We start from the raw sequence: 72,089 nt of genomic DNA, 5'->3' as shown, positions 1-72,089 counted from the left end.
GAAAAAACTGAAATGCGATTGGAGGATATATTATGAGTAGTTTGATCCACTGCAGTCAAGTGAGTCGACACTTGAAAATACGCAGACAAGACAGCCAATGTTAAAGGTGACCTATTATGATTCCCTGAACAGGTTGGAATAGGTCTATGAAATATACAAAACATGTTTGATATAACTAAACATTACATTACATGATGTAAAATAATTTAAGGAGCTCAGTCCTACATATTCTGAGGTTCTTTCAAAATAAGCTGTTTTAGGGCGTCTTGTCACTTTAAATCCGAATAAGATGCTTCTGACCACGCCCCCCAACTCAACGTTTACACTCGCACGTGAAAATGGCTCCAAACAGATGTGCAATTATACAACCGAACATTTTTGAAAAGCAGAAGTGGATCCTCCTGCACAACCAACAAGAATGCAGCAAATGATTTCTGGATGGTAAGTCAACAAAACAAAAACTTGTCTTTTCCAGTAATCATTATACAGGATATAAAACCAGCCGAATTAGGAGTGAATGTGTTTGTCGTCGATTGTTTTTCTCTTGTGTCTCTGTATTGTGATGGTCCTGGATACACCCCAGCTAGATGTTGATTATTATTGTCAACCTCTAAACATTGCAGAAAACACTGACTGGTTTTGCTTTCAGGTGATTCACTCTGAAATGCAAACATTCATTGTTAACATACGAGGGGGGCTGAATAGAGGTAGAGTGGAACAGCCGCTGCTCTGCATTTATAAGCCTCATTGTGGAGTCTTTCAGGTTTGTTTGTAATCTTTGTTTTTTCTTATTATTTTTCTGCGTAGCAGAACACAGCTTGCCTTCTCAGCTCCACTCCAGCATTTCACAGCTTCCCCCTCAGCGTGTATTGAAACTAAATTTGAGAAAGAAAAAAAAAAAGACAAAGGCGATAATCATAAACAGTTTTAGGCTCCATCTTGTGTAGAAAGCATTGTAATGTTTACGTTTGGAGCTGGAGCTGCTGGAGCTGAGCTTGCAATCTGAAAAACAGCACAGCAGTTTGTTCTGACTGTCTTCTAAGAACCTTTAAACCGCGGTCACATTTGCATTGTTGTTAATTACACAGAAACCAATGATTAGCTGCACAGGAACTGAGGTGATGGTGGGGTGGAGGGTAAATCGTTTCTACTCACAAAAATCACCTGACAGAAGAAGTAAAGTGACTCACACAAAAAACATTATGTTGCTTCAAGACAGTAACATTTTATCAAGGGGATTGATTTATTTTTTATTAGGTGGCTAAGAAATACTTTATGGTTCTGGTGATGCAGAAATGACCTCCCATCATTAGTGAAACTTGTGAAAGCGGTCTCCTTAAAGTGATATACAAGTACAGTCCCAAGTTTGCATTTCTACCCATATTATGATTTTGCATTGACTTCCATTAATTTTAGTAACTGCATTCATGTCTCTAATCCTAGCCATTACCAGTATATTCCTAACCCAACCCCAAACAAGGAGCTCCACTCTAATAGGACCAGAATTTGGTCCCCAAAAGGGCCATCAGACATCTAGGAAATAGTCTGGAAAAGGTAATAAATGGGATAGCTAGACATGTACACACACACACACACACCTAAGAACAATTTGTAGAGACCAATCAGCCTCACATTCATGTTTTTAGAGAAAACCTATGCATGCTCAGGTTGGAACATCAAACCCCATGCAGAAAGACCCCAGGCCAGGATTCAAACCCAGGACCAATGCTAGTGCAAAAAAAGGCAAACTGTTACAAAATGCAACTGTGCTACTGTCCAATAACTCTATAAGCAAAGTTAGTAAATACTGATATAACATGTTAAATTTTGTTGCTGTTGTAAGACGATAGAGGTTTGCTTCGGTCTTTGCCCCCATCAGACTAGCTTTTAACTTCAGCCTCGGATACTAAATAATCTGTCTTTTTATTAAACGGAGAGTTATCTATTGTAGCTCAGACATCTACTTCTGATGGCCTTTTACTTTCAGTTCAAAAACCCCTTTAATAATGTCAAAGATTGAGTATAATTGACTTTTCATTAACAGGCAGTGATGGCGTGGTGTCCTTACTGTTACTACAGAAAAAAATAAATTAATTAAAAAAAAGAAAGTTATCCAAATTCAATTACTTGACAAAGAATGAATCATTTGAGATGTTTGCCATTACTTAGGCAGACATGGGTGCTTTTCATTCAGGCTGACAGCTGCCAGGCAGTCCATCTAGGCTGTCCGCCTCCCCTCAGAGAACGTGACAGCCTTTGTCTGGGTTCGGCCCACAAGCCATTCTGGACTTTGACAAAGTGTCCAGATTGTCTGTCCGCCTCCATTCCAGCTGCAGCCTTTACGCCTCGGCGCTGGAATCAGCCTTGGCCAGAGGGGCAATGTTTTCAGGTCGTCTTTTCAGCCCTATGTCCCAGTCGAGTCAATGTGAAATATCAGGAAAAGCCTGGGAGGAATTTCTTCTGGCACTGATGTCCTTTTAGACTCGTGTGTAAATCCATCTGAAGGTGTTGGACAAACATCATAAGGCTGACTTGAAAAAATAACCAACAGGATCTCCATCCCTATACAACTACTGACTCCTGTATCAAAAATTGTAATCTTGAAAACTCTTTAGAAATAATTGCCATAGCTCGCAAATGACAAAGATGCTTTAAAAGAAGATGCTCAATAAATTAATTACTTCATCTTCCTTTACAATAAAGTTGCTTCTCAGCATTGTTGTAAATTCTCAGCAATTTCTTCATCAGTAAAGCAGTTATTACTGAATTATGGTGTCTTTTGTCTTGCCTGTTCAATTAAGTTAATTGGTTGACACACAAGCTGCAACAGCCACAATCTCACTGTTTTGTTTCATAGCTGTTAAATGTCAAAGATAGATTTAGCAAATTCGAGCTGTCCCTAACAACTTCTCTTGTTTATTTTCACTTTAGCTCCTTTTGTAGAACATTTTATGCATTTCTGTGCATTTCCTCCAGTAAAACACTGGAGTTCAGAGATTAATCCAAATGTAGACATACACAGAGGACGAGCAAATTTAGAACAAAAAGACCATAATTAAATTTGGAACAAACAAAAAAGGAGTCAATCGACTGGGCATTTTAAAAATGTCTCAGGAACATCCAACAGGTCCAAACATGAACTCAAACCGAGACAAAGGGCAAAAACCAAGGCCAGTTGCAACTGAAGTGGAATTGAAGAGGAGAGACTTAAAATACAAAAACAGGTCAATTAAAAAAAAAAAACAGTGTAAACAATCCAAATTACACCAAAGAAGTCAAGAATGTACAGTGTTTTCAAAAAGATTTATATTTGATTCCAATTGGGGAAGCTGTTCCTCTGAACTACACCCCAGAAAAGAAACACTATAATTAACCTCTGTCACAAAACATTTTCATCATATAGCCACAAAGATGAGCCACCTCTGAGCTGCCTCTGGCCATTCATACATCACAAGTTCAGACGGCAATAACCCACACATCTGTTAAATTTAGCTAAAGTCGGCAGTATGGGATGTGCAACATGAGCACCATGATCACATGTGTGTAGGACTTATTCCTCTTGTTGGAAATGATTTTTGGCTTTATATTCTGCAGATTGGCTGGTCACGCAATCCATACATCATCACTACATCACCTTCTCAGCCCGCTTGGCCCGATATGAGTCAGACCAGCAACTGAGGCAGACATATGTCTTTCTCATCACACCAGGTCTTTCACAAAACACATGGAGTCACCTAAAAGGTGCCTTAATCCCATCCCGAAGTATTGTCTAAAAAGGGACAATGCTTCTTTAAGTCTCTCAGGAACAATAGAACAAGATCACTTCCCCCACATGGAGGTGTAACTCAGGTAGAGCTAACCTCTGACAAACACGGCTGAGGTAATGACCCTCAAAGCATTTCTTGAGACATTTGGTGAGGCATTTTGCCTTGTCAGTCAACATTAAGGCAAGACAATTTCCCAATGAGTCACGTTGGGAAATTGTTAGGTCCGTAAAGTTATTTGTGGGAAACCACAGAGGAATCAACATTAATGTCCAAATCCTTCACAACCAGAGGAACATAAACAAAGGCTAAGCTACATTGATAAAACAGGATTTACTGTACAACATATATCTATAAACAAAACAAAATCAAGCACAACTAGCTTTACGCATTAGTCGTAACCATTAATCCTACAATCTACTTATGTCAAAGTGGAAGATTTACTACCAGGTACCTTCATACAGACGAGACATGTGGTACAATTGATCACTGTTGGATTCATCTGTTGATGAGCCCCACTGCCTGCCTTGATCAACCTTTTACACTACTCAGATTCTGTTTGGGTTTTGGAAATGGTGTAATGATGGGCAACTGACAATAGTGAGCAATCTCCCCACTGACGATGTTTAACCACTTTTTCCAAATCTTTTCCACCAATTCCCCATGACTTTAAAACGTTCACAATGATAAACCCCAACAATGTTGTCTAAAGAAAATAAGGTTGCATTACTCCAAGTAAAGGGCATTTCACTTGGGACAAATTGCAACCACCGATTGGTCACTTACTGACAAACCCACTGGATGAATTTGATTGGTTGGTGGCATCATGTCAATTCCCAGATGGGGATTTGTAGTAAGGCCCATCATAAACTCCAAGATGAATCATTGGCTCATATGAACACAAAACAGTCACAATCTTCCCTCTTGCAACTCAAAGTGTAAGATATATAAAAATGCTCAACATACAACATAGTCACACTTGAAATAACCTTGATGGTTGTCTGACATTATTATTCAGACAATAATCTCACAGTATGGAGCACCGTAATTATGTGCAAATTGCACACAAATATCTGCAAATGCGGTAGTCATGAGACATGCTCTGTAAAAATTTCTGAATATTATTCAGCACCATCTGTCACAAACAGAAGTTGAAACAGAAGAGAACTACTTGACTGGCTGAGTCATACAAGCCTAGGATCTAATTCCAGCTCTAATGTCTGATCTACTCATGCTAACACTATAATCACAGCAGACAATGTTGGACCAGTGCAGAACTGGATAAATTGCCATTTAACATTTACTTTTTTTGCTCACTGGAATTTCAATCAAAATGCATAATTAAGGAAGTCAGAAGTCAAGTGGATTTAGGGTATTAACAACAGCAAATAGTCGCTGTGACCCCTGCCGCCCTCTCTGACAGGTGCTTCATCCAACATCTGCACAAGTATAGAGACGGAGCTGCACGGCTGTTCTATTCCTCCACGCATGCTGCGGGTTTCCATCAGAATACCAGCGGAAGCACATTACTGGCAATCAAGTTGTGTGTTTTACACATTTTCTTGGGATTGGCTCTCGCAGTCAGCCACTGTAGTAAGTGGGGAAAAAGATTGCAGTAAATAAATTGGCACCCACCCTCTCATCACACACAGAGTCATCGAGTGTCGCCAGCAAGTGTTTTCTGTCAACTTCTAATCATGTGTCATGAATAGAAGACTGCGTTCCATTGATTTTCAAAGACAGGTTAGTATGTTTCTATCCGTCTATAAATCCAAAGGTGTTAAGTAAGATGAAACCTATGCAGTGCGCCACAAAAGTATTCACACCCGTTGGGGTTATCATACAGTGTTGCTTCACAATCACAAAACCGAGCTTGCTTCATTGATATTTTACGTGATAGATCAACACAAAATATTACATGACTGTAAAGTGAAAGAAAATAGTGTGGATTGCATTTGTACACAAACACACTGAGGTAATATATTGTAGAAGCTTTCACTGCAACTATACCTGCAAGTCTTTGATCTTTACCACTTTAGCCAGTTGTTCTTTACAGAATAATTGAAACTCAAAAATTGCACAGAGAGAATCTGTAAACATTGCTTTTCAAGTCTTGCAAAACATTCTGAATTTGAATTAGTAGGAAGATTTGTGTTAGGCTTTCCAACACGAAAATGGGTTCTGATCTGAACCATTACAATGTAGCTCTGGTTGTATGTTGAAGAAGGTGCTAGAAGTCCTTTGAATCTTTTAAAACAGGGGTTTCAAAGGGTTGGAGAGTTAGCCACAACTCAGAGAGCAAATAGACAGCGTTTTTCCTCCATACACCCCCAAAACAGTGTCAAACTTATTTCCATTAACTCTTTGCTGTTGTTATACTTGCATTCATATGTTTCACTGATCTTGTGTGGTTTACCCGTTTCGCTATGTGTAACATCACATGATATAAAGCATCAGCGGCCTTGTCATTTACAGTGCTATCAGAAGAAACACTTTCTGATGTGACGTGGAATACTAGCTTGCTGCTCACTGTTAAGTCTTGGCTTCATCTGACAAATTCTCCCGTCTTGTCAAGTATTGCATTGATCATTCTCTTGAATCAGACTCTCCTATGCCCTCACTCACTGCACACTTTCAAAGACGACCAAAAAGTACCAAAACCATTTACCAAATTAAATAAGAGAGACCTCAATATCAATCAGTTACTTGATGGCCCCTCATTAAGGAATTAAACAGCTTACAGAGTTATCCGGAAGTATTCATTAATCCGCCAAAGTTAGCCTATAGTAAATCACATTAAAGAAAATTTCAGGACCAATGGCCACATTTTGCTCAATTATTTATTTATTTATTTATTTCTCAAAAAAACCCAATTGCATCATTGCTCAGAATGGACAGCTTGCTCAATAATTCATACAATTAGTTTTTCCCCTTAAGCAAGCTCTCTTGTTTCAGTAACCTGCCCCAACCTTCGCACCGGCCCCTGTCTTATTAATCAGCCCCCATCGATTTACTGTTGAAAGTAATTAAAGGCCTGACATGTGCAGTTGATTCTAGACATCTATATGTGTCACGAATGCAAAAGCACACCCTTCATGCCACTCGCCAGCTCCCTTGCCATTGTCACATGCATACTAACTAGTATCAAAAAAGTAACACGGTTAGCGATTTTCAGTAAATTCATTGCCACAATAGAGCCGAGTTTGAATACTAACAAGCGTCTCCATCAGTCTGGTCTCTTTTCTGTCTTTTGCTTTTATTCAGTACTGATGGTTCTAAGCCAAGAGAACGACTTTTTTCTTCTTCTTCTTTTCTGTTGCACTTGAGCTAGCAGTTTTGGTACATTAAACAAGAAAGTAGTGATACTTGAATCCAGCACTACTGTGCTCCACTTTCAAAGTTTGGATGAAACATTTGTGTCAAATGTCTCCTACCTCTCAAAGCAAAAATGTGTTTGACGTAAATATCTCCATAAGGTTAAGCAATGTGCAAACATGAAGGAGATAAAGGGAAAAGTGCTTTCCAACTAGCTGCATGTTCATGATGAGTGGGTACAATCTTCTACAACTTTGGACACACTCTTGGTCTCCAACAGATTTCTCCTGTTTCCAAGTCAGAGATGTTTGTAAAGTCATGGCCTGAAAACTAACCAAGCGCTGTTATCAAGGTAATGGTATTTTTCTAAAGTACAGTTGGTATTGGTTGATTTTGTGAAGTTAATATTGGTAATAGTTTCATTTCCTGTTGTGTAAAAATGGAAAATAACTTTCAGCTTGCCAATGAAATGAGATACCACAGTGCTAACAAGCTGATTGGATGTACGCAGTTTTAATCCCGGGGGAATCAACACTTCTGCCGATCCAAACACATGCTGTAGGTTAACCAATATATTTCCATTTAACGGGACAACACTTGCTGAAATTATGGAACAATATTTTCTACCTCAACAACATTCAGTTTCCACACTGAAAGCATCTAAATGAAAAAAAGAAAAACATACACAGCAACAACAGCGCAACAAGGTACTACCCACACCCGCTCTTATTCCATAGATACCAGATTCACCACGATGTGCAAAATTCACTGAACCAGCAACCAAAGAAGACAATATAAACAAGGCTCATTTCACGAATCAAAATCAGAAATTCACTCCTACCTTTGCTGTTTCATGGTCACAATTCATGTGGAAGTAAATAGTTCCACTTAACTACTGTAAAACATTGTCCTTGCTGACTGCTGTCAGCTTTTTCTGCCTCCTGGAAACCTTGTAGACTGCAGGGACTTTCAATTTATGGCATAATTTCCCTTACTGTGATTGGTCAATGATGTTGCTGCTTTTTGTAAACTCCCTCTTATTCTATTGGCTCTCACAGTTAGATGTTTCAATCATCCAAATTGATGAATGATCAACATCAATGATGTCAGGTCAGATGTGTGGAATTCATTTTGGGAGCGTCATTTTTGAGTAGATCTCCTAAAAAAGATGTCTAAGGATCAACAGGTCAGCAGTTGCAAAATAACAACATGTTAGAAGACGATAATCTACAGTTCCAAGAGGCTGCACCAGTAAGTTAGTCTGGTGCTGTTTAGTTTCATAGAACTACGTCAATGTTTGAATATGAAGTTACATTATTTGAGTCTTGCCTGATTGCTTCAGTCCACTCTGGCCTTAAACAAAAATAAAATCAACTTTTGAATTTTGGGGTCAGTTTTGATTCTTCTCACATTATGTCATGCTGCAGCTTTTTTCCAAATGCTTTTTTTATTTTCCAGTTGGTTTTCCATTTTTAATCAATTTGCAAAGCACGTTTTTTCCATGTTGTCATAACAGGCTATTTGTGAGTTGAATTTTGACAAAAGAGATTAAATTCATGCAATTTGGAATAAAGCTGCAACATAACAAAAAGTGGAATAAGGGAAACGCTGAGAAATCTTTCCAGTTGTACCGTATGTTCATGTGCTATTCAGGTCGCATTTTTATTTTTTTTAATGAAATTATCCCAGTGAATGTCTGACCAGCTGATTCATCAAATAAGCTGATGAGTCAGATAGATACACACTTATTATTCAAACAACTACACAGCGATATGACATTATTCCTCAGGGAACGATGGCCAACAATAATTCATTCTCTGAATTCTGTACATTTTGTGTCTCACAGGTTTATCTCAAAGATTTTCATATAATGCAAACCACATTTTTGAGAAAATCAAGAAATGGAAACATCCATGTGTTTTGGTAATATAACATGCAAATATATTTTAAAAATTATGTTTTGAAAAAATCTTTTGGTCTGTTGAAGCGTAGCGGTCAGCCAAATGAGCAGGTCCCCACTGACCAATGTTTATTTTTCACTGAATATAAAACAAATAAATATAGCCAGTAACTGCAAGTTATTTCTGCTAATATAAACATTTTTAGGTATACTTTAACCTAAATCAAAGAAATATGAGAAAAATACATAAATTATTTATAAAATAGCACTTTTTAATCATGTCCCTCCAGTTTTGTTCAACCCCGTAACAACATACCAATCAATCATTTTTATAAATAATGGTTCAGTCCAATTTCCTTAACACCCTGGAAATGACATCACTTAAGTCTTTTCCCGCTCACACTGTAAAGAGAGTTTAGTGTTGGTATAGTTTCTTACCTATATTTGACTATTTTTATCCAAAGATTGTCATTGTCAAGCTCAACCTTTCAACATTGTTACGCATGTAAACGATATTTATTGTTGTTTGGGAAAAATTAAAGAATTGTCTTTGAAACACATATTAATTTCTTGTTTTTATTATATAATATGTTGCTCCATACCCTTGCTGATGTGGACTTATACCAACTTTTAGTGAAAATCTTCAACCCCATTACAAAAACAATGGATGTTGGACTGTTGTTAAGCCTGTCAGAGTGTTCAACCCTGTTACAGTCTGGTCAACTGTTAGGGATCCAGGCACACTGGATCCAACCGCGTTACTTGATACGTTATCATTTTTTTATATAATAACAGCAAATATTAGACTAATATTTCTTGAACTGTATGCAAAGTTTAAAGAATGAGCCAAAAACATAATAAAAGCCTGATTTAATGTTTATTTTAAAGTGTATTTTCATGATTTATGAAAAGCGCTTTTACATCAAGTTGCCATATTCTTTTTATCAGTAGAATTATAAGTTATCATGACTCAGATTGAAATTAAATCTATTTACAATTAGCTATTTTTATCAAGGCACAGGTGATCTCAGAGGAACTGGAAGAATTAGTTTAATTATGTTATGGAGCTGTACTCACAGAGGAATCAAATTGTCCTGTTACAGGGTTGAATTTAAAGCAACCTAACAAAGAAATTCATAATACTGTTTGGGATTTCATGCATAAAGTGGGGAAACATATTTTCTTGGAGGTTCAAAGAGTCCTTCAATAGATGCAGTGTTCAAAAACACCTTTTTTTGTGGTATATTTTTAAGTAACCCGAGACCCCAAAATGTACGAAATTCAGAAAATTACCTTACTTAAGAAAATAAGGGAACAAAGCTCCGCTCGGTCGCGACAGATGGCCGTTCACACGGAGCCAGGTTCTGCCAGAGGTCTCTTCCTGTCAAACCAGGAGGTTCTCCTCTCAGCTCCCCATCAGCTGTTGCCTCTTGAACCTGCTTAGTTGTCTGCAACTTCTATGCATCCTATCATGCAGAGCAGCGCAGCAATTTCCATTTCGGAAACTGCAAATCGGGCATCTGACGCAACACTGACACATTTCAGCGCCGTGGCCTCAGTTCATTTGCTTCCTGTCCGAGTTTCTTATTGCTTCTCCGGGCCAAGAGAGCTCTAATCAGTGGCTGCTAAATACATCACACATCCACCCTAAAAGAACTGAAAAATGGATATTTTAATGAACGGAAAGTGAATGAAATTACAAAAATTCTCCGATAGTTTAATTAAGAAGACTTAAAAAGTATTTAAATACTGCAGAACTCGCTCACACACACACAGCTAAATACACTCTCATTTGAGGTATGGGAGGAAAATATTTCATATTTCTGTGCCTTTGTCTGATAAAATGTACAATTTGCGGAACAGTTAGCAACAAACACTTCATACAAACATGATGTCCTTAAATGAACATGTGCTACTTTAAATAGCCGTAGTAGGTAAACAATTAGCAGATTCAGCCCATCAGTGATGAAGCTTCCCACCACCTCTATTAAGACGTTGCATCTTCATACAGTTTATCCCTGCTGTTTTATGAATTCACAATTACACCTCATTAACGTGTCATTTGCATAATTACAAGGAATGGGGACACCGTTCACAGTGGGAATACGTGCTACCTTAAAGAAAAGACGGATGCGGCAGCGTTTGGTGCCGAAGCAGTCAGGATGTTTTGCTTTTTTTGAATGTTTTTACACGGGACGGGAAGAGATGAATTTGCAGTTTGGAGAAAAAAAAACAGTAATGAATATTATGTATGTGTGCTGCTGTGAAGAGTCTGGAGCTGTCAGTTTTTTTCCTGACAGCTGGAATTCAAAAACCTGAAGGCATCTTCGTTCGTGTTGTTCTTCCCCCCCCCCCCTATACTTTCAGCTGCATGAATTCCCAGAATTAAATTCGGTCTTATCAAGGAAATGAAATAAAGTGTGAAAAAGCTTTTGTGGGGAAATTCAGCAAAAAGGAGTTTATTGAGGCTGCACAGGTACTTTAACCCACCCTCTCTGGGTTATTTGTAAGATAAATGAAAGCAGAGAAACAGATGACAGGTCTTTAGCTCAACTATAAAATGCAATTAACCAGCAAATGAGGCCAGCAAAGCCACTCTGACCAGTCGGCACGAGCAACAGTTAAGGGGGGTTTAGGGTTGGGATTGTAATTCATGCCCAGGCTACAAATTGCTCCTCTACCTTTCATAGACTGATGAATAACATTTAACAGTTCAACTACTGCTGATTTCAAGATTCAGCGGTACTTAATTTGAATTTTCAAACGCTTTTAGCTTAGCTTTTCCAACAAGAGAGTTAAATGACAAGTTACATTGGCAGCTGTGAAAGTTTTAGGAGGCATTTTGTGACGCTTCAGAGCAAAGAACAAATCCGGGCAGCCAATTTATGAGGTGGCATTTCTAAAGTCACACAGTCAAAACTTGGGTTATTTAGCCTGTCAGAGAAAAACAAAGGAGTTCATTCTATCGTCATATTTTTACCATGTAATTTATTCATGCATAAACGTCACAAATTAAACCTAAATACTAGGTACAAACTAAGTATCTGAAATAAAACCAAATGTTTAGTTAGCAAGTTAAATATTTAGTTCGTAATAAAATATTTAGCTTGCAAACTAAATATTTAGTTTTGCAAGCTAACTAAATATTATAAGCCAAATAATTTATTTTAAACATTTGTATACTAACTATTCAGTATACAAAATAAATATTTAGGGCTAAATGCCTAGTATACTAACTAAAAATATATGCTGGAGCTAATAAATTAGTACACTAACGAAGCACTTAGCTCCAGTCTAGCATACTAAATAGTTAGTTTATAATAAAAACAGCTTGCTATTTAATTAGCAAGCTGTTCGGAGCTATTGTGTGTTTATTTGTGTTTCTTCATCACATACAATCCCAATAAAATCCATAGAAATATTAGGTTGTAACCTGACTAAATGTGAAAATGTTCAAAGGGTTGGAATACTTTTACAAGGAACAATCAAAACCTTTAAAACGTGACCGCAATTAGAGCAATTCTGTTTTACATCGCAGCTGGGGCATCTTTAGCGTAGTCTGAAACCCTCAAAAACCAAAGAAACCCATGAAAGGGCCGGTGGAATCAGTGAAAGGAGAAGGCACTGATGAGCAACATAAAAACCACTTGAAGATCAGAGAAGTCAGCAGCGGTGGATGATTGCAGTCCTGCTGCCTGTATTTTCAGGCCACAGGGAAGCCTGAAAGGGATCAGACTGAGAAAGATTAAACCAGCATTCAGACGTCCTCGTAGCTTGAGCCTCGCTTTTCACTGCAACAGGAACCGGGCCATCACTGGTACTGAGAGAGCTTTGTTAAAGCTGAAAGCTGTGACAAAAATCACAACACATTTAGTTTTTCTGTTGCAGGTTTTGATCTATGTTAAAACTGAATAAAAAGGCAAAATTGCAGAAGAGTGAAAACATTATGTTGGGAACACTAAAGATGGGTATCAAGCACAGCGTAGGCCGTCTTTGGTTTTTCCTCACCACTTCCTGTTAGGACTCCGCCAGTTGTTACTTGGTCTGTTTGCGCTCAGTGCCTAATATATTATCTGGAACAGCTTCTATGATTTTGGCTAATGATGGACAAAATACATTTTAATTGTTTTTGTTTATTTCTGTGCAATCCCATTGCCCCATATCTTCACCTCAATTACTCTACAGTCATTATCTTTTTCCATATTAACTTATTCAAGTCATTTCAACGTTTTTCCCCGACAAATATTACAGAAAAAGAAAATATTGCATCATTAAAATATATATATATATTAAAACTACATGCATAAGCTGTAAATTTTTTTCAGCAACATAAATGACAGGTAGAATAATCTATGGAGAGAGACTGAAACAGCTCCCACGTCTCCCACCGTAGTCTCTGCAGCAAGTGGAAGCAATGCGATGCAGAGACGCGTATGGTTTCTGACGGCACGGGGTCTATTGTGTTTATTAATGGCAACGAAGGAAGCAGCAGGAAGAATTCGAAAGTGCACAGGCTGGTGCTTTCCACTGGGACTCAAACAAAGGCAGCAGAGTTGAGCTGATGGTGTGTCACAGTACAGATAGGCATACCGTGAAAAGCAACCCGAGATATTTCGAAAAAGAACAGGATCATTATGCGACGGCTGAGTTAGTGCCTAAAAAACACAGGAATAATAAATACCACCACAGTAACAAGGGTGCCATCAAAGGACAGCAATTGAGGGCGATTGTCACTCCTACAGTTGTTGCACCGTCCTAAACCGCCTCCAAATAATAGACTGTGACAGATCCAGACCTGAATAAAATCTAATCAGTGCCCATTATTATCCATCCATTGTGTGCAATCTTTATCCCTGTAGGTGCTCTAACACCAGCGGTCATTGGGCAAGAGGTAAGGTATAGTACATCCCTTACAGTCCACACTAATTCATAAAGACAATTTAGAATGTTCTCACACCCAATAATCCGGTAGACTCGGTTCAATTAGGGACCAATATTTGTTACATATTCAGCTGGCATAGTTCACATTTTGTGTCAAACGAACCAAAGCATTTGAGAAATCTGTTCCCAGCTTTGCCTGTGGCGAAGAACCATTGAAGGAAAAAACATAAAAACCTCTGAAAAAGACACTGAGAGCAACTTCCTTATTCGCAAAATATGAACAAGAATGAAGTTCTGTCAAGTTTTAACGATTGTAGGATTTCTCTTTAGCAAAAGACCAGAAGCCATTTCTCCGGCCAGCGCTAGACTTCCATGTTTGTTTTGGTTGTGTTTACCCATAATGCCGTGCGCTGTACTCTGCTTCCTGCTTTTGGAGCGGTCTCTGGCGTGGTTGGCATTCACACAGGCATTTGAACTGCACTAGAGTTCACTTCAACTGGACCAAGACCGAGGTTTTTAGGCGAACCAGAGTTTGCGTTTTTAGTCCACATCAGAGTTCGATTCACATATCCCCAAACGAATCAGGTTTGTGAACCGTAGGAGGACGCAGGAGAACACAGGGAAAACTCACCCATGTAAAATCCATTCAGAAAGACCTAAAGTCAGGACTCAAACCCGAAACCTCCTACCTGCAAGGCAAGGGTGCTCACCAGTTCTGCACCATACAGGGCCCATTGTTAAATTCAGAATTTAAACTTTGTTTTTTAACTAATGTCTGTGGAAAACAAGTCAGCTTACAGAGAAGTAGATATATGCCATTCATTTAAAGACAACTTTCAATATCACTTCTTTATTTAGTTATCTTTAAAAACTTCACTTTCCAATGCATAGTATAACACTGCTTTTATACTGAAGGATCAGGTTCAGTTTTCAGAACCTTTTGCCTTTTGCCATGTTTTATACACGCTGACGGAAAAATGAGAACCTCGCTGATCTTTTTCAATACCTTACCACAGTCTGTCTTTAAAATGCTTCACCATGTTTGTTGACCTTATAATCTTTCTAGCTACCACTCAAACGCAGCTTGCATCATCGATATTCTTCAGATGTTTTCTGTTCATTGCCCTCATTGGTAAAACACCTGAAAACAGCTCTTTGGCTTTTTTGCCTTTTGGAAGAAAAAGGAGCAGCTCTTCTACTACAAGCCTTCCATGTTACACAAGTTTGAGCAACATTTCACGGTTCTGTGTTGTGAAGTTGTGTGCCAGCTTCTGAATATAAAAAACGGGGCTAGCTTATATGGATTTTGACAATATGAGTACCTTGAAAATGTGTTCCTTTGCATAGACTATATCAAAACACTGATTAATTTGACAACCTTATTGTACGTCATGCTGTACTTTTCATTTGCTAATATGGTCAGAGGAACTGTAGGCCTATAAAGAAGAGGATCCATTGTGTTCTCAATAAGCAGAATAAAAAAATATGTTTTCAAAAGTAAGTATGTGATGTATATACCCTAACCCTATTGGAATCGGGTTAGGGTATATACTTAAACTGAAATACTCGTAATTGTGCTCGGTCCAGAAAAGACTGGCATCGGCAATCTTTTGAGTTGTCTTTTAAAGCTGCAGCATGTAACTTTTAAAAACAATATGTTTTTTACATATTTGTTAAAACTGTAACCATATGGCGACAATTTGCTATGAGAGAGATAATCTGTGAAAAAAATCCATCTCCTCCCTGAGCTGATTTTGCCATCTGAAGGAATGCACCGCTCCCCACCAAAAACAACCAATCAGAGCCGGGAGGAGGGGCTAAGCTCTGTCGATCATGCTCTGTCGATCATGCTCATGTACTCGCTGCTAACTGTGCTAATGGCGGAGAAACAATTTACTGTTACAGGAAAACCATTTATTCGCCGTCATCGGTGGCCATGCTACCTATCCTGAGTGCTAGGCAGTGATGTAGCGGACAGTATGGGGGAGAGAAAGAGGAGGATGAGGAGGCAGAGGAGATGGATTTTTTTTCCGAGATTATCCATTTCATACAGATAAACTTACTTAGTGAAACTTTCAACAAATATGTAAAAAGAAAAAGGCCAAACATATTTTTTATGAAAGTCACATACTGCAGCTTTAATCTAGACAAAAACTTACTGTTGACTAAAACCAAGCAGAAATCCTTTGAGTTTTCCCTCTACTCAGTCACTGTGTTTAGAACAGCGCTTGGAAATCTTGGCAATATTTCACAGGAGAGAATGTGTACACCTCAGTGAGTACCACCCACCCAACCTATTCATAAGCAACTCGGGAGCCCCGGTCGCATTTCTTGCCAAGGCCTTTTGTTCTCTGCCATAATATATCTTTATTAGTATAATCCCATTGCCCCCGTGCTTTCCTCACACCCCATTAGTCTTTATCCAAATCATGTAGCTACAAACAGACTGTCAGTGAAGGCAGGAGAAAATGCTCTCCGGACATCAGCGATGGATAATTGCTTTAACTTTTTCAAACTAACTGCGTAGTGCATAAACTCTGAAATAAAAAAAGAAAGAAAAAGCCTTTGGCAAATTGACAACAAGCAGCCCACGTTCAGAGCGAAGCAGCGGAATGAAAAGCCTCATCCCGACAGCTACACCGTTTCCACGAGGACGGAAACCTGGCCAGGTCCCGTCTCTCTCTCTCATCTGGGCCATACACATCGCTGTGCACAGGGGTCCGGAGATTTATGGCACCGGCTCCTTGTTGCTGCAGCGGGAAAAGTCTTCGGGGGTTTTCACATCTCTCCATTTGTTTTGCACATTACTGATGTTTCCCTTAATGTGCTCCGAGCATCCCCTTGAGGAGCTTATATGAGCTTGTTCTCAAGTTCAGGCTTCATTTAGTTTTCCCCCATGTTCTTCTCCAGAGATAAAACCTGACACACAGGCCTCGCAGGCTCTCTTGAGGAGCTATTAATACAGGAAGTCGAGCTGAGGAGGGGAGGTGGCGAGCCTCAGAGCGACCTGGCAAGCGGTGCCATGTTTATTTGGGTTGTACATGTGAAATGGATGAATGGGCAGGCAGAGCTTTTAGTAATGGCTGCTAAATGGCGTTTCCGGGGTCCCTGATGTGCGGCATATCTCACTAAATGCCAGAGTTTTATCTCTCGCTGGTCCTTGTACCTTTAAGCATCGTTGATAAAAAAAAAAATCTGGGCGCGTTTCAAAATTTGTAAAGCCCTTTGCTCACTTTTGATGTACGGTGCAGGCCAATTAAAGGAATGGTCTGTGAAGTTACAGTTAGGCCTGAAATTATTCACACCTCTCGCAGATTTAGATGTAAACGTCATTTCATTTAACCAAGCAGCATGCTTCTGACAATAAAACGATGTAAAAAGAGTATACTATTAATGTCTCTATTTTTATTTATATCACATGAAAAGGTGCCATATTGAAAGTGGTACTATGTGCTGGGAAAAACATAATACTGTTCTTCAATCAAATTTTCACTCAGAAGAGACATGTTGGAAAAGTTAAAAGACTAATTTAAATCTAAATCTGCCAGGGCAAAGAGTAATTCTGGACCTAAATGTATCAGTAGTTGTTCCTCTGAAGCTAATTGGATTCTCCCCTTTGTTTTAGGGCTGCACAACATATTGCAAATATGTTGTCATTGCAATATCAGTGCACGCAACATTCATAACGCAAACGACTGTTTTGGAGGGAAATAATATATTTAAGAGTTCTTAAGTTGTATTTTTCATGCTGATGGATTATTTATCCAGTAGGACAGTAGGAAAGCTCACTCTGGACACAGATGACACGGCCAAAACTTAACAGACAAGACTAAAAGCATTCTGTTTGAAACATTCAGATATTTAGCATTTACATGCTTTCATCTCTGTGATGTAGCTTTCCTTTTTCTAAAATCTTCAAAATATATGACGGTGGTCCAGGACAGATTTTCTTTTTAATTTTTAAAAGAATAAAACATGTTTGCCCAAATATATGTAGATTTAGTCCTAAGGAGAAACATTGTAGGTGTGAATTGCTAACCTGCTGCTATGCAGTGTTGTACAGGCCCACTAACATGGCATGAATTTGATGCAGACATATTTCTCCATTCATTACAGTTTGAGACTTTGCTTGGACATATAAAACGTAGATGTGTGCGTCTTTACAGCCTGTGTAACACTGCATAGCTGAGGTTTACCCCGCCCTTACCAGGCTGATGAGTCACAACTTCGACACACGTAATTTTGCACAGTACCACCAACGTTCCTGTAGCAGAATTGTTTATTATAGAGCAATATATCATTATATCCAAGCGATATGAACATTTTCAGTCTGAGTTGTTTTTAATTGCTAAAAATCAGCTCAAACGGGGACACTTGTCTAATTAACTGTTAGCCTTCCGGCGCCTTGGGGATTGCTTCACTTCTCTACAAACTCACTGCTGTATGACATCCGTGTGACGGGTAAGAAAACCATCACGGATAATAACTTCACAGAGCAGCACCGAACATTACAATAAAACAGGTGCTCCACATTCTAAATAAAGTTAGGGAAGAGGGCAGGGGCAGGGAGGGGGGTATAAAATGGTGATGCATTCCCAGAGGGAATCGTAATGTGAACAGGTGCACCCCGTAATATTTCCTCCAAACTTTAATTTTAGCTTTTCTACCTATGGAAAAATGAAAATACAAAAGAAGCAGCTGTTCTTCTAAAGTAATCTTCTGTATGAGTCTCACTGCTGTAGGTGAGTCTCACCTCCGTCTTCTGAAACCTAAACACTGATGGGAGGGATGGATAAAAGTATATCACTACATACTGTGTTTCTAGGTAACACAAGTAAGATGAATACAAAAATGTAAACAAAAAAAAACAACATACTTTACAGAGGCACTGCTATGTAAAATCAGTTTTTTGAGCTTTACATAGTAATTCAGTTCATAACTCAGTTTCTTCAGACTCGAAGCAGCAGCAATCAGGAACTGTGCATCTGCTGATTTTATTATACCAACTACTATCCAGTGAAACGTTAAAAGGAACGGCTATAAATGGGATAGTGGAGAAATGTTATGTTGACTTCCTGAAGGCGGAGTGTCAGAAAGAGCAAGAGCTTCTTAAAGAGACGGAGGCCAAATTTCAAAGCGTTAAATTGCAAAATCAAATTTCATTTAAGTCATGTTTCATATATGCAGCATTTTCACAACATCTGAAGGCAATTCTGAAGTTACTTGATTGTCCTGTAAAATTATACTTCATGCCTGAAAAATACATAATAGTGCCCCTTTAACACCTACCAGGTCTGTGTCTTTAAAACATTCTTCAAAATATTAAACTGGGTTGATTTCAGTTCATCTGCCTTTCCAAAACAGAAACTTCTATTGGTAGACATCATTACCATCCAGAAGAATGACATCAGGAGCATCAAGTTTATGTACTTCACTCAACCCAGAACAGGAATCAAACCCATTAGATGCAGAGAAACTCCTATTAGATTATACAGAGAAACTCCTGGTGTGCCTATTCTTATTCTGCTTAGCAACCCAGTACAAGAACATTTCTTTTTATACTTCACTCAAGCCAGAGCCGAAATTAGAACAAACTTGGAATCCAGAGAAATAATTTTTCTTTTCTATTAGTTTATCCAGAGAAACTTGTATTACTTTATAAATTGTGGGGTACTTTTTGTTCTTCTCTTGCTTTTCTTTTGTTATTTTGTTTTTATTTCCTCTAACTCATGTAAAGCACTTTGAATTGTCTTATTGCTAAAAATGTTCTATAAAAATAAAATTCCCTTACCTTTTCCATCATCACCAAACCTACTTTGGATCGACTGGATGAGAATATCTGCAAAGTGTCAACCTGTGCAATTATGGTAGAGGGTGAGGCCTGCCATCTGTCCTGATAGTTACCCAACATGGAGCCTCAATCACTGCAGGAACATCCTCAGTCATCTCCATATGTTTCATTGGGATGATGTAGATATTATTATATTTGCAGTGTTGATTAGACCACTAATGTAGCAACACTACAAGTAATCAGAGTCACTTTGACAAACTGATTCAGTGTTTTACTTGATGGCCATGAATAAAGATCTGGATCGTAGTCACAACCTCAGGATGGTACCATCCAGTAGATAAGTTCTCTCTCAGTGTGTACAAGAATAAGATGTGTTTGTGTTGTGTCTGTAGTTGCCTACATATTAAATTAAAGTGATCACATTTCACAAAGAGGATTTTTCGAATGCTGCTGTCCAGGTCTGTTGGGCATTTTGTTCCAAGCTTTTTAAATCTTTTCATTAAATCCCCCCTGCTGTCATTTGGTAATTTTGTGTCTCTTGTTAATTCTTTATTTACTGGATAGAAAATCTACATTCTGCTTAAATTGGGAGATCATTTCACCAGACAGAAATTATTTGAGTGAGTTGTCCTCAGGGTCTGACTAAGAGACATTTCTGGTGACCGACATGTATTTAGATGACGCAATGGTGTGATTAGCGCAGCCTTGTGAACTTTGAAGTCTGGCTGCCGGCCAAGGTGAGTTTGACATATAACTCTGTGCAGAGAAAAGGAAAATAAAGATAATCTTGTGACAACTTGGCGAGAACTGTCAGATTTACGGGATTACATTGGTTAGAGATTGAGGGTTTACAAGAAAAAAAATTGGACTGAATGAAGACCATTTTTGAGAAGAACAAACAAAAAGAAATTCTGGTGAGGACTTTGCGCCAGGGTTTATGGTATTACAATATTGATTTTTGGTTTAAAAAATGGGATTGTAGAAAATAGAGTTTTTAAATCAAGGAGATTTCTGTGAAGAGAAAAAAAACCAAATTCCAACAAAAGACTCGTCAGAGTTCACTGGATTGAATTAATTAGTTTCTGGGTTTTTCATAGTTTGCTCACAAATACTGATTCTTCTTTCTGCCCATTTTTTTTCATTTGTGTCCTGAAGTTCTAATGTCCTTATTGGTGTTTCCCTTTTATGGTTGTCTCATTTTGAATGTGCCGGTATCCCCTAGGTTTAGGGAATAGCTAAAATCTAAGAATACTTGCGAGTCCCTCTAAAAACACTTCTAATGCCAAATATTCCTTAGCATACATTAATACACACAGTAGAAGCTGTCTTCGCATCGACAAAGGAGCTAATATCTACACTTCCTTATTTTTGCTCTTGGAAGAACACAAGTGGCAATCACAACAAAAGGCGCTCCTTGATTGGCTGCTTAGAACATCATGTGGCACTGTACAAAGATATTTCTACTTCCTAAGGTGCATTTTGAATATTTTAGATATGCTTAACAAAAAAGTCCAAATGGGTGCATTTTCTGCAAAGAATTTGGAGATACGTTACAAAGAAAACATCCAGGATACTGGCCCATGAATAGACAGGGATCCACCGTAATAAACTCCAAGTTTTAGTACCGGCTGCATGGGAACGACCCCCAGCTGCCCCACCAGCTGCAACATTTGCACAATCAGACCTGTGCGTTCACACCAGCCCTGTAGAGTCAGCTTCATTTGAACTCTAGTTTGTTTGCCTAGAAAGTTCGGTTCAGTTGGGAAGGTGTGAACACGTAATCAAACTTTATTGCAGACCAGAAAAGTGAACTATGAACTATGTTGGACCTAGTTCTTGGTTTGGTTGACGTGAACACTGCTGGAATTCGAATCAAAGTGGACCAAAGACCGTTTCAAAAACAGGAAGTCAACTGTAGTGCAGGGCTTACTGGATAAATGCAAAAATGACAAACATGTGACTGTAACTCTAGTTAGAGAAATGGCTCTGGGTCTTTTGCCAAGTCAAAAGAGCAATCCTACAACCACCAAAACGTGATGCTACTCCATTTTTATTTACATTTTGTGAAGAAGGAATTTGCGCTCTGTGTCTTCTTCAAAGGTTTTTGTGTTATTTCCTTCAGTGGTTCTTGGTGCAGCGCCACCACAGGTGAGGAGGGGAAAGGGTTTGGTTCATTTAACTCAGTGCAGTGTGAAAGAGAAACACCCCAACTGAAAATGTAACAAATGCAATTTTGTTCGCCAATCCAACCAAGTCTACGGGACTATAAGGTGTGAAAACACCCCAAAAAAACAAATTGCAGGGTGATTTTATATTTCTTTTCTTAATATTAAGGGATTAAATAATTTCTGCACCAAACTTGATGTGAAAAAATGTTTGTAATTAATTTGTTATTTGCAAATTTGCTTGGTGGGTTTCCCAAAGTCGGAATCATCCTCGAGCCAAGGGTCAGCTACAACAACTTTTAGCTACAGATTGTGTTTTAGGTTCTGGTTGCTTTCTTCACATTTTCTCCACCTGACTCATGAGAGACACTCCTCTAATTTCATAATCAGGGCTTCAAAATGATATTTTACATGCTTATTCTAAGCGAGTGAAAATGAAACCTTGAAAAAGAAATAATTAGACTACACCCAGTCTTTTGTTGTTCTTTGTTAAGATCGCAATAAGGTGATACTTTTCCTCAAGGTCACCATACCATAAGAATTTTCTTGTTCAACAAAAACATAATGATAATAATAATGTGGAAAAAACATCTTTTTCAGAAACCTGGCATTCAGGATTTGATTTAATTTCCCTCAGTTATTTCAAGACTGCAAGTCATAATCACCAAATAATAACAGAGTGTCCTCTGTTATTACCGTCCTCTCCACATCTCCCTTTTTATTTTCTTTGTCTTTTCTTTTATTAACCCTCTTTGCGACAACCTTACCCCTTCCTCCGTCTCCTCTGGTTGGCCTTGTAATGCTTTAACATAAGGACAATGAAGAGAAGCAGATAAATCTTTATTGAAGCAATTATGGAGCAAATGTTATTTACACTACGTAGCTGGAGCCCTGGTATCTTCTCTTCTGCTCACAGAAAGTTGAGGCTTGGAGGGAGTTAAAATGGACGCCAATTAATTTTTGCTGACAGAATGAGCAAACAGCAAATGGCAACAAAGGGAGTTTCCACAGGCGGCAGGGATTTCAGAGGGAGAGGTGAGAATAACTCCTCTAATGTAGTCACAACATCTTAGCATTTCCATATAAATAACCTCTAAAGAACTAAGAAAAAAAACTCATTTACGCAGTTGAAAAGAAATCAATTACGGCAACAAACAGGCTAGTCCCATTCCACCAGGGCCTCAACGCCATGAATGACACGCTTATGGTACATGCTAATGCTCGGCTCGTGTTTGGTAAAAAATGCATAATGTGCGCTGACGGACAGGGAGGGGCAAAATCAGCTAGTAAATGTCAAGTACACATACAGGACCACACACAGCTTATTAAAAAGCTGTCAGGAAGCGGAGAAGAAGCTAACAGGATCCACCAGACTTGATGAGGATTTATTACCCACTGCCATCTTTACTAAATGGCATTCTTAGACTCTGTGAGTCTTTAACTAAATCACTCCGCTGACGTGCTTGCATGTGTCCCTGTATGTGTGCCTGGGTTCTAAGTCTTTTTTTAAATTTGCTTTCTTCAGCATCGTTTTGTACAAGGTAAGAGTTTACAGAGCATGCAGAGGCGGCTCATGTTAGGCTGTTTCCACACCTGATAGTCCGGTAGACTCTGTTTGACTGGGGGCAGAAATTGCAAAATTTGTTATATTTTCAGCTGATGTGGTTCTCTTTCACACTGCACTGTGGCAAACAAACCAAACCCTGTTTTCACCCCTCACTTGTGGTGGCTCTGCACCAAGAAACAATGAATGAAGCAACACGAAAACCTCTGAGCAAAACTTCCTTCTTCACCAAATGTTGACAAAAATGAAGTGGCGTCAGATTTTAGTGTTTGTAGGATATTTTGTCTTTGGCAAGAAACCAAGAGTCATTTCTCACCCTAGTGCTGGACGTGTGTTTATTTTGGTTGTGTTTACCCAGAATGTTTTTCTATAGCACATGTTCAACCCAACACAATCTGCTCAGCGTTCACAAAATTAAATCAAAATATGGAGAGCTGTCTTTCCATTAAGACTGAAACGAACTTCAGAAAGTATTAAAGTGGAAAATATGTTGCCTGAAACCTGTGCATGCTTCAGATTAAAATTTGATGTCAATTTTATCCCGTGCACTTGTCTTTTTACAACTTCCACAGTTTTGCTAATGTGTGCCGTTGCGTATGCGTGGAGCTTGATCTTATGTGTTCTTCTCTCCCCGCTGCAAATAAGAATTTGTTCTTAATAACTCACCTGGTTTTAAAAGTGGTCCACTTTTAAAACCAGGCATTCACATACGCATTCGAATCGCTCCAAAGTTCACTTCAACTGAAGGGAGACTCAGGTTTGAAGGCAGACCAGATTATGTTGGGGTTTTTTTTGGTCCGCATCACAGTTAAAGTTGCACCTCACCAAACGAACCAGACTTCCTAGGCAAACAAACTGGAGTTTGATTAAAATGGACCAAACACCCTTAAGCTTGCAGGTGGCATTGCCTCAGCAAGTGTTTACTGACCTTGTGACATAACTCAGCATATTGGGACAATACAAAATATGACAAATATCAAGCTAATATCAAGTATCTGACCACATTCCTGTAAGCAGAGGCGCCATACGCCATATAGGGGGGAAAAGTTATGACAATTCCTCCGCAAATTTATTTATTTTTATAGAAATAAAAAAAAATTGGGGCCCTGTCAATTACAAAATTAATGCTATTCTGTTTTCTAAAATAGTTTTTAGCAGTAAAAATCAAATGTTGCCCCTCCCAGACCAAAAAGCAAAAAGCACACATCCATATTTGCCCTCAACCCCCCTGGATCTGCATGAAATGGTTCGTTCCTGCTTGGAGCTTGACGGTGACGATGTTCAGCAGCAGTCAGTGGAAGACGAGAACGACTGTGGCTGTTACTATGCTGCTAATAAAAATAATAAAGTTAGGTTTTCAAAAAAATAGAGAGACAGAGAAAAAGACAAGAGTGCCAATTTATAACCCCGTTTTTCTCCAAGAGAGGTGAGTAGACTGTGTGAGATTATCAACCATTCAGCATAGTATTATGCCCCTATATATAGTATAACTTTCATATTAAAGTTACAGCTTGAATAAAATGCAACTACATAGCACTTTTTGATAAGTATGGATTGCTTCATCTATATTTTCCAAGTTGCCTATAACTGTTGCTCATGGGGAGAGACAGTTCAGTAAGCTAAAACTAATAGAAAAAATTTAAGCAAACTACTTGCATACTGTATGCGGACTGTTTCATGTAAAATTCACGTGCGGTAAATATTGTCCTTGTATCAGTATTGAACCAAAGAAAGCAAGGCTGTTGCAAGCCTTTAAAATTGTGATGCTTTTGATGGGTCAGATAGACTCAGGAAGTTGTAACAGCAGCTACCTGGGGGAGGGTGGGGGGGGAGTGGGGGGGGGGGGGGGGGGGGGATTTCATTTTTGTCATGGGGCCCAAGATTCCTGGCGGCGCCCCTGCATGTAAGCTTCCATTGTCCCAACACTGCCGAAAAAAAGCTTCATTCACTGGAATGCTGAACAGACTAGGCACTCCAGAAAACATGTCACCTCTGCTCTAGACTCCATTACACCACGAATTTGCACTGGACTTGGTAATTTAAGGCTTAACTGACATGCACAGTCATGGAAACCCATTTATTAAGTTATCTACACTGTGTTTTTTAACCAAAACTGAAGGCCGCACAAAGTTTGGAGCTCTGTAGCTATTGAGTTGTTACAAAAAAATCTCCCTGGGCCTGAGTGTTGTTTTCATTAAAGTGCCAGGGATTCCTGGAAATTGGAGAAAAAATACATTTTTATTAAACTAAAAAAAAAAAAAAAGAGTAATGGTGTAATAAAAGTTAATCAAACATTTTTATAGACTCATCTAACTTATCCAGCTCCAAACTACATTCCTTCTTCCAACACACAGTTGTGAAGGTTCACAGAGTTTTCTCGAACATGCAACGCTAACGTTGTTTTCCAAGAGATGGAGCTATAACATTTTTATATGTAGGTAATGAACACAAGTAACAGTTTTATGTATTTCATAACTTTAAATTAAAGTAACTTGTGTCAGCTATTTAACAGCTTAAGTGATGGAATTGAATCTGCTGAACAAACTGGGAGCAGTCTTAATTTTGAGAAGAAATAAGTGGGGCACCAAGGGGGAAAAGCAATATTGTCTGCTCTTCCCTCACTGGACAAGGTCAATTAAAGAAGGACATGGATTGGCAATCAAAACTGACACCAAAGATTGACTGTGGTGATTATAACCTTGCAGATGAGGGGTTTTAAAGGTTATTAATAATGATTTATGGAATTAATTAAAGAGGTGAGATAGAAATCCACGCTTTAAATATATTATATAAATCCAGCTGAGGGAACATTGCCACTTGAGGGAACTCCTGGTATAAATGTGCTGTGCCGCATCAGGGTGGTTTGTCATTCAGGCTCTGGTGGAGTTATGATTGTGATTAAAGAGAGTGAGAGCTGATTAGCTGGAAATAACATCATAAATATCATTTCTGTGATTTTTACGACAGAAGTTTTGACATTTTTATCCCGGCACTGGGTAAACACGAACCAAAACAGTCCAGTCTTTAATCTATGCATACATATACCAAAGCCAGAAAAGAAAAATTAACTAAATTTGGCCTATGTTTCTTTAAGAAAGTCCTGCTTATTCCGACACTCTGCCTTCAAGAAGTCATCACAATATGGCTCCTCTATTAATCTTTTAATGTTTTTTCCAGTGTTACACTGGGAAGTAGCTTGCATTGTTTGCTAATTTCTGTTGGCTAGTCTGAAGGAGCTGAGTGGCGGCACTCTGGGAGGCAGAAGTTCGGAAGCTTGGAAACTGCACCTGGAAGGCGGAGCTAGGTCCACCCAGGCATTTTGCTCAGCTGAATGGTTGCCACGAGAGATTCAAGGATTTCTAAAACATGCATGAAAGAATCAAAGCAGCATTCCAGGTGTGTTTTTGATGAAGGAATAACATTATACATGATATAAAGCTTGAGAAAGTTGAAGTAACCTTTACATAATACCAGGCCTTTAAAGGCTCTGTTGTTGTTTCCACAGAACCATGTGTGATGAAAACCTTTTACCGTGTAATTTTTTTTTTTACTTGTAGAATAGCTGAAGTGCTTAAAGAAAATATTGGATCAAACATGTTAGCATGAATACAGCTAATCTGTGTGACCTCAGAGGTCACAGCACAGTGGACAGGTCTGGGACATAAAGGCTTTTCCAGAATATTGATACTGTGAATATTTTACAGAAGACTGATCAATTAAACATCTAAAAACAGGAAATAGCATGTCCCAGCAGGAAAACCTTTCAAAGGATGACCGCCCACATTCTAGAAAAGAAAGCTGTGGTAACTAAGGAGCAGCAGCAGAAAAAGCTCAGGTGGGAGAATCTGTCAACAGGACAACTATGAGTTGGGCACTCCACAAATCTGACGTAAGACTAACAAGAGAAAAAAAGTCTTCAGAGTTTGTAGGATACACAGCTAGCATGTGGTAGGAGATACTCTGGTCAGCTGAGAACAAATAAACTCATTATATTTATATAGAGTCAATTCACATCAATTCTCAAGGTGCTTTACATAAAAGTAAATTCAAACAGATCCCAAGCCAAGTACATACATTCCAGACCGATCCTAGTTATCGAACAATGCAGCGAAGTTCAGTTTATTACTCAGATTGGTTAAAAAGTTTTCCGTCTACGACAACGACGTGCCATAAAAATATAATTACACTGAAATAAAGAGCAATATTTCTTCACCTTCTATTTCTGTGTGCCCACAGCGAGAGCAGAAACGCTCCAAAGAAGGAAGTGATCAAACAAAACTCCCTTTTTTATTTGACGCTTTTTGTACCTGTGCTCTGGGCTTTAAATAACTAAACGTGCCATGTCACAGTGACAGCTGTGAAATATATGTGAAAGCATATTTAAGATCATTAATTTTGCAAAGAATACACACACATCGGTGCTGTTTGCATTTCGTGAGGAAAAAAAAAATAAAAGTCATGCGAATATCTCATTAAGATGTGGCCCGCAAGACGGAAAATACACACAAAAAAAACTGGCAGAAGAGAAAAGACTTTATCTGACAGGTTGGAGGCATTTTGCATTAATTTGTTTGAAAATGTCTTTTAGCCTTAAAATGAAGTTCAACCTTTGAAGGTGAAGTTCTTTCCCCCTAGAGCCCGTTTCAGAAAGGCAACTCTTGTGGCCTGTTAATCACCGGCCTGGCATTGTCAAATCTGACAGGACTACTTGATGCATTGCTGCGTAATGCTCCAGTAATTATTCTATGCTTTAACAAGACAGGCACACGATGCCCGGCTGCCCTCCTCTCATCTCATGCCTCTGTCATTTATTTCTTCTCTTTTCCCTCGACTTTGAACAAGCTCAGTCCAACCGAGGCAAGGAGGAAATTTGACCCAGGAAGTGATACTCTTTATCTGATTGAACCCCAGCTGAGAAGCTGAGCAGTTGTCGAGTTAAACTTGAGACTTTTGTATTGACGGAGAAGCAGAAAAGCCTTTTTCTGCGGTATGTTAAAATGAACACCCACGCACGTTTGCCCTTTGGTCAAAACAGCTCCTTATCGTGGCTTCACTGGCAAAGTTGAGGGTTAAAGGGTCTTGCCCAAAGGCACTGTTGGGTTTTTTATTTCTCAAGGTCAAGGTGAATCATTGGCTTCCTACACGGTGGTTTTCCCCTGCTAATCAGAGCATTTGAACCGGATGACCTCAGCATGCCGGCTTGCTTTTACGGTCGAAGTTACCAAGGCCAGCAGTGAAAACAATAATACAAATATAATCATAATGACATGTCAAAGGAAGTAATATTTCTATAAACATTTAATACTTTATGGGAAAAAGATGTAATGCAGAAAAATCTGGTCCGTTACTGGTTCTGCAATTACTAGACTTAAGGTGTATTCAGACCGGATAGTCTGGTAGACTCGGTTCGATTGGGGACTAAAATTGCAACATTTGTTACATTTTCAGAACTGTAGTTTGCATTCACACTGCAGTGTGTCAAACGACTAAAACTAACCTGTTCCCCCCTGTTGCCTGTGGGGGCGCTGCACCAAGACCTACTGAATGAATCGACACAAAACCTCTGAAGAAGATCAGCGCAACTTTCTTCTTCACAAAAAGTCAACAAAAACGGAGCAGTGTCAGATTTTAGTGATTGTAGGATTTCTTCATTGATATACATTACTGGTTTGGACATCGCCTGTTAGCCGCTAACGCTAGCGCCGCTCCTGCAGGCGCCGTTGCTACGCGGTGAGTCTGTCCACTAAACCAGGCTGTTCCAATGCGGGATGAGCAGGAATCACAAAAATGATCCCAGCGCCTTTATTTCTTACCCAATCTCTATAAACATGGCTTAAATTAAAGCTGAGAAAATTGCTGATGTTTGTAAGTATTCTCCCTTGATATAAATCTATAAACAGTTTGGTTTCTATCAAGATGCAAGAGAGGACTAAACAAATTCCTCCATCCTATTTGATGATTATATTTAAACAAACGAGGCAATTAGTTCAGTTTTTGTCATTTATTAAAGGTTTAAAAATTACAGCAGCTGCAGAACGCCACAGCAATGGGACAATAAGCTGATAAAAAGTTGTAAAACAACTTCAAACCATTTATATTCTGCTTTCCCTTGCTTAGTGTTGGCACGCAAAACCTTTGATATGACAACCGATGCAACATCTTCGTTAACCCGCAGAGCAGAGAGTAATATATTTACCAGAATGGCCTGCACTGTAGTCAACTTCCTGCAGGCGCCGGAAACGGCTTGTGAAACGGTCTCTAGTCAGGTTGCATTCAGAAAGGTTTTCTACCGTTTTAGGGTCCACTTCAACCGGACCGAGACCAAGGTTTGTAGACGGATCAGAGTTCGGTTTTTAAGTCCGTTTTGGAATTCAAATTTGCATTTAGACCTCCCCAAAAACTCAGACTTTCTCTAGACAAACGGATTAGAGTCTGATTCAGGACTCTAATCCTGGGTTGGTCTGAATACACCCCTAAACTTTTACAGTGTTTTCACACCTGATAGTTTGGTAGACTCATTTTGATTGGGGACCAAAGTTGCAACATTTGTTACATTTTCAGCTGCTGTGGTTCACTTTACTGTGTCAAATGAACCAAATCCTTTGAAAAGCTCGTTTGTAGTCCATCGCTGCTGTTTGCAGATATCAGTTGTGCGTCAGATTTATGGGTGTACAGGAAACACCCACTTGGGGATTTTGTATGTAAAAGGTCCCCGCTCAATTCAAAACATTGTAGTCTGCACTTATTGTCCCATATGTGGAGTAGTCTTTAGAAGTTTGGGGAAACATATATTAAGCAGCACAGGAACCACTTTGTAAACTTTAATAAAAAGCATACTGATGTTTTGGAATAGCCTAATCAAAGCCCAGGCTAAAATTTAAACGTGAATCTGTGGCAAAACCGGAAAATGTTTGCATCTGAGAGCAAACGGGAAAATGAATTTGAGCCGTTTCACTAGAAGAATCATCAAACCCGCTATGTGCTAATTTGGTAGAGACATACTTCAGGAGACTCGTAATCGGAGGATATTTGGAGGTTCAATAGTGCTACAATCTTTTTCTACAAAATATTGACACAGGCTACTGAATACAAATGCTAACCAAACCTTTTAGATTTTTAGCTAGAACTAAAAAAATATCAATAAAACAAGATCCTATTAAGATACGGATTAAGTCTATGTCAAAAACATTTGCACAGCAGTGCGGCTAAATGACAGAGACTTTAAACCAGAAGCAAACACTCCGCAGGTTGCAAACATATTTTCCCCTCTAGTTGTGACTTTGGTATAGCCAGAGAAGCAGATGGATAGAGAGGGAGGAACAGGTATAAACGGAAGAAGAGAAGGTGAGTCGTTGAGTAACACAGCCTACATGGATCAGGAGACTAATTATACAAGAAGGCCATGCTAAGTTGTCCACTTTAGAGATTCTGCAGGCTACATGGGGACCGAGCGACATGGATACCCCATTCAGGGGAGGGAAACAGCTTCTCATGCATGCCTTATTACCCCACAGACCTTCATCTGTGGCAGAGAAGTCACCTACCCCTTCCAGCCCTGCTCCTCTGCGGACACAGATCCTGTAATGATACATTTCACTTCTGGCTATTTCCAGTTTGATGGGTAGATGTGTGGAAACAAAAAAAAAAAAAGAGTAGAAAGTGGGCAGAGTGGGACATCATCTCTGACCCCCATCAAAGAGTTCTCTCTTCACACGGCGCGTTAAAGCGACTCAGCGCCAGCCCCTCATTTTCCTGCGGTCCATCTCTAATGGGATTTGGGTTTTATATTAAGCCCACCTTTCCCTCCGCGCCCCTCCTCCTTGTCCTGACACTGCGCTGTGAGTGATTTGAATTTAAAAAGTGGCTAAATCCACAAAGCAGACCTCGGATGGGATTGTACGAGGCTCTTACCGCTAAACGAGCCTTCCAGGTAAGACGTCAGAAGAGGTGAGAGGTGCCGTTATGTAGGGCATCGCATACACGAACGCTTTGCCACATGAGAAGATTTCCTTACAACTACTTCTACAACTCAACGAAGCAGAGTTTCTTTGTGAAGCAATACTCTTTCACCAGAGGCTTAAGAAGAATCCCACACGAGGGAATTCTTTTTTTTTTTTTACCCAACCGTTTGAATGCTGTTTTTTTTTTTTGTACCTTGGTTTTATTATCGAGGATAATAAGATTCTGATAAATGAATGATTCAAGGTCAGATTCAGAGTAGCGTTCATTACTACAAATGTTAAAGAGCCTTTAGCTCCACGTTCTGCCTTATGACCCACTGCAGAGGTTTTATTCGACAAATGCAGCACATTTTGGTTGCTATAGCGAGGTGGAGACAATAAAGTCAAACCAGCTTGTTCATACCACAATATTTCCTTAAAGACATGCAAAGCATAAAACAGCTCATACTCATCCATTTTTAAAACGTATACTTTCTGATCTGAGAATCAGTCTCACGATAAACAAGACATTTTTAATCCCACTATTTTTCTCCAATACGTCACATTTTCTTACATGTATAAATTACTCAAAATCAAATTTTTCTCAAAATATTTAATGTTCCATTTTCAGGAGGCGGGCTTTTATATGTAAACACATTTAGGCTGCTACTCTTCCATTCTCCGAACATAGTAATGGCGGGGTGTGCAAAACCGGGGTTTTCAAAGTGGCCGCCAAAGTTAGTTTGGGGAGGGGCAACAGGAGGAATAAAAATAAACCCAAAAAAAAGCGACTGGGAACATTTAACAAACTTCACCAAGCCTATGGCAGAGAACATGGTCACCTGTCCAGGATGTGTTCCACTCCTGCTCAACTCATTTTGACCTAATTTTGTGGAAAATAAAAATAATTCTTTGTCTTTTTGAAAAGAAAATCAAATGACCACTTTTTTTTGTTATTCATTACTGGCCTCCAAATTCTAAATCCAGTCACCAAAATGTGCTCTGACTAATGTATCACTTTTTAATACACAAAGTAGTTCAGCATTTAACTCTAACCATGATAAATGTCCGTCCCTAATTAACTGGCATGAACATGTCAGTGTGTGGTCTTTGTCATGCATTCAATCTTAATCTCTCTGACATGTTCTGTGTCACAGCTAATTACGGAAGTAATACATTGGGCCATTAGTAAGTGCCTCGACAGCACAACTCACTTCAGTCATAACTAGCTGGGACACACTGTGGTCTCTTCTAAGCCAAGCCAAAAAATGTGTCCCAGATTTCCCAAGAAAATTGCCTATTTTCCCCATGAACTGACTCGGTGTTTAGAGTTTTGCTTAGATAACGTCATAAAGTTTTGGCACTTCAATCTGTCAAGAACATATTTTCCTCACCACTGACTTTGGGATATTACATTTTTCAGTTAAAAATGTTCAGGTAAATTACATTATGTGGTATTAGGTTCTGAAAAATGCTGTATTTCCAGAAAATGACTTACCCTGTAGCTTCCTACATGTCAGCATCAAAGTCTATGTGTGTGACTCTTTTGCAAAGATCGGAGTTTTAAATACACACATATACAAAAAAAAAAATCTGCATCTAAGCTACTATTATGGCAGTGTTAAGAAAACCACAGTGCTTCGTCCCTGGCAACATACCTCTCATTTCCAAAGGAAGATAATCAGGTCCATTGTGGTTTACATTTGCTTCTCAGCAGAGCAATTCCAGACATTAATATTATTCTTGCACCCAGAGACTAATCAAAATGCATGAGTGCATCTTGCTCAGTAAGCCAGTTATTTCACTGTGTGTCACTAAAGTCTCCGGATATTTTTGAGCCTCAACGGTGGTCATTGTGGAGCAGCAGCTCAACAAGCTGCATTGTGGGAAAGAGACTTGGCCAGAGAGAGGGAGGCTGTTAGAGGAGGTTAAGTTAAAAACATTTTTCATATTAATCTACCTTAACTTAATAAACCGGTTTGTATATTTTACATTATGAACACCTAAATAAAAATTTATTGCAGCATTCATTGTCATGCATGAAGATGATTTTGCTACAGAAGGTACGGACAGCTCTTCTTTTTGAACCAAAGTGATCAGTCAGAAAGTCAATATACTTTGCTGAGGTCATTTTCACACCATCAGGGACTCTGAAGGGGTCGACCAATGATTCTCTCCCCATGATTTCGGCCCAAAGCATGACTCCACCACCTCCTTGCTGACAAAAAATGTCATCTGTATGACACTTTAATCCAATTTGCATAATAATTTGGAACACGGTGTAAAGAGTAGACCCCGCATTGCCTGCTTGGGTGCAGGAAATACAGCGGTTATCTTGGAGCGGTCATAGCTCCTACTTGTCTAAACCAAAACAGCAGAAAATGCCTCAGCACTGTGGGATATTTTTGTTCAAATCGAAGGACTACTGATGGGAAGCCTCGGGGGGTAACGTTTCACAAGTAAGATGAACATATTATTGTTTACATTTTGTGATTAAAATATTACTCTACTGTGTTTATGTCCGCCGGCAAAATGACAGCTAATATTAGCCATAGTGCTTGCTCTAATACCAGGGTTCAATACTTCATTGCACCTGCCAAACATAACGGTGAGTGGAGCAGTCGACCGCTCCAAGATGGCGGCTCTACGTCACATCAGTGATAATAGGCAAGACCGGTCCATCAGACGTCTATGCTTTATATAGGTCTATGGTCCACACAATGTAAAAGAAAACATGACTCATCAGACCAGGTTCTTGTTCTGTTGCTGCACAATCTAATACTAATGATGGGTCATTATTAGTGGTTTTGATTGAGGAAAGGGTTCAACTTGGAGACCCTGATTGGACTTGGTGTGCCTCAGGGCTGTATATTAGGCCCAATTCAGTTTTAACTGTGCTTTCTACTAATGGACTAATGGGATAAATAATCAGAAAATACAATTTAACATTTCATTGCTATTCTGATCACCAAACCTCAGGAAGAGTCTCCCATTTCAAAAGAAATCTGCTCAAAAACATGAACAATTAAAAAATAAAACCTTCTCAATGCACTTGTGTTTAAACTGTTTTTTTTGTACTCATTCAGTGGCTGGTAATTGGTCTGATCACTTTCATAATAGTTTTACTTGTATACCGGTTTTGAACAATGCACTGACCTGTTACAGTAGCTCCTTTTATCATATGGTGAATCTATTCTCTATTACTTTCATTTTGTTTGTGCAGCTCTAGAGCAACTTAGATTGCCTTTACATGTGCTCTACCAATGAATATGTTAATGAATGAAAATGAGCTGTACATATTCAAAACCATATGCAACATACTGCAACGAACTGTGAAAAGGTGTTAATCACTTCACCCGTCAGTGGCCATCATGCTTTGCCTTACTGGTACTTTACATTAAGGCAGGTTACAAGGTAATTGTTTGTACAGATAGATTCCTATTCTTTTCATGCTTGTATGGGAAGGCAGAGAGGTATATATAGATGGTGATTTCCTGCTATAAATTATGTCTCACCCTATAAATTATGTCTCACCCTCTCACTGCTGTCAGTTTAACTCACTGACAGCAGTGAGTTAAACAACAATTCTCCAGGTGCTGCTGCATGTTTCCACAGACTTAAGCTCAAGTGGACAAAAGGTCACAACACCAGATGGAGGCAAACAAGCAAAACCACTTGCCAGGGATGTTATGTTATTCTTGCTGAAGGAGGTTATGTTGCCTTGACTTCATACCACTGGTGTTTTCAGTACAGGCAGGGCTTGGTCAGGTTTTATGCCCTAAAACCTTGGTCAGGTTTTAAATCCTAAAGATCTCTTTACAAGTCAAAGACAAAGTCTGCTAAGAACTCTAACAGAATTTACGTAACCTCACAGGGCGCCGGTCTACTCTGTCAGGAACCAAAGTAAAGGACAGGATTGTCAGGACAGGCTCGCTTAAAAATCAAAAACAGGCAAAAGAAATTTTTTTATAAACTTTTCAAAAAAATACCAGCAAAATGTTGAACAAATATATGAGTTTCAACAACCTTAAGCAAACAACCTGAGCTAAAATAAAAATGTTCTGGATCAAAGCATGTTAGAATGACCTAGTTAAAGTCAGACCTAAAGCCAAATGAAAAAAATATATATGTCAAACATTGTTCACAGAAGCTCTACATCTCTTCCCAGTGAGCTTGAGTTGTGCTGGAAAGAAGAATGGGGAAAGATTTCAGTCTCTGGATGTGCAGTGAGAGGTGCTTCTACCAAGCACTGACTCAGGGGGGCTAAACAAAACGTAATGAAATAAGAACAACTTCAAGGAGTGTAAATACTGTGCTATTTTTTGGTGCTGGCCAGACAGCTTTACTCCTAACTTTCTTTCCTGTAGAACTAAGACAACACACAACCCAAACATCTAGAACTGTCAAACTCATTTTTGTTAATTCACTCAGGAATCACCATGGGAAAGATGCTGAAACTGACTGTTGTGTGTTTTATTCCAACATTGCTTTGTGTTAAGGTCCTATTGTAGCATTCAGATTTGTATCACTTTTCATAAAAAAAAAGAAAACACATCAGCCCAGTTTTAGTTTTTGATATTTATGCATTTTAAATGACTCCACCTCTTGCAGGCAGTGTGTGCTTCTGTTATTCCAAGGTTGATGTGAAAAGTTGCATGTTTTTAACCTTCTGCTATTACGTAATAAAACGGATTAACTCTTGAATCCTTTGAGATCTTCAAATTGAGCTTGTTCCCTCATTGCTGTGGCCTCCTACATTTGCTTCATGAGAAAATACAGCTAAAACTTTAACTTTTTTTTCCGTTGTTTTCCATAAGCTTTCTGTGTCTTTAACTGGGTCTAAAATCGGAATCACTGACCTCCTGTCCAGTGTGGCTCAGCTGGCTCTGACAGTAGAAGGTCCTGGTTTCCTGCCCTGCTTTGAGGTAAGTTATGGTCTGTGAGCACATCCCTCAAGCAGTTCCTTGACTTGTTCTCTGATCTGTGGAGGTGGAAAGCAATACAGTGGGTCAGGGATGACAGTCTGTTCACTTTAGCTTTCTCTGCGGTTCTGCTTGGTCACTTCCACTTTTGGAGGAATTCCCTGGAGCCTCTTCCTGAAGGGGATCTTGTCCAACTTCTGTGAACTTGCCACTACGATGATTCACACTAGGTAAGCGGTACCAGACAGTCTGCAGGATACACAGCTTTGCTACAAATAAAAACGATGTGTGAAGAATTGAAGGTAAAAATTCTCAATATTAAAATGCATACAAAGTGATTTTCAGTCTACAAAATGTGAAGTCAAAAGTAATTTTAAACACAGCAGTGTCTTGGCCCGGTAGACTCGGTTTGATGGGGGACCAAAATTGCAACATTTGTTGGGTTTTTAGCTGGTGTGGTTCACATTCACACTGCACAGAGTCAAATGATACAAATCAGTAGAAAAACCTGTTTGCCCTCTCACCTGTGGTGGCGCTTCAACTAAACCTTCCGAAGAATACAACATGAAAACCTCTGAAGAAGAATTTCCTTCTTCATGAAATGGCTTTAACTTCCATAAATGTAATTATGCAATATTTAAATTTTGGGGAATCGATGAAGATTAAACCACTTCCACTCCAATTCCCCACAGTATAAATCCTCGCACCACGAGTTTCCATGTCAGATCACAACTGCCTGCGTTTTCGGATGCACTTCTTGCACAGCATCGTAATTTGACAGGTTGTCAAATTACGATGCTCAATGCAGGAAAAATCTTTAATATGTTTTTTATCCTCAGACATAGACTGACAACAGCTAGCTGCTACATTAGAAACAATGTGGCTCCATTTTAAAAAGAAAAGCTCTGCCCTGACAATGTTGCAGGACTTTTACTGTTCAGAGAAAAAGGAAATAGAAAACAGAGAGAATGTGAGATAAGCAGTGTAAAATTTGCAGGCAAAGGCATTGTTCTTTAATAAAAAATAAAATAAAATCCTGATGCCTGATAAGACCCGGTCTATTCCCCGGTGCTGTAGTGACACAACACTCTTTATGACCTGGTCCTTATGGCTCAAATGAATTCCTCCAGGAAGCCGGCCTCCTCAGTCAGAGGTGACTTTTATGCGCCCAGGCTGTCCTGAAAGATCTCTAACGAGGACAATAACAGATGATTTTCCTTACAGCGCTGACATTAGTGTCACGCAGGACATTTTCACAACTTCTGTGCTAGATTTACACAAGAAAGCATTCAATTTAGTTTAAGGGTAGCTTTTGTTTTTTTTTTCCTTGCCTGTCCTGAGCCTTGTTGCTCACCCAATGACATCATGTAGAAATCAATGTGACAAATTGACTGTCAATGGCCAGAACAGGTTGATTCTTTAGGGAGAGTTTGTGGAGCTGTGTTTAAAAGACCTGAAGGTACTGTTGCATTTTTTATGCAAAGCAAAAGTCTGCTATAGTTTGTTCTAGTGAAAAGAGACTGCAGAAACGTTGAGCAGTTCTGCAAGAAAAACACAACATGATGAAGATGTTTTGTGGTTAGAATTACACGTTCATTTCATGTCTCCCATCACTTGCTATTAAATAAATTAAGGCACTGGCAATCTTCTTTACTCCCTCATTTCCCTCTCTCCAGGCTGTCATTTACTCTCTTCACATCTGTACCTCTGAACTCATAATCACTATCTATCAGCACATCTTCAATGTCTCTCTCACACACACACACCCACACAGAGACACATTAGACACACTTTATGGTACATTTGCGAAATTTGCAAATCAAAAGCTGCTGTGTTAGCTCAGAGTTGCCGCACCAAGAGGTAAGTATAAACATGTCTATACACCAACGCTCAAGCTAAACTCAGAGCTCAGGTTTCAAAGCTAATAAGCACTTAGCTCAAGGTAGACATTGACAAAGCCATATGTAATTTTTTTTTACAGAGCATGATGCACTGTTAAAAGGCTTTAGCTCACTTTTGTGTTCTGTTTTTTCCAGGTTATCACCAAAAAATTAAACCTCAGTAAGAAAAGGCAGTTTTCAAATGATTCCTTGTGTATTAAGGAAAATATTCAAACCAAATTGGTCCTTTGTAAAAAGAAGAAAAACAAAGTAATCACACTCTTGTTAAGTCATGAATTAAATTTAATTGACCACATTTTTGAAAAAGTTGGATTCTACTTACTTGCCTGCTATTGCCAAAACTATAAAAATCAATAAATCACATTATTAGAATCTGACAACACAAAGTCGGCTACAAGATCTGATAAGGAAACAACATGCCAACATCTAAAGAGAGACAAGAATAAATTAAATCTACCAGTCTGGAAAACCATATGAAGCTATTAATATTTAATTATAAGCTTTGAGGTTTGAGCAAATCACAGAAAGAGACATTATCCGCAACTGGAGAAAACAAATACCAGTTGTGAACCTTCCCATTAGTTGCCATCTTAGAAAAATGACTCCAGGACTGCAACAACGACTCATCACGAAGAGTCCAGAACAACTGAACTATCTGAAGCTCTGCAGGCCTCATATGACTAATTAAAGTCAGGATGACTCCAAAGGCTAAAATCACTACTGTCCAAAAACAAGATGAACGTCTGAAAGGTGTTCAAGACTTTGGGGGAAATATTCTGCAGACTGACTGGAAGGTGGCCGACCAGTTACATCTACCTCCAAACTGACAGCATTTCAGACCCTCTGAATGAAGCAAAGTGAAGAACCGGGGGTCTGGTTTTCACCAGGCTACTCAAATGTGCTTCAGCTCAGTATTAATTCAGAAGGTAGGTCTCACTGGTAGGTCTGTGCCATTGTTTCCTGCCATCTGTGTAATTGCTTTTCAAATGTGAAAATATATATTTGTAGCTTAGTAAGTAAAGCTTTTTCTGAAACTTGTTTAGTCCAGTTCTGAAACTCACCAACCACAACATATTATAATTGATAAGGTAATCATGTATTTACTGTCAAATGAAGAAAAATAGTAAAAAGGAAAAACAAACAACTATATCACACATGAGGGATTGTCACAACAACCAAAGTTCTCTGTCCAATCTGAATTGTACTTTAAGATGTAAGGAAATCACTATGTTGACTTCTGGATTTGAGTAAGTATGCCCAGAATTACATTCATTCATTCATTGATGGATGGATTAGTTGAGCAGCAAATGCTAAAGCTGTTTTTGTGGAAAGTCTCCAACCAGCCAGCCAAACAACCAACCTGGTAACCAATGTTATCCAAGTTTACAGTGTACCGTTACATCCATCATCTGGAAATTATTAAAATTATCTCAATACAAGGAAGAAACGCAAGGCAATAGTACGTACATAACTGATAATGAACAGAAGTAGCATTATAGTTAATTATCCGTGTATGGCTTTGTTGCAAACTGTAAATTCTGAAAACCAAAGAAGGTCGACAACCAAGGTGTGTACCTCCATATTTAAAGGACGCTATATGTGCTTCAGCTGCTTTTACTTCTAAAGCACGCCTTGGTATAAAAACAAGTCATATATGGACAGGTATTAGAGACAGATGCAGATATTTATTGCCAATTAATGAGCTAGTGAGAATAAAATGTGTTACGTAGCTACAAGATTCAGCTCATGGTGTTCTATGCAACTAATACTTATGCAACACATAATCAGAACTAATTATAGTTCGGGTGTAAAAATCTACACTGCTCAAAAAAATAAAGGGAACACTTAAACAGGTGTTTCACACGTAAAGTGTTCCCTTTATTTTTTTGAGCAGTATATTAATATTTCCTTTAGGTAACACATTGGGTGGCAGTTCGCTTAAAGTGACATGCTGCACTAGGCGCCACAAGACTTTTCAATGCGCCCTGGAAACGCATCCACAGAGACATGGCTGTAAACCAGGCGCCCCCGACGCTCAAATCATAGCACAAGTTCTCATTTCAAATAAAAATGTTCAATACACAAATAAATCAGAATGTTGTATAACAATGAATTTCTCAAATAGAAAACTAACAGTATACAGTTATCCAGCAGAGAACTGTAGCTACAGCTACTTAAGAGTTTGCACCTATTACTATCTTAGTGCCAGACTCATTTACTCTAACCTTTTTTCTTTCTTTTTTACATAAAACACACAATGAAACGCAATTAGTCACATTTTAACAATAAAATTACTCCTTTATGAATTTCACATTTAACTTGATGGTAAAATGTGTAAAAATTTATTTTAATGTCCTAATGAATTTTTTAATGACAACAAGTTCCTCACAATGCTTAGTTAATTAGATAAATTGTAAATAAATTGTCTGTGAAACTACACACTTTCCTTTCCCACGCGCCTTTCATGGCACGTGACAAAGTCTACCTACCAAGGCAGTAGGATGGTTTGTTGAAGCGCCTTCCTCCCTCTGCGCTCATCCAACTCTGAACAAGAGTTGTAGAAAGTAAAAAATCACAAACTAACTCACAATCATGTTTAAATCCAGCCAAGTATAGTTCTATTACCTCTGTATCTCTCTCCTCCGCACTTAGCTTGTAGCTTGTGCGGCTGCTCCATTAATGAGCTCCGATATTAAGCCAACTTGTTATGTGTCAGACTTCCTGTCAACTCAACGGACTTCTGGTTTTTCAAAATAAAATGAAGGAAAATCAATGTAAAAAATAAAAATATAACTTTTAACCCCATGTGGTGAGTTACAATATGTTTAGTGAACTTTTTGAAAAAGTATTCTTGAATTGTGTGACGATCAGTGCTTGACCTATTTATTACATTGGCTAGTTATTGTTCTCATATGTAAATAATTATATGGATTGGCCCTTGAATATGGATTTGAATATTTCTACCACTGAGACCATGTGAACTGAAATGGTCTTTTATAAAGCAGTTTGTAAAAAATTTTTTGATGTACATCTTTTGACGTTTGAATGTGAATGGCCAGAGGCTTGGAACCACTTTGTGTTCAAGAGTTTATAATCAATATGTTTTTTCCTAAAGATCTGTGACCAAAACATTTAATTACCCGCCTTACAAGTTTAACTTTAAATTTTTTTGCCTCATTTGCAGCAAAAACGTTCCCACTGCATGACATCTAGTGACAATTTATAACATTGTCTTCAACTAACAATGCAATCAAAGGATAAGAATGATTTTGTATGTTCTTTAATGACATTACAAAGGAGGTTTGGTTGTCCGACTGTTTAATAAATGTCAGGTACCTAGAACACTAGTATTTACTGTGGTGTCACTTGTTTGAAGAAGTTTCAACCCTGTGTCCTAAACTCACCTCAGGCTCTCAATTACATTACACTAATGTATTTGTAGCACCTACTGTGCTTCATGTCAAAGTTACAATCTTAATAGCCTCCTGCTTTGTGCATGCGATTGTTTTTTTTTACTTTAATTTATACTTCAGAATTTGCACAAGTCTGCATGGTGGAGCTGTGGTTGGAGCCGTTGCTTCATAGCACAAATTGTGGGTTCACTAACCCTCAACCGGAGACAGATTTAATTGCACCGCTCTTGCTTAACCTGTCTTGAACCTTTAGTAAAGGTCATCCCAGGTCATCTCTGTTGACCTCTGGCATGGCCTCCAACTCTCTCTCCCTGAACGGGATATAAAGAACCTGTATATGGGCATGCAGGTTAATACTTAAAACTACAATATCACACTTGTATTGCAGTCAAAGCATTGAAGTTAAGCCTATACGCCTCATTAGGCGTCCAATGCGCCACGGTCAGCTTCATGTCTGTGAACCAAGTCTTGCTAAATGGACCAAAGAAATCATCATTTCTATTTTCGCTAATTAGCTGAACGCCTTCTTTTAGCAGTTGGGGAAATCTGAAGTGACAAGATGGGAGAAAATGACAGACAGCTTGAGAGTTACAATTTGTCACGCTGCATACTGAAGGCGTTCTGTAATGGTGTTGACTTAAGGAAGATTAATCTTTTCACACATACATTTTTTAAAGATAGATGTAGACTCATCAGCCTATTTTTTTTTTTACCTATCTAATCATTACAGGGTCACCAGGGTTGGTGTCTATCTCCAGCAGTCAGTGAGCAAAAGGCAGAGTACACTCTGACCCTGAACAGGTCACTACTGGCCCAGCCTCTGCCCTTAAAGGACACATGGTGCTAGAGAATAATTCTTTTTTTTTTGTCAAGACAAAACAAGAAGAGGAAAGACACAAATATACACACACTGAGAGTCATTATGGATGATGTGAACCTTGGCTGAACGTGCAACTCCCAGCCAATGTGCAGCTAAAGTTCACTAGTTAGCTTAAACAGTTGTCTGTTCTTCTGGACTTTTTATCTGCCTCCTGTCTGCATTTCTCTATCAGTAAAGTTAGAGCCAGGCTGGTGCTTGATACCAGAAAGTCTGTCTATTTTGTTTTTTTTGCAATTTTGTGGGTAAAAACCCACGGATGGACAGGTATAACACACACACTCCAAACAGAAAGGCTCCAGGTTGGTATTCAAACCCAGAAGCTTTGCTGTGATGCAACACTGTAAACAACTGAGTTTAGTGAAACTTGTCTTACATCACAAAGTAGGCTTTAAGATCTCAAAACGCAACTAAGCAGAAACTTATATCTCATTGACGTCTGTGGAAAGAGCTGTAAAGAGATTGTTTGAGCTTTGAGATTCCAGCATACCTACAGTGAGGTACCTCTGTGTTTGTGTAAAAAAAAACTCTGTTTTGTTATTTAGATTAATGTCAAAGGGCACAAACACTTTAAGCAAAAACTATTCAAAAGAAGGCAAAATTCAGCATTTATCGTTTTTTTCCCCAGTAGCCAATTTTTTAGGTATTAACCAGATATTTGGAAGAGAACTGCTTCAGTGCACAAGCGAAACTGAGCAAAAGAAAAACATGCTTTGCAGTACATCCAGTTGTCCTGTGAAGCACTTTACAGCTCAGGTTGTTGCTCTTTACAGCAGACTAAAAAACAAAATCCTCTAGTTACTCCTACATAAAAATACCCAATGACTCTTCCAGGACGCCTCATGAGTGTAAATGTAAGGCTAACAAAAACACACCCTAACGAGCATGTCACTTGATCATAGCGAAGAGGAATTACAACCGTTTCAATTATCAAGAGATTTATCGGGCCAGTAATCATGACAACAGCCCACCAGCAGCCGCTTTTTGTTGGTGAAGCGAGGCTTGATCGCTTCTGAAGTGTAAGGACATTTTGGCACGGGCTGATTAATTGTAATAAGTCTGGCTGGCACACGCGTTGTCAGTGACGAAGCTTGGGTGAGAGGCGAGGGCTCGACTCGCCTACAAAAGCCAGCGTAGGAGTCGAAGCTGTCAGGCCCGCCGCGCCCCAGAGACCTGGTCTGGCACTCACCTAGATACACATCTGCTCTGATTAATCGCCAGCTCGACTCCCAGTGCATACATTTCATTATCAGCATTAAGTGGCCCAAAAACAACGCGGATCACAGGGTTGCTGAGCAGAACTGCTGGCAAGGGAACGTTTGAAACCGAGGAACTCGAACTGAGCAGAAGACACTGTGGCTCTGAGGTCAGCGACATCGAATCCCAAACTTTCTGCAAACGCAATCCAATAATCTGCTTGGACGCCAGTCTGGACTTAAACCGTCCATTTCTGTTGCGTTTCTACAGCCTGTCAGAATTAATATGGAACTAATTACAAAAAAGAGTTAAAAACTATGTTGGTAGTTGATGAAATGGACTAAGAATTTAACAAAAACAAACAGCGTAACCAGTTATGTTGGCAGATTTTAAGCAATCAGATTTTTTTTTAAAAAACAAAAGATGTGTAAAGAAATTTGGAAAAAGAAAATCAAATAGTTTAGTTATTAATTAAATTCTGATCATTTTTAAAAATACACCCACTTACCTCCTTACTTTCATGCTCAATCAAAACTTGTCATTAACCTTTAAAGGCCTAGCTGGTAGTCACTATAGAAATAGCTCTAAAAGTCTTTTCTGGTACACGTGTGGTAATTGATGTAAGGTACTGTATCTCCTATAGGCCACTCCAAATACTGCCACCTCCTGGTCGGCCTGCAAGTTTACAAAAATGAGATCAAACCCAGACACTTCAGAAACATACAATTAGTCCATTTATGGTAGATGTAGCAAATATTGTCACATCGGTGAACTACTAAGGACTAATGCAGCTTTGGACCCTTGGAACTTTTGATTTCATATTGGGAGGAAATTGCAGTTTATCATTTGTCTGTTAAAGTGGACGCCATGCATCAGTGGCTATGTTGGACCGTTACTGTTACTATTTTGTTCTTGAAAGTATTGTGAAAAATGTTTTTTCTCTAGACTATAAGTTACAGGTTTTTTGCAACCACTTAAGAAGATTATTTTAGTTTTAAGTTGAAAAAAGAGTATGCTTTTTTTATTTTTCATGTTCATGGTAATTGGCCACCTACCAATTACAGGTTAAACTCGTCCCACCAGCGATGACGTTATGTAGCCTAAGGGCTGTGTACGACATAAAGACATGTAGGGAAATGGAGCTAGCACTAAGCCAGTTGCGTATCAGCCTAGTGGTGTCCAGAGAAAATGGCCAAAGAATGCATATGAGACTAGAAAGGACTTTAGATGTACTGGTGGAGCTGAAGATGCTGAAGTAGCTGACCATGCTGAGGTGGATTTGCTATCTGACAGAGCTCAAGGACAATAAACAGAAAAATTCAAGTAGATTTTTTTCAAAATTTTGCAAATGAGAATTCAGTTTATTGATGACATATCCTAATTTCTTTTTGCTTTCACTGGAATGAATTAATGTTAAAGTACACAATTTTCAGTGGAGACAGGGTGGTCTGAAGAGAAAATGGCTGCATTAAGGAAAGAATGAGATTGACAGAATACCCTTACTTAATTAAGAAAGGTCAAATATATCGAAAACTATATAGACACAGTTAATATTGATTATTACTTATCTATTTGTCAAATACACATTTGTACCCGAGGGCACATGAAAACAAAAAGAATGTGAAAATGTATTTCTTCATGACAATGAAACATTGGAAACACATTGTCATAAGCTACATTTCCATCAACTTGTCAAACCTATTTTGTGCAAACTATTAAAATGTCACAAAAACAATAAAAAATGCAAATTAGGTGTGTTTACATCTACTGGTTTAGAGCAAATCAACTGGATGTCGATGCTATGCACGGCTGTAATAAACAGGAAGTAGAAGTTGCAAACCAGCATGCAGGGCCGGTCTTAGGAGGGTGTGGGCCCCTGGGCTTGAGCCAATGTGCGGGCCCTAATCAATCATGGTTATACAGTTGTGCATAACATGCACACACACACACACACACTATATATATATACAGTATATATATATATATATATATATATATATATATATATATATATATATATATATATTGAGAGAGAGAGAGATAGAAAGATAGATACAGTAGATAGAGGATGAGAGAGGGCCAATGGACGATACACAGACACACGCAGGTTTTCAGAAATATTTTGCTTTCAGGTGAGTTGTAATTGTTCTGTCATGTCAATGAATACTGGCAATGTCACATGAGAGACAGAGAGAAAAATGCTATTCTAACACAAACAGCTGATCAGTCATGTTGGTTACGTCAGAACTTAGTCTGCAAATGTGTTTCAATCTGCCCTGTAGCGCACTAACTCTTTTTTGGAAAAGTCAAAAACCATCTCTGGTGTGGATAAAAAACTTTTTTGCAAAACTGAGAATGTTATTTCCGATTTTCCACTTTCCATGAACTCTTTCTAATGCTATGCTTCAAAATTAGCATCAAAAACATTATTGGAAACTGATAGTGACATTTAATTTTGAAGCGGCTAAATGAAACCCAAAAGGGAATGTAAACCTTTTTCCTGCCAACTATGGCTGAGACATTCTCTCCAATAGCAGCTACCACCTCAAGGCTAAGAATTTGTGCTAGCTAGCCAGTTTGTTTTTAGCGTTAGCGTCATGACTGCACTAGTTAAAGCTAAACACACACTAAAGTTGTTGCTTCTGCTGAAACTCCCCCAAACATAAATCATATGATGGTTCATTTTTATTATATTCTAAACAGTTGATATATTCAATAACAATATACAAACTGTGTAAAACATCCTGAATTTTCAATAATATGAGAACAGCTAATGGTTGACTGAACTGACATCTTCAGTTAAATTCTAATCAGAACGTTTAGGTGGGATTTGTTTTTTTTAACCAATGAAAAGTAGTTGAAATTAGATTATTACATTTACATACTAACATGTTTGGTTCAAACTTAGTGGCTAAACTTAAATACCTTTCAAAGTCCTTGTTTATAGAACAGGTAGTGCCTTTGTGCCAGCATGCTCCTTATGATCAGACCCACTTTAAAAACCTCTGCAGATGTATTCACCGCAGCGCCTTGCAGTTAAGAGCCTCGCTCAGGGGCAGCTTTACAAGCTGTTTTAGAAGGTGATAAATGATACATATATTTACAGTCTTCAAAAGGAGGGAAAACTGCGATCAGTGAGAGGGTAAGACAAGGGAGCTTTACCCTCCACCACATATTCTAACAGAGGATGATCACTTACTCGGCCTACAGCCAAGGGCAATTCACAGAGATTTACTTGTCTGTGTGCTTTTCCATAGATTCAATGATTGTTCATGTCCTTGCCTTTCAAAATGGAAAAAAAGAGAGAAAAGTTTGATTTGGAATCGTTAGAAATACTCATGAGCGTGGCGCAGACCATTCTTATTCCCGTACGTCTGGTGGCAGATTTCCTGCAGAGCAACACTGCCATCCACTGTCGGCCTCCGCTCAGGAAACCAAACTGCAGACGGCTCCTGACTGGTAGGAGAGACTGGAACCCATCCGACATAGCAGAGATCAATGAAAGGTGATTTAGACCTTACTTTCCAAAAGCAAAATGAACAAAGAGGGTAGAGTAATTGGTAGAAACACCTTTCTCCCATCAGATTAGGCTGTGCCTATTAGAGAGAATTTCTTGTTCAATGCTGACAATTGCTTTAACACAACCACTGGCTTATTTTTGTTCTCAAGTAAACAGCATGTATTAGTTGCTTTGCTGGAGGTTTCTGCACAATGTTGCTTTAACTGATTTTTTAATTAATTTATTTTTTTTATTGGATGTCTGACCTAAACCTGAATGTATTTTATTGTATTCAGACCCCTATTTTTCTCATACCCCTAAGTAAACAATCAGTTGACCTCTGAAATCCTTTTTTTTAGTTACCAGTATCCACCTTTTGCCTACTTTCATCTCAGGTTTAATAGATCTGTTCTGTGAAGGCATTAGAGTTGTATTAGAGAACATTACTGAACAAACGGAGGAATAGACATGTGATGTCAACAGACATGTCTGATACGTCCCACATGCAAAATCCTCCCTTCTGGAGGGCAAACCCTGCTTTTGCCTCCAGATGATGGATGATGACTACCATTGGCTTTAGCTATCAAGTAGTCAACATAATACACTAAATCTTAAATGTATATGTGATGCATAAAAGAAAAAGGGACGCAATGCTTTGCTACTAATTGTCAACAATAGGACAACTAGATAAGGTAAGGAAAAAGTTTTATTTAAAAAAATTAGCGAGGGAAAGGGAAGTAGGTCAGCTATGCTAGCTTGACTTTGACAACCTTAACATGTAGACCTGCTGCTGAATTTGGTATGTTTCGGTTCAGTTTAAAATAAAAAAAAAGTCGACCCACATTGTAGACTAGCTGTACAATAGCTAGACTACAACAGCTAGACTACAATGTCGCTTTGGAAGACATTGACTTTCATTAGCTTTTTGCCGTGGTAGCTCATCTACCACGGCGATCACTTATTAGTAATCACAAAATAAATATTAATCTTTACAATCTTGTACTGTCGTTTTAAAAGATCTGTCAAGATGGTTGTATTTAATATTTACTGAGTCTGTTCTGGAATTGTTATGAAAGGTTTTTAAACCACTGTTGGAAGCTATGCTGCTTGCTTCATTCACTGTACTGCATCTTTAACTATTTGTATAATATAGAAAAGTAAAATACTCTGACCCATTAGTTATTGAAATTGATCGCAATGTTTTTCACCTTTTCCAAATGTACTGTATTTTAAAGCACTGCTTTAACAGAGGAATATTTCTTTCGTAGGAGACCTACGACAGAAATATTGAAGCTTCTCAAGACTTCTGTATTCAAAACAAACGGGCCAAGTCTTTTTGTTTTTCTCGGAAAAGGAAATGGCTAACACTCTTGACAAGATTTAAAATGAACTATGATTGAAAAGTAACTATAGTAAAGAGTGCTGCACCACTGACTACATAAGGAGAGGGAAGAGGAGAGAAAACCTGTATGACCAGATAAACAAGCAGCATGTGTGCAGTTTTTCCACAAATCAAACACTGTCTGTGCAGTAGGCACACGCAGGTTTCCACAGCGGTACACACTTCCACTTTTGGTTGAGTTGTCAATCAAATGTGAGGAAAGCAGCTAGGAAGATGAAATAAAAATGGGAAACTAATGGATTGTAATACTTACAAAAAATGTCCCACTTTAATTTTTTCAACATTTAAGATGATTAAATCTAAATAAATAAATAAAAGATTTATCGCCAGTTTTTTTTCCTTTTTTTTTTTTTACAATAAATGGTCTTCAGAAGTACAAAAAAATTGTATTAAATTTTTGTATTTACTTTTATTGTCTGTTTTTATGGTGAATTATGTGAGGTGACCCTGAGTGCCAAGAAAGGCGTCTACAAAGAAAATGTGACCTTCTGTCACATTGATGTAGTCACATATAAAACTTAATAACTTCACTTGGTTAGTTTGGAGATCTTGTACGCATCCGGTAATAAAACTAGAAAGTTTAGCACAGGATGAAATGGACTCAAAAGAAAATGTTTAGCTGTCTGTGTCTCACTGTCTGGTTAGTGTTTAGAGTTGTATTTGAAACATAATTATTACAAATTTAACGATGGCACTTGACTTAATGTAATGTTTGGATTGTTGATTCTATGTTGCATGACTTTGTGTTTGTTATGATGTAAAGCACTTTGAAATGCCTTGCTGCTGAAATGTGCTACACAAATAAAATTTGATTGATTGGTTGATGGCTGCACTGTGGCGCAGTTGGTAGAGCTGTTGCCTTGCAGCAAGGAGGTCCTGGGTTTGATTCCCGGCCTGGGGTCTTTCTGGATGGAGTATGCATGTTCTCCCTGTGGGTTCTCTCCAGGTTCTCCAGCTTCCTCCCACAGTTCAAAAACAGGTAAATTGGTCTGTATAAATTCACTCTAGGTGTGTGTGGGTGCATGGTTGTTTGTCCTGTTTGCCTCTGTGTTGCCCTGCGACAGACTGGTGACCTGTCCAGAGTGTACCTCGCCTCTCACCTGGAACGTTAGCTGGAGATAGACACCAGCACCTCCCAACCTCTCTAGGGACAAAGGTGTAAGAAAATAGATGGATGGATGGATGATTGATTGATTGATTGATTGATTGATTGATTGATTGATTGATTGATTGATTGATTGATTGAGTTTGCTGGACTCCTGTTGGTATCTTATCATTTATCCCTCCACATCACTGAGTAAACTCCCACACCTGCCAACATTTAGTGGATCCTCTGTCGCTTTGGAAGACATTGACTTTCATTAGCTTTTCAGAGGTTTACCCAGACCCATAACATTTACCCATAACACTCACCTCTCTAATCCTAATGATTGGCTTTTCTTAAAACATCGACAGACAGATTTCCATCCTCTCAAGCTTGGAGATTTCATTCTTCTCGCAATCCACAGTGCCCAGTTTTTCAAATCAATAATGGTCTTAATTGATTGGAAACCACTGCCTGGACTTCTTTAGAGTCAATGACTGGATGGTGCAAAGCCTATTGACACTATTGGAGAGGCTCTTTGGAGCCTAAACAAGTTTCTATTTTAGGTAGGTTTTGTGAGATTAAGTGAAATGGCAAGAAGCAAACTTAAACTCACAAAACTTACCTAAAAGAGAAACTGTTTCAGTCTCCAAAATGCATGCGTATGTTACAACCATTAAAAAAAAGAATTTTTTATGGTCAATAAAGTAACTAAGATATGTTTCAAGAATATGAAAATATCAAATCAGCCTTCATCATATCTCCATATACATATATGCAGAGACCAAAGGTCAAAGGACACCCTCAGTATCCAGGAAGACTTGGAGAAAAAAAGGAATGAAACATGAATAACGGACCATATTTGCTTGGACGTTGCCTGAATTATCAAGATTTTTGTCAGTGAAATTGCCCTACCTTGTCAAGTAACTTCTTGCCTACTGCTTTACAAAAAAAGGAACTTCCTCTTTATTATTATAAACGGCTTTTAGCTTCCAGTATAGCTGAGATGTTACCACCCTACACTTTTCAAAGAGAAAACGTTCAGAGGCCTGGGTGTTCAGACGGTCGGCTGGTCTCTGATCAGGTACATGTCACTCTTGAAAACACCACCAGGCACATTCAGCGCTCGGACAATGAAAATGACTGCAGTCGTTTTATGTAAGCTGAAGTGTTTTCAAAGGAACTCTAAGAGAATGGATTTTCCCAGAAGTTCATCAACTACAGCCAAGAGTAAAAGAGTGCAAACAAAGACACAAGCTGAAGTGTTGTAATAATCGGTGATGGTGTTGTGACTGTTATGGATTCTAGAGGTAAGGTGCATGGCAGCCAATCCAGATGCATTTGGGAGAGAACTGTTCCTGTGCTGGGAGGTTTTGGTCCTGATGGGCGGCAGCCTGCTCCAAGAGAGAAAAGACTTCAGAGCTTTATGTCCAGAATGAACGTGATCGGCTACAATCTTCCCTGCCTATCTAATCTTTTAGATTCACCACCCTACCAACTGAACTCACTGTTGTGTACCTCAACCTTATGAAATTAAGACCACTGCTAGTTGTAATACACACAACAAAACTAATATTATTTTTAGTTACAAAAGGATTTAATTTACAACATAATAACAGAAACACACAACAGATTGTAGCCACTCACCTTGTCTGGAGAGCAGTTGACACGCTGATGTCTTTTTAATCTTTTATAGCGGAACCAAAGGAATCTGTAATAGGGGGCTTTTGGTTGCATGTTAATTGTAGAAGCATGATTTGAAGTTGTATAAAGTCAGACACAGCTTATTTTCAGGAAAGACCTCCATCTGACCTTCGTCTCTAATGGAGACGAGTGCTATGACGATGCCTGGAATGTGGTCTGTTCCAAGTTTCTCTTTTTTGGGGGAAAAAAAGCTGGCAATTATAAAAGCCCGCAAACAATACAATACGTTACAATACATTGCAGTAGCATTTTTTTTTTTTACTTGTGCTCCTTTATCACGTAAAACTCAAATCAAACTGACAGCACCCACCTCTCAACTTCTCTCCGAAAGCTCCAGCACAAGCAGAGACACGGATCAAAACAGAAAACATTTTGGCAGGTAAGCAAGCGGCAGATTTGGAGCAGAGTGATTGTGTGTCATGCTGTGCGGCAAATAGTGGAATGACAAACTGAGTCAAACCATCAGCTGGTGATTGTGACACCGCGACACACTGAGTGAGACGGAGCTGTAAGACTAAAGTAGACATTATTTAAACTTACACTGTTAACCAGACTCATTCAAGCATTTTCAACTGAGAGAACTCGTGTTCCTGAACTGGTTCAGTGCTTTCAAAGTTTGGTGCTCTGTTGAAAGTCGACGCCCGTCTCCACCAGATTGGGGAACCCAGCATTCGTCGTCAACAGAGGGTGTTGTACAACATGGTGGGGGAGCATCGTACCACAATGGCAGAGCTAGCTGAGCTGAGCGTGTTGCTTCTTTGTTTACATATATTAGTTTGATTTAACGAGCCACAGACCTATCATCTGATCACCAAACAATATTCACCTTTACTGTACATAAAACAAGCTAGTAGCATGTCAAACATCTTTGCGCCAAGGTATTTCAGCTTCCCAAGCTGCGTTTTCTTTCAGATATTTTAGGAAAAAAATCCACAAATAGGCAAATTTCTCAAGAATAATTTGGTGTTCAGTTCTACAGAAAGTGGCAGGGGTCTACTGTGTCACCCTAGTCTGTATTATTGTTTGGTTATGGGATGCTATTTTGGAAACATGTGACTGGAATATTTCTCATTATTTCCACAGTAAAAATCTAAAGAAATTCCAGGTAGGTAGCTTTTCTATCTCTTCATTTTCCTTCTTTCTTTATATACATACTTAGATACCTACATTTAAACACATACACACAAAAACAATGTTTTGCAGCATATTATTTATTTATATATATATATCTATCTATCTATCTATCTATATATATATATATATATATATATATATATATATATATATATATTAAACTGAATCATCTAAGAATATCCCTTGTTATATTATTTCCCTTATTATTTTACTGATTGTGTATATCCATCTTCCATATAACTACTTAGAAATATTTCTTGTATCTTTTTATTGAACATATTTAATAAAATGTATGCCCTCTAATTTAATATTGCCTACAGAACATCGCTTCAGTTCTTTAGGTGTACTGTTCCACACAAGTCGATATGCACATGATTTTTATTGTTGCTCTTATTCTGTAATTTTTTTTTTTTAATCCATATCAACCATTAACTTGTATATTCATTCTCTTTCTGTAAGAAAAACAACAAAAAACTCCTTTATATTTTTGGGATTTCAGACCTTTTCCTTAAAGAATCTGTCACACTCTGTGTGGAGGACAAAATAGAAGATCTTAACCTGTAAAGTTAAGCAGATCTGAGGTACTCGGCAGTTCAGTGGTGTCAGTTCTACACCTGAACGCCTCGGCCCACTGCAGCCGCTACATTTAGAGTCAAGTGTCTTCATTTTGCCCTCGCTCTTGACTCAGCTGGCTCTGAGCCGTGGAGGACAGAGGATGCCAGCAGTTATCCCCCCGTATCTCTCCATCTCTCAGATCACGGAGCCGGAGCTCATCCTGTTACACCACATAAGGGACTGTTTGCACGTATGTGCTAAGGTGGGCACAGAGAGCAGGCTGTCAAAGCCATTAGCTCAAAGCAGGCACAGCTTTAACAAGGTATTCCAGTGTTTTCTTGGGTAGCAGCCCACTGTCGGAGAGCGGGGATGTTTCCCTCAGACGTGGGGATCATAACTCCGCCATCTGGGCACCATCAGCGCCTGCCTTCTCAGGCGGCTGGGACAGAGTTTTGAACATTTTGAAGCTTTTATTGCCTTCCATAACCTGCAGCAAAGTGATATTAAATTACTACAACAGAGGGACGGTGGGAGCTGTTGCTTTAGAAGAAATATTTATATATAAAAATCCCAACCGTGGATTTTTAAAATTAATTACAGCAGTGGAAAGTGTTACCCTGGCACGGTCAGTGTAAATAATTGAGCGGGTTGCTAACGTTGCGTATAGTCAAACCCAACTCCGGCTGGGCTTTTCACTGTTTTTTTTTGTTTGTTTGTTTGTTTAGAACCTCTAAAAGTTACTATTTCACTGCAGCATAAAATATTCACAGGGCAAAGAGCTGACCACATGCTGCAGCCAAGTGCTAGCTGCAGCTGCTAGGGTCTTTCTAAAAGTTGATGGGGATGCACACATGGGTCCACGTCTGGCTGAAGGGAGCAGGTCAGAGCTAGTGGATAAAGAGAAAGACCTTACATAACCCGTCTTTACTGCAGCAGGTCAGCAGCCTTCAGCAAGCACATCGAGCCAGGAGTCTCATGAAGTGAGGTGGTGAGGAAGACTCTGTGGGCCCAGGTTGAGATGAAGAATGAATTTAATGAAATTGTCAGAAATACCAAGTCCAAAGTCCAGGCAGCACAGAATGAGTGGAAGGCTAATGCTCACAACTGGTAGCAACTGGTACAAATGAGTAACTGACAGCAGACTAGACTAGACAGCTAGACAAGGAACACAGCTGGGATTAAATACACCCCCCAAAAAACAAAAAAGTCACAAAAAAAAATTCTTTTTTTGTGATTGTTGCAACCTAAAATGACTGATATTTTTCAAAAAGTTGTGGCCAAAGTTGCACATTTTTAAAAAAGTTTTATTTTTGCCGTAACATCGTTGTACAAAAAAATTTCAGTCATTGCACAGAACCTCCCCAAAAAAGACAGAACTTTAACATAGTTAACATTTCAAAGGGCAACATTAAGTAAATTCAACTTTTTAAAGCTGTACATGATGTTATAATTTTATTTCCTCATTTAAAAAAAAAGAGCATACCTGGAGTGTCGCTTTGATTCTTTCACGCACGTTTGAGAAATCCTTTAATCTCCATGGCAACGAGAGTGACCACGGCGTAGGAGCTGCCTCACAGAGCAGCCCTCCCCAACTCTGCTCCTTCAGACTAGCCATCAGCAATTAGCAAACCCCTGGCAGAACTGTAGATCAGCTGAGCTCATTATAGCAGTTACTTGCCAGAAAAATGTTGGTATAAATGTTCTTAAAGGGTTAATAGAAGGGCCACGTTGTGATAACTTCCTGAATTGTGATGACTTCCTTGAATTAAACGCCTCGCACAGAATTCAATTCATCAATGTCTTGCTGTATTTTCAGCCAAATGAAATCAGGGGTGTCTAAACTTTGCGTCACGTGGGTCAAAACCGTCGAGTCTAAAGTACTTGCAGACCAAGAAAAAATAAGACAAACTCAAGCAAATAAAGTATTCTATTGTTGATGTTATTTGTTGTAGATCCAAAACTTTAAAAGAGGATTTTGCGCATCTGCTATATAAAAAGTGAGCCGTCTAGTTGTCAGTATCTTTTGGGTTTGATTGAACAAATTTATTTTCAGTAATTAGAACAGGATTTGGGTCACTTTGTTTCAAAGCGCATGCTATATTTGCCCAAGTTTAGTAAAAAAAGGAAAATCTGATTTGGGCGCATCAAAGTCAACTATTGAGTGAAAGAATCTGGATAGACGAGGTTCTACACTTCGTAAAAGGATGGTTAAAAAAGACGAATACTTTGTGTTGCATTTAACATTTGTAAGAAAATTACATTGGCGATCATTTTACTCCTGATTACAAAAAATTAAAAAGTCTCCATCAACCACCAGCGCTGGATGAGGCAAATTTGTATCATTTTTGAACTGAAGTTGGGGTTGAGGGCCACAACCGTACATGAACCCAGCTGGGGTTTTTTCACGTGGCTGTGGTCCTCCTCTTCCTTCATACAAAAGAAACAGAGCAGCACTTCCATTTAGTCTCCAGAGCCTCTTGCTAGCCGGGAGACTTCCAATTCCCTGAAGTGCTGCAGAAATCAACCGAGCAGTCGTCGGTTCATCCACGTATAATTTCACCATAGGGGACGATGGAGAGGAGAGTAGCTCCCTTGATGACTATTAAAAACTGATTACACAGAGAGGAGCGTCTTGCACCATGCTGGATTTGAAAGGATTTATGTTTCGGTATCTTAATTTAGCACCAAAAAAAAAAAAATCGTTCCTACTCCCCCAGCCCTCTCTTCAAGTGTCTCCCTTAAGGCTTCGTAATATGCGCGCCGTAGAACATGAACCCAAGTTGCTTGCCTAAATGGCGGCTTTTAAGGCCAGTAAATCCTTAAATTAGCGGCATGTCCTTCACTAAGCAGATGGGGGGTGAAGCATAGCAATGTTCCACACAGGCAGGAATCAATATGCCTGTTGATGTTACTGGTTTGGAAGTGACCCCACCTACTTATTTTTAAATGCTGTAAGCACATGCAAATCTGCAGTGGTTATTAATAGAAATCAGAAAGAAAGAAAAGTGTGTCATATGTACAGATACAGTGGGGGAAATAAGTATTTGATACACCACTGGTTTTTGAAGTTTTCAGTTTTTCCTCTTGCAAACAATGGAGAGCTTTGTCATTTTTATTGTAGTCACCTCAGTTTTGGAAGACCGTATCTTAAATATTCGCTTAGTGCTTATCAGAATTGTACAAATATAAAAATCTTGTAATTGTTTTGCTTCTGCAGTTTTAAACGATTGCCTTCTATTTTTTCATATATATATACTTTTATTTTATTTACTGATGATTTTCATTTAAACCTAGTGTTAAAGGTATTTTAGGGACATATGCTGTAAATTAGGGTAAGGCTAAAAAAAACATCTTTTTTCTTGTATCACACACTTCATATGTTCAACAACCGGTTGTAGCTAGTTGCACAAACCAGGAAGAAGAAAACAGGAAGTAGGATGGTGACGCCGCATGTTGGCGCGCGAACAGATTTATACGCGTGGGATTTTAATTGTGTTTCTTATTTAATGAAAACATCGAGAAATTATGTTCTTTTTTTACAACATTAGCGGAATATTTGACAAAGTTGCGATGGAAACGCTGCCACTGTCGTTCTGTAAAAAGCTCCAGACTCTATTCTTTGTAAGTGTGAAAATCAAATGCTTATTTTTCCCCACACACAATAAACAGATGGATAGACAAATACTTGCAAGAAGTTCATACAAATCTACAGCAGAAATTACATTACATATTTAAATTTAAACCTGCCGCATTGCAAAGATTTCATATTACATGCGATTAAAAGTTAGGTTTAATTTGGCATCCGATGGCAGCATGGAGGCTGTTTTGTCTCTTTGCAGTGGATTAATGAGAATGTTAGTTGAAAAAATTAAGGACTGCTTCTTGATTTATCTTAGTCCAAAACAAATGGATGTTTATAGTAATATAAGTCTTCAGTTTACATTACTTGTGCCGTTAAATCATTTAGCAGAATTTTCCTGCTAGATCAGCTTGTTTTTTTTTTTTAAATAACTGATGCTGCAACACAAACTGCATACATTTGGGGAAATTATTAATATCACCTCAGGTGATGTTAGTAAGAGAAAACCGACCATGACATTTTTTTTTATTAATATTTCAGCACTGTTTCCACTACAGTGAATTTTCGTATTTGCACTTAAAGTTTGTACCTTCACAGTGTGTTCTGGAGTAAATGAGCTGTAGTGTTTGCAAAGGCCTGGAGGGCAGATAAAGCTAACACAGGCAGGGTGGGAACCAGCAGGCAAACTTTTTATCCCAGGAGTGAAGTCTGTTTTCACCTGTTATCATTACGCTGTATTAGGGTCATCGGAGGTAGAAACAAGGAAAAGGAGGAGTACATTTCTGGCAACAAAAAAAAAACAACACTCTGAAATGTTGAGATTAATCTCATAAGTTTTCTGGGACCAAAAAAAACGTTTTAATTTCTGAGTTTGAAAAGTTGTACTTTTGCTAGAAAAATCTGACGTTTTGGAAATTCGTCCCAGAAATTTTCTAGATAAAAAAAAAAAACAACTTGAAAATTTCTGAGTTTGAAAAGTCCAAATTTGCTGGAAAAAAACCTCCAAAAGTCGAAAGCTTTTCATTTTATTTTATTTTTTAAATTTCGACTAATTCGTCCGTATTCATAAACTCTTAAACATCTGGAAACATAAATTGAAGAGCTACAGGCTGCGTTGAGGAGTTTTTAATAGTTAATAAAACACCTTTAAGCTTAGATTGAACCAATAGTGTGAATAAAATAAAAAAGCTACAACAAATAATTTACTTTTCTATAACAGCCCACAAATCTGATGCTGCTGAACAGGAACGTTTTATCTTTATTAATATGCAAAATAAGATATATGATCCATTCAGTACTACTAAACTTAAATTGTTGCTTACATAACTTTAATACTTGAAAGTATTAGAGTTGTTTAAAAATATGTTTCCATTAGTGACGAGTCAAATTAAATTCCTTTGGGCTCCACAATTTTTCAGAATCACAGTCAAAGCTACTCTGACGCCCCATCAATAAATACCTTCATACTCCCACATATGGCCAACAGTAGAAATTTACATCTATAAAATTCATAGTTTACAGATTGGGGATCTAAATAAAAGGCAGACACAAATGGCCTTCCTAAATTTCCAGTAAGAGTTTTATTATTTTACAAAAATAAAACTGTTTATCTGGCTTAGAAATCTATATCCTGTTAAAATAGTCATTATATTTTGTCTGGAGACAAAATAATCAAAATAATATTCTGCATGTGTACATGATGTGTGTACACATGGACCAGGTTCTTATTATCACAACTGCTCCAAATGGGCCAGTTATGGCTGAAGGTATTGTTATAAAATTTATCTCATCATTCTGAAGATCAGGGCTGCACACAACCCAGCAATAAACTCAGATGAATGTTCATTTGAATACTCCAAACGCAAAAAATATGAGCAACCCTGACCGTCCTCTTCATGAGACTGTCTTGAGAAAACAGAACTTCTTCACTCAGAGGTTTCTTCAGAATCGCTGTAATACAACAGATCCAAATATGCAACTGACCAAGACAGCATTGTGTAAATAACTAATTATTCAAGTCTCCTATTTCTTAGAAAAATAAAAATAAACTATAATGGATTTAAATAGAAACTAAAATATTTAGTAACTGGAGAAATATGAGAAGTTATTTTCAGTATATATATACCGTATATATATATATATATATATATATATATATATATATATATATATATATATATATATATATATATATCTATATCGGTCTATTTAAGTTGAATCTGTTGCATAATTTTATCCATTTAATTGATTAGTTTTATAATTAAGTCGATACTTTTTTCTTTTTTTACTTTGTATTGCCATTAGTGTATACAGTGTATATATATATATATATATATATATATATATATATATATATATATATATATATTCTTCAAGTATTAATGTTTGATTACAGGCAACGTATCCAAGGAGATGAAATGTGTTTTTGAGGTATTTTCCGAAAACTAGATCAGGCACTGATGATTGTTTCCAAACAAAACAAAACAAAGCAAATTTTCTCAACCAGAAATAAATGCTAAAACACAAGCAGTTTAATCTCCTGCAATTAAAAAAAAAGTAATAACAACTGGACTAACTCAAACTGAGATCATTATTTTCCTAATGAATTTTAACATTCACTGTTAACATTCAGTTGACTTCTGAAAATGATACATCACTAAACTGCAATGGAGCAAAACACTGTTTACAATACACTGAATAATTTTGTGACTTTGTGAGATTAACAGGCAGAAATTGATTGTTTTTAAATATTTTTTTTATAAGAATAAAATTGTGTTGTTATTTAATCAATGTATCCATGGAGACTGCACAAACCACATTTTTCAGAGCTCCTCTCAAACCAAAACAACTACAGTCAGCCTTTCTTGACATTTTCCAAAATTTCAAATAACTAACATATAAATCACAAGACAAATTCATTTAACTCACAAATATGTTACAAATCCACAAATGCAAATATTTCCATGAGGCCAACACATGGTCATGTTTAGCCACCTGTAATCAGATGGAAACACAATGATTTGAATATTGAGTTTCAGAATATTAGAACATTTATACTAAGGTAAAGCGTGTGGCACAAAAATGTCGGGGTTTTTTTTTTTCCTGATTCTTAATGCTAACCATTACGTTTTTGAAGCTACACAGGAAACCCTGAGAAGGGGTGAGAAGGGATGTCATTTAAAACGCACACTGATAACTAAAAAGTAGTTTTTATTATTATTTGTTATTCTTTCGTGCTCTCGTCTGGTCAAGATAAATTTACTTTTGTTATATTCTTAAATATTCATAAAGGCATAACGTAGCTATCAAATCTTTTTTCTTTTAAATGACGTAGTTGTTAACAAAATGTTCTGGATGATAAATTGGCCTAGAGGTTATTGCAATAAACAATAATATTGTCGTTTTGAGGCCATTTTCAACTAATATATTGGTAATCCCATAATAATGCAAGTTTGCCCTCTCAAAGACTAATAAACTTTCATTCTGCACTAAATACTTCACACTGGGACTGGAAGACATCTTAAATATCCAAAATTAAACTTAACAACCAAAAACAATAAACAAAGAGCAAATAAAACATTTTAAAAAATCATCGATAAAATGGATTATGAAATGGAAAGATATTAATCATCAGAATGGAAATGATCAAGCTCGCTTTAATTGATCATGCAATTAATTGATTGTTTGCTGCGACAGCCTGAGTTGTTATTATAATAAAATCACTTTATCCCTACAAATTCTTCAGTTCCAATTAAAAACACAAGAGCCATAATAAAATCATTTGACTGTGTGTGGTGAGGATGTGGATCATTGAGACTGCAGACTGTCTTTCAGTTCCTGCAGGATGTCGGCGCCGCTGCTCCATGGAATAACCTTAGCTGAAATGGAGTCGTTGCCTTCCTGATCGCTTAGTCGGGTCAGCATCTTATCCAGGGTGTAGCCCTTCCTGGGCATCACAGCGTCACGCCCACTCAGACAGAACGAGGGGCAGAGGTCGTTCCCGCCATCCCCCACGTAAAACACCCGCCCGTACACCTCGCCGCCGTCTGCCTTCCCGGAAAGGTACGTCTCCAGGACTTTCTTCTTGCACATGTTCACGGGGCACTTGGCGCACTGGTGCGAGTGGTGGGGTCGCAGCTCCATGTAGCCGGACTCGCTGATGCTGGCCGGGTTGGAATACACCTGGTCCACAGCTACCCGGAGTCCCGCCCCCTGCAGGACCCAGTCGATGAACATGGTGTTGGCATCGGAGACGACGATGCAGTCCACCGTACTTTTATTCTCGGATATGAATGTGAGCAACTCCAGCATGCCGGGTGTGAAGGGGATGGTCTCCATGACGCTGCGGACCCGGTCGGGGGCGACCCCCTGGTCTCCTGTTAGAACCAAAGACAGAAATGATCAGAATGGGGGCGTGCCGTGGTGGCGTAGCGGTTAGCGCGACCCGTATTTGGAGGCCTTGAGGCCTCGACGCGGCCGTCGCGGGTTCGACTCCCGGACCCGACGACATTTGCCGCATGTCTTCCCCCCTCTCCTTCCCCGTTTCCTGTCAGCCTACTATCATATAAGGGACACTAGAGCCCACAAAAAGACCCCCTGGAGGGGTAAAAAAAATAAAGAGATTATCAGAATGGAAAACCGGGGTGCAGATTACATAAAAACTCCGTAAATTAATCCTGAGTTATAGAAAGAAAGCTAGGGCCAAAGCTGAATTCCATTACTTAGGGTATTGCTGACCCTCTACATATTCTTTGGGCCTTAAAACCGCAGTATGTAACTTTTATAAAAAAATGTTCTTTGTTAAAACTGTCACCGTGTCATTACAGTTTGTTATGAGACAGGTAATCTGTGAAAAGATCAATCTCCTCCACCTCCCACCTGAGCTGCTGTCTGAAGAAATGCACCGCTCCCAACCAAAACCAACCAATCAGAGCCAGGAGGAGGGTCTTATTGCTCTTAATCATGCTGGTGAACGCGCCCCGAAATGGGTAAGTTAACTGTTAAAGTAGAGCTCATGGATAGACTCAGAGTTTGTTGAACCACCTCTGTGGAGGACTCACTGAGCACAATGGAGGACAAACTGAAACATCAGAAAAACAATGTAATAGGTTCTAACCTATGTAGGCCATCACTCTGCCCATGTACTCAGTCCACTGGCCCCTCCTGTATGTGCTCTCCACAGACTCTGGGAGAGTCTGCTGCGGAAGACACCTTAAAGCAGGAAAAATAAAGATCACCAGTTAATAAACTAACACTTAGAATGCTTATAAAATACCCAGTTTTTTGGACCCTGTGACATGTAATAAACTTTTAATACATACTTGATGACCCAGATGTCACAGTTCTCGTCCACCACAGTGTGGTCAAAATCAAACACCATCAGGATCTTCATTTTTAGCCGCACTTTCAAACAGCCTGCCTCGGAAAAAGGAGAATTCATTAACTTCAAGAACATGTGTGTTGCATGTTTATTACTGGGCCACGTTTGTCTTTCCAAATCAAATCAATATTGAGTGACTCGATAAAACACAATTATGGTCTCTATGAAACATTGAATCTATCAGGCCGATCGGAAAAACACGTTTAAACTAATCATTTTTTTCATTTTTGTATTTTGCATGAGTACGTGGAAGTTCCGTTTGAGAGTTCTGTCTTTAAAATGACCGGGTATTTACCGGACGTCTGGTTGCAACCTTGTTTTCTTGCAAGTAAACCTAGTAAATTCCCGTGTCCGCACTTTCACTTGATTTTAGCAGACACAAGGAGGAATATATAAACTGCATTACGCTGTATTTTGACTCAATTTACACAAACTTCAACTTAAACAAGTGAAACGAGAACGAAACTAACCGTATTCTTCCTGTCATCAAGCAGTCGAGCCTGTATTCATGTCTATGGCCGAGACTACATTCAACTTGCTCGCGCTGTGCTGACGTCTACGTGCTTTCTGCTAATTACCGCCCCCTTCTGGCTGTAGAAAGAATGGCACGTTCTCTAAGAACAACATTAGAGAATATTTTAAATTATTCGTTGGATACCGCCATATATATATATTTATACTAAGGTAAATTAACCTTTTATTTCTTTTAATTGTGCTTTATGCTTGTTGTAAAGTTCACACTACTTTATTATTATTGTTATTATATATTATAATAATATTATATATATATATATATATATATATATATATATATATATATATATATATATATATATATATATATATATATATGTAATTAAAATTATAATAATTAAAATTATAATTATAATTCTAATAATTAAAAATTATAAAATAATTAAAAGGACTTCACTTGAGATTTTTTGAAACTGTATGTCAGCCAATTGCATGTAATTACAAGTAGTGAAGGAAAGCTGTACAGCGGCAACACCAGCATTTGTACTTGGCATTGTCCTGGCAGCCAGTGACAAGATTCTTGTTCTTACCATTAACAAGGAAATTAGGGAAGCAGTTACCTTATTAAAGGACTAATAAATAAAATGTTGTCCATGTCTTCTGGTTGGTACTTACTTCCCTGATGACTAGCTATTTCTGTACCTCCATGTATAGAGTAATGTTTGATTTTATTTTATATAATAATAATAATAATAATAATAATAATAATAATAATAATAATAATAATAATAATAATAATTAGGGGAGTCAACAAACGTATTACAGCCTTGTGGCCACTGAGTGGCAGCATCGAGCGAGCACCCCCAAAAAAACGTAGAGACGAAGAAGCTTCTAGTTCCTGGTTGCATTAAAAACATTTTTTACATTTGTGTGAGTTCGCAGTCAGTTTCCGTTTGTCGTTTTTCTTTTATCATCTCGTTTTCTCCCTCGGACCAGCATGTTCAAAGGGTTCGGGACGTGGCTGGGTTTGGAGAAGACGTCAGAGGAGAAGGAAAGCCTCAGTGTGCAGCAGGAAGAGAAGGTGGTTGAAGCCCAAAACGAGGTAAACAAACAGCAAGCAGCTGAGCAGGATGATGGGGCAACGGAGACGAAAGAAGACACCTCTGATCACAACAAAGGACTCGGTGGTGAGGGGCAGATGTTACTATTTTCTTCTGAATGATCATACCTAGCTCCGGTCAGAGGTTTGTTTGATCCACTCCTAATGGTCATGAAAGATGGATGTTTTGTTTATTTGTTTATTTTGGACTAAAATCTATTTTCCCAAGGTGGGACGATTAACGTGCAATTTCAACCGTTTTAGTCCCTCACATTTTAATCTCTTGAGGATTTTCTCAAATCTAAACATATCTCTGGTAAATTGTAGGTTTATAAAAACTGTAAAAGTAGTTTGGGGTTATTCTGAAGAAGGACTGCCAAGTCCAGGGTGATCCATTAACCAATACCAGGTAAACAATTCTTCAAAATCATTCTGTCGGGATCTGATAGAAAGACCTGTAGGAATTTATGAACAACTAACCATAAACAGGAAACTGGTGGAACACCAGTGTCACTGGGAACAGGCAGACCAGTTTGAAGACGGCTGCATGAGCAAACAAATCTTAATGCTATTGCACCACCTTTCAGTTGATCGTATACATGCCAGGTTTTCAGGTAACAACCTTTTGGAGCTAAAATGTTATGTTCAGTTTGTAAAACTGTTATTTGAAAAAAAAGGAAATATGTTATTGATTATCACTGATTTATCTTTTGAGTTTGGGGGCCTTTTTCTACCAGTCATAGTTGAGCTGAAACAAACAAGCTGGAACCGTATTCTTGTGGAAACGGCCAGGGAATGGAATGATGGAGAGTTAAAAGCCATGGAGTGCCGAAGCATTAAAATAATTATCCCAATCAAACTTATTTAAAGGACCAGCGCAGGAGAAAGGGAAGGATAGTGACATGGAGGCATAGGATCCTCTGGTTAAAAACCAAGAGTGGAATGGTTCACACAGCCAAAAGACCACAGCAACACAGAAAGGACAGTTCAAATAAAACATTAAAAAGCTAATATTGACAACCTGTGTTGCCCATAAAGAGTGGATGTACACTTCTGAGTGTTTTAGGAAAAAAACGTATCAGTCTGCTAACACCTTGTGTAACCCTTCTGTTCTCTGTTCTGCTTCCACCAATTGAAGAGTTCATCTTCAGTTTCGCCTCCAGTGCCACCAAGAAGTTGTCAGAGTCTGTGGTGGGAACCGCTCAGACCATCAAGAAGACGGTGGAAGAAGGGAAGATCGATGGCATCATAGATAAGGCACTTTGCTCTTCTGGCTTATGGGACTTTTAGGAAACGTTTCTTCAAAGATGGTTGAATTTGTTTTATTTCAAGGGCTGTGTTTGACTTATCATTTGTTCTGTTAAGACAGATAGGCCAGTTGATTGGTGTTCTGCTGATTGTATTGTAAACTTGTTTGTCTCTGTGTGTGTTTTTTGTTTTTTTTTTCAGACTATTCTGGGAGATTTCCATAAGGAGCAAGAGAAGTTTGTCCAAGAGAAGAAGGCCAAAAAGTCAGGTGAAAGAAAGACCTCAGGGTTTATGGCAGCAAACCTACAGCGAAGCCCTGCAGACACATGCAGAGCACTATTCCATCTTCTCCAGTCTATCTGATTTTATTATAAGGAGCTACGCAAAGTTTACGGTTTTTTAAAACGGAAAGAAAATAACGCGCAGGGATTTCAAAATGTTCTTCTAATACAAATCTGAAGAGTGCGGTGTGGCACTGGGATGGAGCACATGGAGCTGGGATGTGTAGAAACATCAACAATTGTTCTCAGATATCTCTTCAGACATTTTTTAATGTGTTGGTAAAATGTCTAGTTTTTAACCTATGTAATGTAGAAATACATTAATGGCCAGTATCACTTGGTATTGTACTGATAATACTGTGACTGACTGAGTGTCTCTGTTGGCTAATGTTTGTGTAGAAGCAGCAGTGCCTCCCTGGGTGGGCTACAACGAGGAGGAGACCATCCAGCAGCAGATCCTGGCTCTGTCCGCTGTAAGCAAATTCTACTCTGTGTGCAAAAAAACAAAAAAAAGTGCTGTCATTAGCGTTATTTGTAATTGGCTTACAGTGTACCAATGTTATTAGAGCTGTTGATCTTAATCCTACAGGAGTAGAAAACGACAACGACTAAAAAATACTTGGACTTTGAAATGCAGAGTGTGCCATATCATTTTAACTATTCTAAAAGTAACATCAGCTGACAAACACAATATTTGCAATATTCGCTTAAATATTAAACAAGTTAACAAGTTTGTTAGCGGTGTAGCATTGTACACCACTTGCAAACAAACGTGTCAGCATGCGTGATTCCTAATGCCGCGGGACATGGTGGGTCTATCAGTCCATTACGCGCTGACCTTTGACCTCCGGATCGTCTGGTTCCAGGACAAGCGGAACTTCCTGCGGGACCCTCCGGCTGGTGTCCAGTTCCACTTCGACATGGAGCACATGTACCCTCTGGCGGCTGTCATGCTGGAGGAAGACCAGCTTCTCAACCGCATGCGCTTCGACTTGGTTCCTAAACAGTAAGGGCTCCTTCAGCTTCCTGTGCGAAAGTTCAAACCTGTAAGGACCAATCAGGGGCAGGCCACTCTGTCTCCTCTTCTTTCGGGTCCCGATTTCGGACCTTTACCTTTAACCTGCTATGGAAGGAACAGAAGTCACAAACTGGTCAACCAGGTCAAAATAGTTAAAGTTGTGTGATGTAATTATGCTCTTTTGTTTATTGTATACATTTGGTTGGTAGGGAAGCCTGATTGTTTCTCTGATGTGAGAAGAAGTTGAAGAGGCACAGTTGGAATCAAAGGATTATAAGATACACCTGAAAATACGTTGATATTGAAGTTGTTTATCTTTTTAAATAGTTTAATTTTACTTTGACGTGTTGCGATTGCTTTGACTGGCAGTGACAATCATCTGATGGGTTATGACTACTGATCAAGTCAAAACAATCACTTTCCTGATATTATTCATTAAAACATTGTTTTTGTCGAAGGCTCCAACCGAAACTACAAAGATGCAAAACGGCAGAGAGGCTGAAAAGACCAGAATCTCTTCACATTTTAAACACCTTATCCCCAGCAGTCCTGCAGGCGTCACGCCTTCGTGTCAAGCCCCGATTGTCGCGGAGCCACTAATGATTTGCTCCTTGATTGTCACAGTATGTTCAGATGTGCAAATACTGTGATGGGCTTGTGTTCTTACAGGGTGAAGGAGGACGTGTTTTGGAGGAATTACTTCTACAGGGTGTCTCTGATCAAGCAGTCGGCTCAGCTCACGGCGCTGGCAGCCCACCAGCAGCAGCAGCAGCAGCAGCAGAACGGCGGGGAGGGCGGGGACAGTGTTTCACCTGACGACATCGTCTTAAAAGGTCCTGCTTTAGTTTCCTACCTGTGTTTTTTGTGGCTATTAAAAATTTGCCGAATCAGCCACAGAGTTACAAGGCGGTCTGGAAAATTCTTTAAAAAAAGTATTTTCCAGGTCTGGATAAGGGTGGAAAGTCTGGAAAAATGTTCCCGAATGTGTCTGTCTATAGATTTCTTTAGTTTGTGGGTTTTTGCAACTTGCGTATCACCAACCTGATCACTGCTGAAACATCTGGCACGGATTCATCTTAAAGTTTAGTTTTTATATTTCAAATAATAATAATAATAATGCACAATGTATTTATTTGTAGTCATCACAGAATCCATATGTGCAGTTTTGCAATCGCATGAGGCTCCTTATATGCAATATTTGGTTGAATGTTATGTTTCAAGTGCCATACATTGAAATTCTTTATAAAAATGTGGGCTAATAAAGATCATATCATTACAATGGATTAGAAAAAAAAAAGATTTTTTGGAAGTTGTCCACGTTTTTTCAGTTGCATTAGGACTATTTTTGCCCCGCTGAATCCAAAAATCACATCCATTTTTCTCAATCAGGTCAAGTTTTTATCCCAATTTGATTTAGAGGAATTTGATCTTCTGACTAAATTGATGACATTTTTGTGACATTATCCGTTCATTTCCGTTAATTTTGCTCATCCAAAAAACGCTTTAGGAAAAGAAAGAATGTTTTCTAACAGAGTGTACCCATTCAATGTTACAAACTTGAAGATTTCTATAAATTGAATAATAAACCCTGATAAGGGTAAGTACATGTAAATTGAACATTACGTCTTCGTTGTGTAAAATTCTCCGTCTCTTTCCTGTCCTGATGGAGTCTCTCCTCCTGCTCGTCACTCATTGATCAGATTCTCAGGAAACCGATCCAGATGTGAGAACAAGTCGTGCATTTTGATGCTCATGTTTGAGCAAAACCAGTGTGATTTTTGGACTCAGCTCACCAGAATGACCCTAAAGCAGTTGGAAAACCACTGACAATTTTTTGGCTGTTGACCAGTGTTGCCACAATCATCAAAATTAGATTTATTTTTGATATCGATCAGCTCTGGTTTATATTTTAATTGTACTTGAAATATTGGAAACCATTGGACTGAGATCTGCTTAACATTTAATGTAGATAAGTTTTGACTTTATGTGAGAAAAAAAACCAACCTGTGTCTTGTTAAAATGATTTGGAATCCTAGTAGCGTTAAAAGCAGCATTTTAAAATATCGCTAAACTTGCCTGTTAACGACAGTCTACAGCAGCCATGCTCCCTGACCCTCATAGGCAGATGACTTTAAAGTTCATGAACTGGAAACTGAAACATGATATTGGTTCTTTGCAGACGTTAGACCAAAAACTCCACCGGTTTCCATCAGCGACATGCAGAAGGTAAAAAAAACAAAACATGACCCTGAGTAATGTTTTTTTTTTTATGTCATGCTTAAAAAAGAAGAAAACCAGCCACTTAACTTTAACCTGCCTGCATACTCAAACCTCAGGCACCCCACGAGGAGGAGGAAGAGATTTCAACAAGTCCCGGAGTCTCGGAGTTCGTGAGCGACGCTTTCGACTCAACGGCGATCAACCACGAGGACCTGAGGAAAGAGATGGAGCAGCTGGTGCTGGACAAGAAGGACAGCGCCCCGTCTCTAGACGGTCAGCCCCTTCAGCGCTCCTTTGTTGTCGATTTTTTTTTTTGTTGGTTTGTTTGTTTTTTTACGCCGAATGAAACCGGTTTCGCTGTAAATCCCAAACTGTTCTGATCATTGCTTCCCGTCCAGATGAGGCAGCGGACTGGGAAAAAGAGCTGCAGCAAGAGCTTCAGGAGTACGAGGTGGTGACCGAGTCAGACAACAAGGACGACCAGTGGGACCAGGAGATCGAGAAGATGCTCCAGTCCGAGGACAGCTAGGGAGCGACGCCGCATAAAGCCGCGGCTCCGAATCAACCACCAGTGATGCGCGAGGACCGACACGCCCAAATCTCTCTTTCCTTACGCAGTAAAGTTGATCCAGCTGTAGCAAAAGTGCATCAGTCGGAGGCAGGGCGGGTATATTAATGAAGTAGTACTTTCTTAATTAGTTTGTTCTTCTCCTTTTCCTCCAGCCTCTGTCTCTTGACTTGCACGTCCTCTAGAGGGAGCTCTGGGACAACTTACACCAGTTTTGCACAATAGGTGGCATCCTGTGCTTGGCTGGACAACTGTGTGTTGCGTAGTGAGGAAGGTTAAATGTAAAATTAAGCGGCATGTAAATAAAGACAGCTGTAACACTATACTGGAAGTTAGATTTCCTTCATTATGAAATATTTTATCTCTTCTTACTTTGTGTACAATGTTTCTCTATAGCTGGAAAACTGTACCTTTACTGTGGTTTTCTTACTTTCTTTGGATTCTTTAATAAATGATAATGTTATTTCAGACCAGACTGCATCACATCTATGGTGGAGAAATTACAGAATGAATCATGTTGGAAGTGGATGTAAGCTATAGTGTCACTGCAGCATGAACACAACAAAACGTTTTGCCACCATTGCAAAAGTTTTTTTTAAGTGGCTTAACGTGAAGTTGTCTTTAATGGCGAAGTGGAAAACAATACATGACTTTCAAACATAAATAAGATCGACGATTGTGGCTTGCATTTGTATTCGGCTCCAGCGGCGACGTTTTGTCCACATGCAGTGATGGGCACTCTTCCTCTAATCCACTAATAGTGGAGCTAATTTGTTTTTCGCTTGGCGCTTTAGCGATTGTGCAAACTTTGAAAACATTTAGTGCTCTTAGCTTCTCCTAAATATTTTTTCCCAGGTAAATCCTGAAGCGCTGATTGACTTGGCCAATTTGTAAACTTTCAGTTGAATAAAGTTTGACATTTGTGGAGAAGTTTTGGTTTTGAACTGTGAACTACATCCTTACAACGAGCAGTTAGACGTTTATAATCATGCTCTTATTTTGAAGGGGGTTAAGACCGGTTCAGCAGCACTAATGCTTCTTTTCTCTATAACTGTTTCAATCAAGACGCACACAGGATCAAGATAAAACACAGACAGTAGAGAAGGAGTACAGTGGGGACATAAACAAATTAGACGTTAAATATTTAATCCTTGATATTCAAAGAATGTCAAGAACATTCATGACATTCTCTGGTTAAATTAATTTCTCTTAGGCATAATAACAATAGCTAAAATTAGTCTTTGTCACCTGAGAATGTGGATCAGTACTGGGCTGATTTGTAGCCTTCAAATCAGTTTAAGAGAAGTTTTGCATAACTAAGCGGCTGCTAAGTTTGCTATGCCTTGGGCCGGCCCTGAGTGTCAGCAGAGACAGAGCCAAGACAGAGAAAGAGTTGGCCATATTAATAGTGATGTGGTAATTGGAAAATGTTAATTTAGTTTGAGAAAATTACTAAGAGAATCTGTTTTGTTGACGTTCTTTGCCTACATGGAGATGGTAATATTGAAAGGATTCAACTTCAAAAATACTTTAATAATCCCAAAGTGAAATGAAATGTTGTGACTTATTAATTGAGATACTTCAAAGACTTATTGTAGATGCTGCTAATGGCTGCTGGCAGGAACGACCTGTTGTATTACAGCGATTCTGAAGAAACCTCTGAGTGAAGAAGTTCTGTTTTCTCAAGACAGTCTCATGAAGAGGACGGTCAGGGTTGCTCATATTTTTTGCGTTTGGAGTATTCAAATGAACATTCATCTGAGTTTATTGCTGGGTTGTGTGCAGCCCTGATCTTCAGAATGATGAGATAAATTTTATAACAATACCTTCAGCCATAACTGGCCCATTTGGAGCAGTTGTGATAATAAGAACCTGGTCCATGTGTACACACATCATGTACACATGCAGAATATTATTTTGATTATTTTGTCTCCAGATAAAATATAATGACTATTTTAACAGGATATAGATTTCTAAGCCAGATAAACAGTTTTATTTTTGTAGGAGCCCCTTGTTACTGGACATTTAGGAAGGCCATTTGTGTCTGTCTTTTATTTAAACTTAAATTAAATTAAAATTTTATAAATGTAAATTTCTACTGTTGGCCATATGTGGGAGTATGAAGGTATTTATTGATGGGGTGTCAGAGTAGCTTTGACTGTGATTCTGAAAAATTGTGGAGCCCAAAGGAATTTAATTTGACTCGTCACTAATGGAAACATATTTTTAAACAACTCTAATACTTTCAAGTATTAAAGTTACGTACTGAGGGACGCTAGAGGACATGACGCAGAATAAAGAGACTTGTGAACTGATCAGAGATCCTATCAGCCTGTAAACCTCCATCTTCAACACCACCAGTCAGGCGGCGGAAGATAAGAAAGTCAAGTCGACAGGATGCTGCACTCGATTTCATTTAGGGTTAACAGAGTATGAGAGGCGGAATGTAAATGCATTTCCTATTTCCAGATTTTTGTCAAAAAAGTTTTGGAACTGATGCATCATTTTCCTATCACCATTATGTGCTGCTGTGTCGGTCTATAGCAAACATTAAAGGACAGTTTGTGGCGTGTGAATATTTTGAAAGCCACTCTAAGATGTCCTTAACTCCGTATACATGAGAGGATGATGAGATTTTTTGGAGAGATGTCTGAACTTTAATGTGTTCATGTAAAAAAGATTAAATTAGAATTTCAAATTGGTTTTATTATTAGTTTTGAAAATCTACTGAGCCCTTATATATAGGGACATTGAATTAAAAAAGAATAAAATAAAAAGGTTTCCCGTGCGCGCCACACACCATCTCATACTGTCTGGTGCGCACGATATTCTAATATATTTTTAATTTTTTTTATTCTTTTTTCCCTTCAATGTCTTTCTAGGCGTTTCGTAAAAATCATCAAGGAACCGATGCATGGTGGAAGTAAGGAAAGCAAAAAGTTACATCAGACGTGAAGCAATCAGGAGCGCAGACTCGTGCAATCAACCAGCAGTCATACCGCAGTCAGCCACAAGGGGGCTCCAGACTGCCTGCTTCAACCCGACAATATTGAAGTATTTCCGTGATCTTCAACTGTCTTTTCTAAAAAAGTTTAAAAAAAAACTACTGTAGCGAGTAAATATGCTGCTAAATACATTTTATATATCCTTCATAAACAAATGCATCAGACAAATAAGTTCTACGTACATAATGGCAAAAAGAAGAAAATCTGT

At 38.6% G+C, this 72,089-nt stretch overlaps 2 protein-coding genes across 2 annotated transcripts; one reads left to right on the top strand and one right to left on the bottom strand.

The window, feature by feature from the left end:
* Positions 1–59,097: 59,097 nt before the first annotated feature.
* Positions 59,098–62,545, bottom strand: phospho2 (phosphatase, orphan 2). The gene is made up of 4 exons (XM_028016112.1): positions 62,439–62,545; positions 61,910–62,003; positions 61,705–61,799; positions 59,098–60,964 (listed from the first exon to the last, which is right to left on the bottom strand). The coding sequence occupies exons 2-4, from the start codon at positions 61,978–61,980 to the stop codon at positions 60,396–60,398; spliced, it is 735 nt and encodes a 244-aa protein (XP_027871913.1). The 5' UTR covers positions 61,981–62,003; positions 62,439–62,545; the 3' UTR covers positions 59,098–60,395.
* A 774-nt stretch (positions 62,546–63,319) lies between these two features.
* Positions 63,320–69,346, top strand: syap1 (synapse associated protein 1). Its single transcript, XM_028015447.1, has 9 exons — positions 63,320–63,629; positions 64,680–64,798; positions 64,991–65,057; positions 65,470–65,543; positions 65,937–66,076; positions 66,758–66,921; positions 68,268–68,314; positions 68,425–68,581; positions 68,707–69,346. The coding sequence occupies exons 1-9, from the start codon at positions 63,440–63,442 to the stop codon at positions 68,835–68,837; spliced, it is 1,089 nt and encodes a 362-aa protein (XP_027871248.1). The 5' UTR covers positions 63,320–63,439; the 3' UTR covers positions 68,838–69,346.
* Positions 69,347–72,089: the final 2,743 nt, after the last annotated feature.

This window comes from Xiphophorus couchianus, chromosome 4 (genome assembly GCF_001444195.1).
Source record: "Xiphophorus couchianus chromosome 4, X_couchianus-1.0, whole genome shotgun sequence".
NCBI lineage: Eukaryota > Metazoa > Chordata > Actinopteri > Cyprinodontiformes > Poeciliidae > Xiphophorus > Xiphophorus couchianus.
This window is presented reverse-complemented; position numbering and strand designations above follow the sequence as displayed.

Excerpts from the sequence above, each read along its gene's own strand:
- phospho2 (XM_028016112.1), bottom strand. The coding sequence starts at position 61,980 with ATGAAGATCCTGATGGTGTTTGATTTTGACCACACTGTGGTGGACGAG. Across the intron at positions 61,800-61,909 it reads TGTGACATCTGGGTCATCAA|GTGTCTTCCGCAGCAGACTC; the intron begins GTATGTATTAAA and ends TCCTGCTTTAAG. Across the intron at positions 60,965-61,704 it reads CAGAGTGATGGCCTACATAG|GAGACCAGGGGGTCGCCCCC; the intron begins GTTAGAACCTAT and ends TGGTTCTAACAG.
- syap1 (XM_028015447.1), top strand. The coding sequence starts at position 63,440 with ATGTTCAAAGGGTTCGGGACGTGGCTGGGTTTGGAGAAGACGTCAGAG. Across the intron at positions 66,077-66,757 it reads TTCGACTTGGTTCCTAAACA|GGTGAAGGAGGACGTGTTTT; the intron begins GTAAGGGCTCCT and ends GTGTTCTTACAG. Across the intron at positions 66,922-68,267 it reads TGACGACATCGTCTTAAAAG|ACGTTAGACCAAAAACTCCA; the intron begins GTCCTGCTTTAG and ends GGTTCTTTGCAG.